Source organism: Sorex fumeus, unplaced genomic scaffold (assembly GCF_029834395.1).
Source record: "Sorex fumeus unplaced genomic scaffold, SorFum_2.1 ptg000061l, whole genome shotgun sequence".
Classification (NCBI taxonomy): Eukaryota; Metazoa; Chordata; class Mammalia; order Eulipotyphla; family Soricidae; genus Sorex; species Sorex fumeus.
This window is the reverse complement of record NW_026606118.1, coordinates 59032809-59102508: the sequence shown is the minus strand read 5'-3', so window position 1 is coordinate 59102508 and position 69700 is coordinate 59032809. Positions and strand designations below refer to the sequence as shown.

General features: G+C 57.6%; 1 protein-coding gene across 1 annotated transcript; it reads right to left on the bottom strand.

Annotated features, from left to right (window-relative positions):
* Positions 1 to 20813: 20813 nt before the first annotated feature.
* On the bottom strand, positions 20814 to 61289 carry CUNH6orf132 (chromosome unknown C6orf132 homolog). The gene is made up of 5 exons (XM_056126418.1): positions 61012 to 61289; positions 48143 to 48249; positions 26486 to 26561; positions 21416 to 23900; positions 20814 to 21014 (listed from the first exon to the last, which is right to left on the bottom strand). Exons 1-5 carry the CDS (start codon positions 61157 to 61159, stop codon positions 20897 to 20899), a joined length of 2934 nt encoding a protein of 977 aa, XP_055982393.1. The 5' UTR covers positions 61160 to 61289; the 3' UTR covers positions 20814 to 20896.
* Positions 61290 to 69700: the final 8411 nt, after the last annotated feature.

Below are 69700 nucleotides of genomic sequence, written 5' to 3'. Positions count from 1 at the left end.
CACCAGATCCACCATTATTATTTGGGATTTTACCCCAACACTCAGATCTGCTGAAAAGGCAACAGTAGACAATTTGTTTTCTATTGCAGGTTATGAATAACATGATTTCACGTGGCTGCAGTAGTGGCCGCGTGATTTTGAAATTCTGAAATTTTTACACTTAAGTCTGGAGGGATTTCTGCCAAAACCTGCCAGGTTCCGAGATTTGTTCCTGAGTCTCTGGGATCGTGGCTGTTTAGCAGCATGGTCAGGAGCCAGAGAGGCCGTTCATGGGCGGCGACTCAGGGTCTCATTGGGACAGGGAAGAAAGGGCTGGCTCCACCCCCATCCCATGAGGCCCCGCGTGTCTCATCACTGAGGGCCCAAACCTGACTGCCCAGTGGCCTCTGGAAGATGGCGGTCACCCAGCCACCAGGGGGAACAGGCCAAGGCACGAAACCTATTCCCACCTGGGGTGGCCCACTGCCAGTAACCTGCTGTGAGGTCCGGACGTATTTCTGCCATAAGCCACTGGGTTTTGAGATTTGTTTCGGAGTCTCTGGGATCATGGCCGTTAAGCAGCTTGATCAGGAGCCAGAGGCCATTTATGGGTGGCGACTCGGGGTCTCGTTGGGATGGGGAGGAAAGGGCTGGCTCCACCCCCATCCCGTGAGGCCCCATGTGTCTCGCCACTGTGGGCCCAAACCTGACTGTCCAGTGGCCTCTGGAGGATGGTGGTCACCCAGCCACCAGGGGGAACAGGCCAAGGCGCAAAACCTAGGTTCTGAGATTCATTTCTGAGTCTCTGGGATCATGGCCGTTAAGCAGTTCAATCAGGAACCAGAGAGGCCTTGCCTCCAATTATATAGCTGAGTCGGAGGTGGTTTGTGGGTGTATCTCCCACATACCTAATTTTTGGCCATTTACTTTCTTGCTAAACTTTGCCCCAAGTTTCTGGGGTCTGGCCAAAGGCACAGCAGCAATTTTAGAGTATCTGAAAGTCTGACTGTGCTGTCAGGCTGCTAATACACTCGCCTCACAGGTACAGATTTAGCTGCTGGCAGCACCATACCCCTCCCTTTTAAAAAAAATATTATTTTATTGAAATCACTGTGAGATACAGTTACAAGCTTTCATGTTTGAGTTACAATCACACAGTGATCAAACACCCATTCCTCCACCAGTGCGCATTCCCAACCACCAGTATCCCCAGTATACGCCCCCTTTCCCATCCTCCCCCTGCCTCCATGGCAGACGATATTCCCATATTCTCTCTCTACTTTTGGCCATTATGGTTTGCAACACAGAAACTGAGAGGCCATCATTTTTGGTCCTTTATCTACTTTCAGTACACATCTCTAATCCAGACCGATTCAACCATCCAACCATCCAACCATCATTTTCTTAGTGATCCCTTCTCTATTCCAGTTGCCTTCTCCCCCCGCTCACGAGGCAGGCTTCCAACTATGGAGCAATCTTCCTGGCCCTTGTGTCTACTGTCCTTTGGTGTCAGTTTCATATTATGGCATTTTATATTTCATAAATGAGTGCAGCCCTTGTATGTCTGTCTCCCTCTTTCTGACTCATTTCAATTAGCGTGATACTCTCCGTATCTATCCAATTAGAAGCAAATTTCATGACTTCATCTCGCCTAACAGCTGCATGCTATTCCATTGTGTAGATGTACCAAAGTTTCTTTAACGAGTCGTCTGTTCTCAGGCACTCGGGTTGTTTCCAGATGTTGGCTGTTGTGAACAGTGCTGCAATGAACATAAAGGTACAAATGTTATTTCTACCGTGCTTTTTTTTTTTTGCACCCTCGGGGTGTATTCCCAGAAGTGGTATTGCGGGGTCATATGGAAGCTCAATTTCTAGTTTTTGAAGGAATGTTCAAATTGTTTTTCAGAAAGGCTGGACCAGTGGGCATACCCACCAACAGTGAAAGAGCGTCCCTTATCCACCACATCCACGCCAGCACTGGTTGCTTTTGTTCTTTTGAATGTTGAGCACCCTTTTTAGAGTGGTTGAAGAGAATAAAAAACCTATAGGAGCCAGAGAGGTAGTGCAGTGGGCCAACCCACTTGCATGCAGCCAACCCAGGCTGAATGCACAGCACCCCGTATGGTCCCCCAAACCCCTCCAGGAGTGATCCCTGAGCACAGCCAGGTGTGGCCCCCAAACAAAACAAGTTACATAAATGAGATGTACTTTTGTTTCTTTAGGGGGACATGCCCAGAAGTGCTAGGGGCGGCTCTAAGTTTCTTTTTTTTTTTTTTAATTCTGTTATTCATTTATTTATTGCTTTTTGGGTCACACCCAGCGATGCTCAGGGATTACTCCTGGCTCTGCACTCAGCAATTACTCCTGGCGGTGCTTGGGGGACCATATGGGATGCTGGGGATCGAACCCAGGTCAGCCGCGTGCAAGGCAAACGCCCTACCTGCTGTGCTATCGCTTCGGCCCATGTTATTTATTTAAAAAGTTCATTTCATTTCATTTCATTTCATCATCCTGTTATTCGTCGATTGCCTCGAGCAGGCCCCAGTAACGTCTCTTTCATCCTTGCCCTGAGATTATATTCAAGGCTATTTAGGAGAATGAGACCCATCATTGTTACTGGTATTTGGCATATTTGGTACGCCACGGGGAGTTTGCCAGACTCTGCCCTGTGGGCAGGCTACATTCAATAGCCTGCAAGTTTGTCCAAAGTAGGAATAAGACAATAAGATGTCATAAAAAAAAGTTCTGTTAAGATGTCGCGCGGCCGCAAATGCGGCCGCGCGGTTCCGGGTTCTGGATTTTAAAGTCTCTGAGTCTTGGCCGCTGATGGGATTACACGGCGCCAGGGGGCCAGGTGGTGGGTGTTACCCCCGCCTACTGGAATTTGGAGGATCTGGGTGGAAGATGCTCGACTCCAATTCGAGTAGGCTTGGAGGTCTCGGCCCCGGAACCCGCGTGGCTTTGTCCCTCTGCCAGTACCTTCAGGTGTGCGGAGAGTGGTCTCAGCATGGTGGTGGCTGGTCCTGGAGGTCTCCGGCTGCCGTAGCCCTGGCCGGGGCGGGGAGGAAAGCTCAACCCGCTCCCCTCCAAGGGACTCCGGGAAGGAACACCCAGGCGCGGGGGCAGAGACTGCACTGTTCTCGTCCGGGTTCTGGATTTTAAAGTCTCTGAGTCTTGGCCGCTGATGGGATTACACGGCGCCAGGGGGCCAGGTGGTGGGTGTTACCCCCGCCTACTGGAATTTGGAGGATCTAAAAAGTTAAAAAGTTAAAAAGTTACATATCATTATTTAACAGTTACTTTCCTGGACATTTCTGTCCTGTAAGTATGTGCATAAATAAAATTAAAATCAGCAATATTTATTAATCTTAATATATCAAAATAATATATGTTCAGATATTAAAAATTTTAGGTTCGTATAAACTCAAATAATTTAATGTGAAGTTCAAAATCAAAAGGACTATGTAATGATGACCTAGAGAGAGGACTCAGTCTATTTGTGGCATGAAGACCCACATCTAGATTCACAGATGGTCTTCAAATAATATTCTGGAAGCCATCAATTACAACGTAATCCAACTTGCCTATGTTCATATGTAATTTCCTACAATCCTTTCCACCTACTAAAAACATCGTTCCTGGGGCTGGAGCAATAGCACAGCGGGTAGGGCGTTTGCCTTGCACGCGGCCGACCCGGGTTCGATTCCCAGCATCCCATGTGGTCCCCTGAGCACCGCCAGGGGTAATTCCTGAGCGCAGAGCCAGGAGGAACCCCTGTGCATTGCCGGGTGGGACGCAAAAGAAAAAAATTGTTCCTTGGGAAACAATATGAACAGATGAGATCTAAAACCCTTATAAAAATCTAAATGTTAAAAAAAAAAGGGAAGGGTGTCAAAAAATAGAATTCTTTATGATCATGCTCTTAAGGATGTTACATGCAATCTGGTAATTACGTTTTTTTTTGTTTGTTTTTGTTTTGGGCTGGAGCGATAGCACAGCGGTAGGGCGTTCGCCTTACAAGCGGCCAACATGGCCGACCCGAGTTCGATTCCTCCGCCCCTCTCGGAGAGCCCGGCAAGCTACCGAGAGTATTCGATATGCCAGACACAGTAACAACGAAGTCTCCAATGGAGACGTTACTGGGCCCGCTTACTTTTGTTTTGCTTTTTGGGTCACACCCAGCGATGCTCAGGGATTACTCCTGGCTCATGCACTCAGGAATCACTCCTGGCGGTGCTCGGGGGATCATATGGGATGCTGGGAATCGAACCTGGGTTGGCCATGTTGGCTGCGTGCAAGGCAAACGCCCTACCTGCTGTGCTATCGCTCCAGCGGGGGGACCATATGGGATGCTGGGGATCGAACCCAGGTCAGCTGCGTGCAAGGCAAACGCCCTACCCGCTGTAGTAATTACGTAATTTAAGCTGCTACTTAGCAGTTATATGCTACAGCATTGAAATCAAATGACAAAATGTACAATCCTGGGATATCAATGAAAGGTAACACACATCGAGAAAATGAGTATGGAAATTCTAAAAGGACCCAGGGATTAAGTAATTAGAAAACGGCTAATTCACAGCTCAAGAGGTCTAAGATGCACAGCTTCATAGAATGGAACAATTATTCTTACCATCTATGTATTAAATATCATATAATACTTTTGGATGAAAAACCGATGACATTTTTGTAAGAATCATCAGTGGCAATAGCAGAAACAGTGACCCTGAGTTCATTTACGTTTTTCTACGGTTGCCAAACATTATTCAGGTCTCTGCAGCATAATACATGGGAGCCAACTGGTTCTCGAGTTCTGGGTAATATTTGATAAACTGGTAAACATTTCATTTCATTTCATTTCATCATCCTGTTATTCGTCGATTGCCTCGAGCAGGCCCCAGTAACATCTCTTTCATCCTAGCCCTGAGATTATATTCAAGGCTCTTTAGGAGAATGAGACCCATCATTGTTACTGGTATTTGGCATATTCGGTACGCCACGGGGAGTTTGCCAGACTCTGCCCTGTGGGCAGGCTACATTCGATAGCCTGCAAGTTTGTCCAAAGTAGGAATGAGATAATAAGATGTCATAAAAAGATGTCCTGATAAGATGTCCGGGAGCTAGATTTTATAGTCTCTGAGTCTTGGCCGTTGATGGGATTACACGGCGCCAGGGGGCCAGGTGGTGGGTGTGATCCCCGCCTACTGGAATTTGGAGGATCTGGGTGGAGGATGCTCGACTCCAATCCGAGTAGGCTTGGAGATCTCGGCCCCGGATAATATTTGATAAACCAGTAAACATCAATCAGAAAAATAATGGTTGGCTAGACGTGAAAAGTGCAAGCATGCTACTGGTTAAGAACGCAGGATAGCATTACATCGTTTTAGTAGTACATTGTCCCTGGCACTTCGTTCTGGAGGGCCACTTCCTGGTGATTCTGGGGATCAAACCCAGGCCTCCACATGAAGCGCCAGCCCTCAGAACGATCTCCCCAGCCCTGGTTTTCAATATTTTTGAGAATGGCTTTGTTCTTTCCTTGTACATGAAAGCCAGCCAGGCCGTGAGATCAAAAATCCTGTTTTATAGCTGGGTAGGGGCCCGCCATGCTTTTATACACGGGAGCAGCTGACTTGCAGTCGGGGCTTTGTGAAAGCAGATGGTAACATGCGTGTGTGGGCTCTTCTGTAAATGTGAGCTTTGGTTTCTCTGCACTAAGTGCCCGAGATGGCAGTTGCTGGTCCCTGCCCATGCCTTTGTCCCGTGTTTCTATTTCTGTGTCTGGTGGGGCTATCGGGCTGTACCCCACAGTGCTCAGGACGCCCTTAGTGACTGAGGACGGACCCTGGGCCCTGAGCATGGCAGGCAAGCCCTGCGGCCCTCTGAGCCATCGCCTCATGGGTTTAATTTTAAAAGAAACTAGAATAAACCACAGAATATCAATTAAAAAATTAAAATGTAAAAAAAAAATTATATCTAAGATTTGGGCCAGAGAGTGCAGCAGATAGTGTACTTACCTTGCACGCAGCCAACCCAGCTCAATTTGTGGCCTCCCATGTGGTCCCCGAAGCACCGCCAGGAGTAATTCCTGAGTACAGAGCCGGGAGGAACCCCTGAGCATCGCTAGGGCTGGGGGTCGGGGGTGGGAAGGAAGGAAGGAAACAAGAAAAAAAAAGGGGGAATGAAAAAGTAGGGTCGGAGGGATAGTACAACAGGTAGGATGTTTGCCTTGTGCACGGTCAAACTGGGTTCAATCCCCGGCACCCCATATCGTCCCCCAAGCACCGCCAGGAGTAATTCCTGAGTGCAGAGCCTTGAGTAATCCCTGAGCATCGCTGGGTATGACCTCCCCCCCCCCAAAAAAAAAGAGAAAAATGACACTAAAATGATGATTTTTATTTTATTTTACTTTTTTTTCTTTTTGGAGTCACACCCACCAATGCACAGTGGCTACTCCTGGCTCTGCACTCAGGAATTACTCCTGGCAGTGCTCAGGGGACCATACAGGATGCTGGGAATCGAACCCAGGTTGGCCGCGTGCAAGGCAAGTGCCCTACCGGCTGTGCTATCATTCCAGCTCCCTAAAATAATGTTTTTTAAACAAAAAGGTCTTAGGGGCCAAAGAGAATAGCAGGCAGAGCATTTGCTGTTGCCAGCCTGGGGTCAATCCCCGACACCACACGTGGTCCCCTGAGCCCCGCCAGGAGTGAGCCCTGAGCATCTCCAGGTGTGGTGCCCCTGCCCCATTCCTCATTTTTTTTTAATTAAAAAAAAAAGGTGCCAGGGAGAGACCTCCAAGGGTTGAGCTTTCACCACTAAGTGTGGCTCCAACACCTCCCCCCGCCCCCAAATTAAAAAGGAACTGACTGCTTTATGGAGTGTCAGTGCCATTTCCTGTTCCAATCAACGTGTAAGTGATGTCGTTTTCCTGCGTCCTCATTCATGCGTCCTCATGTCTAAGTTTTCGCTCCCCTGGCTGGTGTGTGCTACTCCCTGAGTTTTCAGTTTCCAGTTCCATTATAAACGCCTTCCCGTCATTGTTTACTGTCAGTCCTCGTGGGTGAAATGTCCTTTGGAGTCTTCTGCGCAGTTTCTAATGAGATTGGTTCTTTGCTTCTTTATTCTCTCCATATAAGAACTTTGTTGGATGTGTGACTTGAAACTCTCTTGCGCATTCATCTTCCTCACAGGTCCTTTTGCAGAGCAAGAGGGCTCAATTTGGACGAATTCTTTAATGGATTGTGTTCTTTCCAGGTTGTGAGTTTAGTGTCAGATTTTAAAAGTCTTCAAGTCTTGGGGCTGGAGCAATAGCACAGCGGGTAGGGCATTTGTCTTGCACGCGACCGACCTGGGTTCAATTCCCAGCATCCCATATGGTCCCCCGAGCACCGCCAGGAGTAATTCCTGAGTGCAGAGCCAGGAGTAAACCTCTGTGCATCGCCGGGTGTGACCCAAAAAGCAAAAATAAAAATAAAAATAAATAAATAAAATTTTTTAAAAAAGTCTTCAAGTCTTACCTGTGAGGCGAGTGCATCAGTAGCCTGATGGTACCATCAGACTTCCAGATACCCCAAAATTGGTGCTGTGCCTTTGGCCAGACCCCCAAAACTTGGGGCAGTGTTTACCAAGAAAGTAAATGGCCAAAAGTTAGGTATGTGGGAAACACGCCCACAAACCACCTCTGGCTCAGCTATATAATTGGAGGCAAGGCCTCTCTGGTTCCTGATTGAACTGCTTAATGGCCATGATCCCAAAGACTCAGAGACAAATTTCAGCACCCACCGGCTTTTGACAGAGATGCGTCTGGTTCCCACAATGGGTTACTGGCGCCAGACCACCCCAGGGGGGGAAAGGGTGTTGTCCCTCTGCCTGCTCCCCCTTGGCGGCTCCGTGGCCACTGTCTTCCAGAGGCCACTGGACACTCAGGTTTGGGCCCACAGTGATGAGAGACGCCGGACCTCATGGGATGGGGGTAGAGCCAGCCCTTTCCTCCCCGTCCCAATGAGACCCCGAGTCGCCGCCCACAAACGGCCTCTCTGGCTCCTCATCAAGCTGCTTAACGACCATGATCCCAGAGACTCAGAAACAAATCCCAGAACCCAACCGCTTTTGGCAGAAATGCATCTGGTCCCTGCAGTAGGTTACTGGTTCTGGGCCACTCCAGGCGGGAAAGGGTGCTGTCCCTCCACCTGCTCCCCCTTGGCGCCTCGGTGGTCGCCATCCTCCAGAGGTCATTGGACAGTCAGGATTTGGCCCGCAGTGATGAGACACGAGGGCCCTCATGGGGTGGGGGTGGAGCCGGCCCTTTCCTCCCTGCCCCAACAGGACCCCCGAGTTGCCGCCCACGAACGGCCTCTCTGGCTCCTGATCAAGCTGCTTAACGGCCATGATCCAAGAGACTCAGGAACAAATCTCGGAACCCAGCAGGTTTGGGCAGAAATCCCTCCAGATTTAACTGTTAAAAATTTGAAATTCCAAAATCTCGCGGCCACTACTGTAGCCGTGTGACATCATATGTTATTCATAACCGACAATAGAAAACAAATTGTCTACTGTTGCCTTTTTGACAGATTTGAGTGTTGGGGTAAAATCCCAAATAGAAATGGTGGGTCTGGTGTCAAAATACTGAATGTAATCAAAGTAGAGAGAGAGTAATGTGGAAATCACCTGCCCCACAGGTAGGGGGAGAGTGGGGATGGGGGTATACTGGGGTTTTTGGGGGTGGAAAATGGGCACTGGTGAAGGGACAGATGTTTTATTGTATGATCGAGACTTAAACCCGAAAGCTTTGTAACTGTGCTCACAGTGATTCAATAAATAAAGTTATAAAAAAGGGGAAAAAAAGTAAGGTGAAGTTCATGCCCAATTCAATCAGCCTAACCAATGGCTGAATAAATAGCAGTACTCCTACGATCACGACCATCCTGTTGTTCGTCGATTGCCTCGAGCAGGCCCCAGTAAACGTCTCCTTCGTCCTAGCCCTGAGATTGTAAAGTGCCATATTCAAGGCTCTTTCAGGGTTAGGAGAATGAGACCCATCATTGTTACCGGTATTTGGCATATTGGGTATGCCATGGGGAGTTTAATACTCCTACATTAAAAAAAAAAAGGCTCCAAGTCTTAGAGGAGGAAGATTTTCTCTGTAATTTTGGCAAAGTTCTTAGATATTTAAAAAATATTTTAGACTTTGGGAGCTGGAGTGATAGTTCAGTGGGTAAGATGTTTCTCTTGCACATGACCAATCCTGGTTTTATATCTGGCACTGCCTGTGGTCCCATGAGCACTCCCAGGAGCAATCCCTGAGTTCAGAGCCAGAAGTAAGCTCTGAGCACAACTGGATGTGACCCAAAAACAAAATTTTAGACATTAATTTATATTTTGACTCTGTTTTAAGATTTTAGGTCTAGCTTTAGGTTGTTTGCCTGCAGATGTCCAGTTACTCCAGCACCATTCCTGCAGGTGGCTCCCTTCCTACACTGAATTATTTATGTACTTTTGTCAAAATTTAAAGGGTGTCTTTTTTGGGAAGGGCATATTTGTGTGATAGACTTTTATTTTTGGATTTTGGGTCACACCCGGCGATGCACAGGGGTTACTCCTGGCTCTGCACTTAGGAATTACTCCTGGTGGTGCTCGGGGGACCATATGGGATGCTGGGAATCGAACCCCGGGTTGGCCGCGTGCAAGGCAAACGCCCTCCCCGCTGTGCTATTGCTCCAGCAATATCTCCAGTGTGTGATAGACTTTTTACATGATCAACATCACATATATCTTTTATGTTAATAACAGCAAATATCTTTAAAGCAGTATTCTTAGCAGGTAAACAATAATTTCATAATATCCAGTGATACTCAGTTCATATTCAACTTTTCCCATTTGTCTCAAAAATGTGTTTCTAAAGGGCCGGAGAGATAGTACAGAGGATAAGGTGCTTGCTTGCACAACGGCTGATCCAGGTTTCAGTCCCGACACCCCAGATGGTCCCCCAATCCCTCCAGGAGTGATCCCTGAGCACAGAGCCAGGAGTCAGCCCTGAGCACTGCTGGGTGTGGCCCCAAAACCACCCTGCTCATTGCAAGCAGTTGGCTTGTTGGAGCAGGTCAAAACAAAACCCACGCTTGGCCTGGTTTCCCGTTTCCTACCAGTGGGAAGGTCCCTCTGGGTTTGGGGTCTTGAGAGTTTGCCATTCCCCAGCCTCCCTCTTCCTGGCAGGGGGGGTACAGGGGGGTGCAAGCAGACTCCTTTCCTCCCTTCCTGACAGTGCTACGGTGATGTGTAGTGGTCACTGCAGGAGCACTCACAGAGCCGCCTGATTCCCTGGGGAGTGGGGCTGGGTGAGCGGTCCAGCCCTAGACACTGACTCTCGGGACTTGTCCTTCTGGGTTTCTGAGGCGTCTCTGTGCATCAGTAAATCCCATCACGGTGACATCAGTGTTTCTGAACCACAGCATCCCAGCACTGAGCTTTCTGGGCCAAACACGGAACTTCCAAACCAGTGTTCAGGGGCCCCGGGAGGCAGCCCAGAGGGCCAGAGCACAGGCTTTGCATTGCGTGGGTTTGGTTTTGTGATTTTTTTTTTCCTTTGGGGGTTGGGGGCATATGTGGTGGTTCTCGGGGCTTACTCCTGATTTTGTGCTCAGGAATCACTCCCAGTGGTGCTTCAGAGACTGCACCCAGGTCGGGCGTGTGCAAAGCTAGTGCCTTAAGCCCTACACTGTCTCTCCAGCCCAGGAACTCGAGTTCTGAGGCCCCCAGAGTCTCTAGGTTAGCTCAGCGCCAACCCCAGCACCATTGGGTGTGGCCCCAAATGAAGGGAAAACCAGACCCCCGCTCCCTCCCAGTCTCTCCCTTTCTCTCTCTCTGGTTTTGGGGCCACACCTTGTGGTGCTAGATTCAGGGGTCACTCCCAGAGGTCCGGGGTGGGCGGCAGGGCTCCCCATACACAACCTGCACTCTCACCCTCGGACCCAGCTCCTGGGCCCCAGCCACGCCAGTTCCTACAGGATGGGATAATTAGGATCCCTCATCAGGAGGAGTGAGCGACTGTCCCTCCTTTGTAAAGAACAACGTTATCCCATCATCAGATCTTTCTGTGTCTTTAAAAATTATATGTCAGTATATTTTAATCTTCCAATTTTCTATTGTTTTAGCTATAATCTTCTCACATTTTCAAAAATTTAGTCTGATTTTTTCCCTTGTTCCACTTTATTTATCTCAGTGTTTGTTTCTCCCACGTACACTTTAAGATAAAAAATGATGGATGACATAAAATTCAGTGGAGCTGAATAATTAGAGATGACATAGAAATTAGCCCTGCACTGTAACACTGTCCTGTTGTTCATCAGTTTGCTCGAGTGGGCACCAGTAACGTCTCCATTGTGAGACTTGTTGTTACTGTTTTTGGCATATCAAATACGCCATGGGGAGCTTGCCAGGCTCTGCCGTGTGGGTGGGATACTCTTGGCAGCTTGCCGGGTGCTTCTAGAGGGACGGAGGAATCAAACCCGGGTCGGCTGTGGGCAAGGCAAACGCCCTCCCCGCTGTGCTATCACTCCAGCCCCATCGGCGCCCATTTTTTAACTTGTCTTCCCCCGGCCCTACCTGACTTTTCAGGTCCTTTGCCCAACCGTTCTTTGTTTCGTATAACTCACTTTTCACGACTCAATAACCACAGCCTTCAGGAGCCAGCAAAACAGTACAGCAAGGAAGGCGCCTGCCCTGGGTGCAGACGACCTGGGTTCAGTCCCCAGCACCTCACATGGTCCGCTGACCACCTCCAGGAGTGATCCCTGAGCACCGTTGGGTATGGCCCCCAACCAGTCACTGTGTCCCTTGCCACGGCCTGGCCTTGCTGCAGGCACCAAGACCTGGAAAACCAAACCAAACCGTCCCAGATTTTAGGCCAGTACCACGAAGGGCCTGGCTGGGTTCTTTTTTTTGTTGTTGTTGTTTTTGCTCTTTGGGTCACACCCAGAATTGCACAGGGGTTCCTCCTGGCTCTGCCCTCAGGAATTACTCCTGGCCATGCTCAGGGGACCATATGGGATGCTGGGAATCGAACTCGGGTCGGCCGCATGCAAGGCAAACGCCCTACCCGCTGTGCTATCACTCCAGGCCCCCAGCTGGGCTCTTCACGCCTGGTCTGAGAAGGTTCCTGGCCTGCACTGGGCACCCTCTCCAGCCTTCTCCCTCCTTACTGAGTGACCGTGTCCAGGCGCGGGACCGGATGTGGGGAGGCCTCGGGACAGGAGGAAGCTCCCCAGAGACCAGTGACATCAGGGCTGAGCTGGAGTACTCGAGGGAGAGCAACAGTGCACTCAAGTTGGACCGCTTATTTCCTCTGGGCTTGGGGCCACACCTGGCAGTGCTCGGGGAGCACTCCTCGTGGCGCTCAAGGGGCCATACGGGCTGCCAGGGATCAGACCCAGTTGCCCGCGCCCAGGGCAAGTCCCTTACCCCTGTCCCATCTCTCTCGCCACTTTATTTGTTTTGTTTTTGTTTGGGGTCACACCCGGCAGTGTTCAAGGCTCACTCCTGACCCTGCACTCAGGAATTACCCCTGGCAGTGCTCAGGGACCATATGGGATGCCGGGGATCGAACCCGAGTCAGCCCGCTGTCCTACCACCCCGGCCCCACTCTCGGGGCTCCTGAGAAGGGCGTTGGCTGACGGCTTGTCTCCCAAAGTGCCATCCCGGGTGGGGTCCAGGGGCATGTCAGCCGGTCGGCAGCTGTGTGGGAAGCGGGGAGGCTGGAAGAGGCGCTTGCTGGAACCGAAGGAAAATTCTGTGGGGAGCTTTGGCCAGGAGCAGGGGCCTGCGGTCGCTGAGGGGAGGGTCCGGAGGGAGGGTGGACGCCCAACCCCTGTGTCCCTGGAAGCCCAGGCAGTGAGGGCCCGCCTCCCAACGCCCAGTACGGCCAGAGAGGTGACGGTGTGGCCAAGTGGGTGGGAGCAGCTGGACCAGCGGCCGGTGTTCTTGTTGGAAGGAGCTCCCGGATGCTTCTCCACATCCCCCCAGCCCAGGGGGAGTCAGCCCCTGGCCATGCGGGCTGCCCAGAAGGCGGAGGGGGACTGCATGCCCCCAGAGGAGCACCCAGAGAGGGAGGGAGCAAATGCGGGGCTGACTCTCCCCCCCCACCCAACCTTGCAGATTGTCGTCGGAGAGACCAATAAACACAGGGACCTCACGAGTGGGGCTAGCAGGGGAAGCTTCCAGAAAGGGTGAGGAGTCAGAGGGGAGCCAATGGCCTGAGGAAAGGCAGACGGGCCGGTAGCCAGGAAAAGCCCTGAGCCAGCCTGGACATCCACCCTGCCCGCCTCGACGTTCTCAGCAGCCGGGGGAGGGAGGGTGCAGTGGCCGTGAGGCTGGGCTTTGGGGCGCTTCCACATCACAGCTGCCCCAGGAACGGGTGTGCAGAGCCGCGGGCCTCCCTCTGCCTGGAGCTCTTGGTCATTTTATATTTTATTTCTTTCTTTGTTTGTTTTGGTGTTTGGGTCACACCCGGGGATGCTCAGGGCTTCCTCCTGGCTCTGCATGCAGGAATCACTCCTGGCGGTGCTTGGGGATGCTGGGAATCGAACCCGGGTCGGCCACATGCTAGGCAAACGCCCGACCGCTGTGCTATCGCTCCAGCCGGTTTTTTTGTTGTTTTTGCGGCCACAGGGGTTGTGCTCAGGAGTTACTCCTGGCTCTGCACTCAGGAATCCACTCCTGGAGGTGCTGGGGGACCCTATGGGGTGCCGGGGAATGAACGCGGGTCAGAATGAGTGCAGGGCAAGCGCCCTCCCTGCCCTGGCCCTGGTCCCTGATCACCAAGGGGCCAGGAGGGGCGTTTCTCGGGTGCAGAAGGAACCAAGGACCCACGAGCCCGCTGACGACATCCGCCTGGAGGCCAGCCCTGACGGTCTCCTTCGCACTCTGCTCTGTACCTGAGTCACCCGCTTTCTTCAAGCGCTGATCTGGCTTTTTCCTTCTCTCTCACTCAGGCTCCAAAGGAAACAAGTGTTTAATCCTCCCCACGGCGTCCCATCCGCCCCCAGCCCAGGCTGAGTGGGGGGTGCGGCCAGCCTGCAGCCAGAGCTCTGCCTCCCTGCTGCAGACAACCTCAGGTATTTTTCTTCTCTTCTTGGAACTGGCGGCCGTAAACGAATGGACAAGTTCCTGGCTTGCGAATAACCGACAGACATTTTCAGTATAAAATTCTCAAGAGCATGGGGGGGGGGGGCTGGAGGGGGGGCTGGAGGGAAGGAGCCGAGTGAGTGTGAACACAGCCCACCCCCACCCCCGCCCCCTCCATGTCTCTGTTCTCATCCCTGGCGACCCCCAGGTGGCAGTGTCCCTCTCCCCAGATGTCCTCTTCCGGAAGCAGTGTCCAGGCCTCACGCGTGTTTGGCTGCGGACACCTTCTTCCCCTTTTGGGGAGATAATTTGTGAACTCACCGCCCCACCCCCCGCCCCCCACCCCCCGTTGCTGGGACTCTTAGGTCGGGGCTCCAGACCCAGAATAAAGAACGTGTCTGTTACTTGGTAGCTCGGTGTCCACGGCCTGGCCCCCGCCTCGCCTGCTCGGTGGGCCCCGGCATGCCCCAGGAGGCGGTGCCCTCCCGCTCTGAGCTGACCCAGACCCAGCCTGGCCCGTCCACCTTGCCTTCCTGTGCTCCTGGGGCAGACTGTGGCATCTGGTCATGGTTTGGCTTGCATGGGCTTGAGAAACCGCGGGGCCCTTGGCTGGCCTGGGGCCTTCATCCGGGCCCCCCCCCCCCCACACACACACACAGGGCCTGTGGCCTCACCAAACAGAGCACAGACTGCCTCCAGGTTGGGGCTTCCCGAAGGCCCACCGCGGGGACACTCAAGAGGGGCCGGAGGGTGGCCCTGGGCGTAGAGGGAGCCAGGGACGCCCCTGTGAGTGAGGAGCTGGGGGGCCAAGGGTGGGACCAGGCTGCTGCTGGAGCTGAAAGGTCGCTGGCCTCTCTGGGGGAGGCTGCCCTTTCCGGGGGGAGGGTCGGGAGGGCACCGGGCTCAGTGGTGCTCGGGACTTATCCCCGGTTCTGTGCTCGGCTGGGGCACTGCTTTTCCTCCCTGGCATCGAGGTGCATTTGGGAAGGGGTCCCTGCAGTGCCCCATGCCGGTGGTCCCGTGCACTCTGGGCTCTGCATCTCCGTCCACTGTGCCCCTCCTCCCTGCCCCAGCTCCAGCCTCCTTCCTGGAACCCCTCAGTTCCCCGAGAAACAGCCCAGCAGGAGAAGCAGCGGACACTGGGACACTCGGCTCCCACGCGGCCTTGCCGGCCTTGCCTCTGCCCCCCTCGAGGCCTGTGCCTGTCCCCTGCCCGGGGGTCACCGGGTTCAGGAGACAGAGCCCACTGCAGGCCGTAGAGGCTGCTCAGGACTCCAGCACCCCCTACTCCGCCCCGTCTGCACCCTGCAAGCAGGCACACATCCAAGCCCTCTGAGTTCTTTTTCTGGGTCTGTGGTGGTTTTGTTCTCTTCCACGTCTGGTGGTCCTCGGGGCTTACTCTTGGCGCTGTGCTCGGGGGACCCTATGGGATGCTGGGAATCGAACCCGGGTCGGCCGCGTGCTAGGCAAACGCCCTCCCCGCTGTGCTATCGCTCCAGCCCCTGGACACTTCTTTTTTTATTTTTATTTTTCGAAAGAAACACAAATGGCAACATTCCTTGTACATACTTCTGTGTTTACTACTCTCTCCCGCTTCCACATCATATCAACTGGTGTTTGTTTTTTTGTTTTATATCGTCCTTAAGGAGCCCCTTTATTGTATTTTTTGGGACTTATTTATTTATGTATCGGCCTTTTGGGTCACACCCAGCACGCTCAGGGGTTCCTCCTGGCTCATGCACTCAGGAATCACTCTTGGCGGTGCTCGGGGGACCATATGGGATGCTGGGAATCGAACCCGGGTTGACCGCGTGCAAGGCAGATGCCCTCCCAGCTGTCCTACCACTCGGGTCCACACTCCCGTTAACTCTGCGGTGTGTGGGGCCCTTCCTTTGGTCTCAGGGAGCAAACTCTGGGCCTCAGGCGCGGTAAGCCTGTCCTTAACTCCCTGCACACTCTCTCCAACCCCGAGCTCAAGTTTTAGTTCGTCTTTTTTTGTGTGGTTTGGGGACCCCCACCTAGAGGGGCTGGGCGGGCTACTCCCAGCTCTGTGCTCGGGAGTCAGTCCAGTGGGGTCCGGAGGACACGGCGACCCGACCACCTCCTACGTGCTCAGCCCTCCGAGCCCCAGGCTCGTACGCTGCCATCCCTCGGGGCAGGGCACCTTCCCCCAGGTGTGGCAGAAGGAGACACATCCAGGCCCAGCCCTGTCCTCCTTGTCCGGTGACAGCTGTAGCCCTTGAAAGGCGAAGCCGGGGACCTGGCCCTGGGATGCCCCAGCTCGTCCCCAAGTGCTCCTCCTTGAGTGCACCTGCCTGGAGTCTTTCCCAAAACCTTCCTCCTTGGTTCCCAGAAAGTTCGAGATTCTCTGAGGTCTGGTCAGAACCGTGGGCCCTGGCGCCCGCATCCTCCTGGGCAGGGACGCCCGGGAGCTCTCTCCCTTGCCGCCCGCCTCTGGGGACAGGCCTGGCTCTCTGGTCATGCTCCTGCCGCAGCTCTGCCCCTTGCCCCCCCCCAGTTCCCACAGGGAGCCTGTGGATGAAGAAGGGGTGTCTCCAGGCCAGTGGTTGGTTCCTCGGGGGCTCTGATGCCCTCTGCTGCTCCGACGGCCTTGCAGATCCCGTGGAGACGCTGTGGTTGCCCTCCAGACCACTCTTCCTCTCCCCACGTGCAGGTGGCTCAGAACAGCTTCCCAAGGAACAGCTTCCCAAGGGGCTGAAGCTTTGGGGTCTGAAGCTTTGGCTCCCGCAGAGGTGAGGAGGAGGGGATCCTCCGGTCTCTCGAATCCCCGCTCCCTCTCAGAAGGCCGCCACACCCACGGCCACACCTGCTGCCCTGGGCTCTGTCCTGCTCAGCACAGTCTGTGCCAGCCTGCAGGGGCACCCGAGCCCAGGGCTACCCTGCTCAGCATGCCCGAGCCCCCGGTCCCTTCCCGGCTCCGCATGGTCCCCCACACTCCTGAATTTGCTCCTTCGGGCTGGGCATACCACATGTGGCTGGCTCGACAGATTTTTTTTAGATCACACCCGGCGATGCTCAGGCTTAGGTAAAGGCTTAGAACTGTGCCAGGGTTGATCCCCGGCATCCCGGATGGTCCCTGACTCCTCTAGGTGTGATTCCTGAGCGCAGAGCCAGGAGTAAGCCCTGAGCATCGCTGGATGTGGCCCCAAACCCAAAAACTTAAAAAAAAACTTTTTTTAAAAAAATTGTTGATGCTTAACGGGGCTGGAGAAGGTACAGCAGGTAAGCCTGTACACGTCCGACCTGGGTTCAGTTCCAAGCACGTCAGTCAGTCCTGAGTGTGGCCCCAGAACAAATAATTGTGGACTCTCGGGGCCTGGAGAGTCAGTCCAGGTGTTCAGACCCCTGCCTTGCTCCCGGCTGGGCCCGGTTTCATCTCTAGCACCTCTTCTTCAGAGCCCCTCCAGGAGTGACCCCCTGGAGCACAGAGCCAGAAGTAAGCCCTGAACACTGCCAGGTGTGGCCCAAACCCCAGCCCTCCCCCCACCCAAGAAAACCTGTGTATGCCCAGGCATGGCTCACAGCAGCCCGAGCCCTCCCTCACCAGCTGCTCTCCTTCCTCCAGGCCCCTGGGACCGGGCAGGGCCAGCGCTTCAGCTCCTGCTGGCTCTGAGAGCTGGGCAAGGCCACTGGGCTGGGGGACTCTGGTTTCTCACCGGTCAGCTGGGCCAATTCCGTGGGACCCTGTGCCCTTTTTTTTTTTTTAGATCACACCCGGCGATGCTCAGGGGTTACTCCTGGCTCTGCACTCAGGAGTTACTCCTGGTGGTGCTCAGGGGACCATATGGGATGCTGGGAATTGAACCCGGGTTGACCATGTGCAAGGCAAATGCCCTCCTTGCTGTGCTATCGCTCCAGCCCCCTGTGCCGAAGCACTTCTCAGGCTGGGTTCCTGGGCCAGCAGAACCGGCAGCCCCGCCTGGGTACCGTTTAGAAATGTGAGTTCTCAGGCCCCACCCCAGTGTGAATCAGGAGCTCTGCGGACAAGTCCCAGCAACTGTGTGTTTCGACAAGTCTTCAGTGCTTCTGGGGCATGCTGTTTTGGGGTGGGGAGGGCCGTTCCCAGCTCCAGTGCTGGGGGTCACTTCTGGCTGCGCTAGGGTCAACTCCATCCCAGGAAAATGTCTTTTGGTTTCACTTTGGAGCTCGATGTGGTGGTGCTCAGGGCTGACTCCTGTTCTCAGTGCTCAAGGGACCATATGGGGTGCCGGGGATCAAACGTGAGTCAGCCACGTGCAAAGTGAACTCCCTACCTGCTGTACTATCTCTCCAGCCCTGAAAACGATCATGAGTGGAAAACGTTCTTGTATTGGGGGCCACACCCGGCTGTGCCCAGGGCCTACTCTTGGCTGTACACTCAGGGATCACTCCTGCCGGGGCTCTGTGGTGCTGGGGACCAAACCTGTGTTGGTTACATGCAAGGCACGTGCCCTGCCCATGTACCATCTCTCTGGTCCCTGGACTGTTTTCTTTTATTTTTTTTTGGGGGGGGGGGGTCACACCTGGCGATGCACAGGAGTTACTCCTGGCTCATGCACTCAGGAATCACTCCTGGCAGTGCTCGGGGAACCATATGGGATGCTGGGAATCGAACCCGGGTTGGCCGCGTGCAAGGCAAACGCCCTACCCGCTGTGCTATTGCTCCAGTCCCTCTTTTTCTTTTTCTTTTTTTTTTTTTTTTGCCTTTTGGGTCACACCCAGCAATGCACAGGGGTTACTCCTGGCTCATGCACTCAGGAATCACTCCTGGCGGTGCTCAGGGGACCATATGGGATGCTGGGAATTGAACCCGGGTCGGCCGCGTGCAAGGCAAACGCCCTCCCCGCTGTGCTATCGCTCCAGCCCCTGGACTGCTTTCTTGTAGCAGGCAGGAGCGGTTTGACAGCACCCTCTATGTTCAGTGGCATGTCACGTCGAGTGGTCATCACCCAGAGACTGGTCGAGTGCGTGACTGGGATCGTCACAGTGGCCTGTGGTTCTCACACCTGCAGTGCCGAGGAATCGGAGAACCGTGGAAGGATACGGCACATTGCTCCTTCTGTCCCAAGAATTTGGAGTGGGGAGGAAACCTCTGGGGCCCCAAGAGAAAGCTTGAGGCTCCCTAGCTCAGCCCCCACCCTGGGCTAAGCCTCCCTCCCTCCCCTCACCCCCTCACCCCTGCCCCACCCCCAGCCCTCCCTGCCCACACCCCTGGTCGCTCCCAGGCGTTCCCAGGCATCAGTCCACAGCCGCACTGCTGAAAGCCAGTCCAAACCAGCCCGTTTATTTCCCAGCCACACAGGTGAGGGCCACCCTTTGGTGCCGCCCCAGAGCCAGATACAGCCAGAAGCCTGAGCTCCCCTCCCCCGCCCTCACAGCAGCTAAACTCTGGGAAACGCTTTGGGGGGTGCCAGACTGGAGAAGCCAGACTCCAGGAGGGCTTTGCTTCCAAAGCACCCTCGGTGTTCCCCCTAAATTCTCTCCCTGAGATGCGCTTCCGGTGGTCCTCACAGCCATAAGGATCCGGCATCGTGCATGCCCCACGGGGAACCGCGGGCCAGAGAGATGTCGCAGGCCACAGGCCCAGGCTCCATCCGGGAACGACCCCCAAACAGTGAGCCAGGAGAATCCCCATAGCAGCACAGCATATGCTCCTCCCCCCCTCCAAAAAAAAAAAAAAAGAATTCCCAAAGGAAGTGGCACCAAGCTGCTGGCTACCAGCCACGTCCCTGTGGGGTGCCCTCCCTACCCCTCCTCCTCCTCCTCCTCCTCCTCCTCCTCCTCCTCCTCCTCTGGGCCCCAGGAGCGCAGCCCACCACCTAAAGACGGCCGGAGCAGGAGTCCTGCTTCCCGCCATGTCTGGTGACGTGCTCCAGTGCACACCATCACCTTCAGTATAGGGGCTAGCTACATCTAGTGGCTCTAGGCTGGATTCAGGGGTCCCCAATATTTGGTGCTTGGGCCCTTTAGTATGAGGGGGTCTCCAGGGCTGAGATTGCTGGGGGACTGGCCTCGGGGCCTCACACACGAGTCGCCACCCTCCTGACATCTGCTGTGCTGAGCGGCCATGCCACACTCCCAGCCTTCTAGCACATTCCCCACCGACAGCCAACTCCTCTCAGACCGCCGCCTCCTCTCCGTGCTCCCAAGACCCCCCGTACCTTGGCCACATTGTTAGGGCTCCTTAATACCGAGGGCTGGGAGTGGGGGTCCCTTCCGCACCCCACAGGGGACAAGCCTCAGAGTCCCTGGGTCCCAGGCCCAGTTTCCAAACTCCGAATCAAGAGGTGAACCTTCCTCTGCTGCCTCCCACCCTATACTTGCTATGTCTCCGTGTTCTAGAACTTTCTAGCCCGCCCTGGGCAGCAAAGCGCCCTGGGGGGGGCAGCAGGTCTCCACCTCTAGTCCAGGCATCACCTTCGGGTGGCATATGGCGGACCGGGAGACCCACCAAGAGTGCCCCCCGCACCCCCGTCCCAATCAGTCAGGGCCGAACCTCGCACCCCCTTTCCCAGACCCTGCCCGCCCCCTCCTCACCTTTAGAACCCACCGGATAGCCCCACCTCTCGGTAGCCCCTCTACAAGCTAAGAGTACCCCGTGGAGGACTCCCCCATCTGCCCACCCCTCCCCCACGCGGCCGCCACCCTCCCCTCACTCATCTTCCCGAGGGGGCCCTGCTCCTTGCTCCTTGCCACTCTGTATTCAGGGAACACAGCCCCCCATGTCTGTGCCACCCCACTCCCCACCCCAAAAAAAGCAGATGCCCAGATTGGCCCCTCGGGGCCGGAGCTGAGAGTGCTGGGCTCAGGACATGGATTTCCGATGGGTCCCCGAGTAGCCGTAGGAGATGGGGTGACGGGTTCCAGGTCTCACGGTGAACGTGTTGATGGGGCCTCCGTAGTGGGGGGCGCCGTGGACAGTCCTGCGGGCGTGGACGGGGGGGGGGGGGGGGGGGGGAAGGAGAGAAGGGAGGTGAGTCTCTGCAGCTGGTTGGTCGCCCCCCACCCCCCACCTCTGCCAGGGCACGCGAGGGGAGAGAGGTGAGTGCTGTGGTGTCGGCCCCCTCAAGTCCCAAACTGTCAACCCCCTGTATGTGGGGAGGGGGCGTGAGGGAGGCAGGGACCCCTCCCCGCGGACTGGGGAGGACGCGTCTGGTTCCCTCTGCCGGGAGCTGCACACTCCGGGCCAGGGTCCGAGTCGCTTTCCACGGGTGTTGGGAAACACGCCCCCCGCCCACCCCGGGCAGCCCACCCTCAGCCCGCAGCCGCGGGGCGGGGTGGATGAGCCAGGTCGAGGGGGGCGCGCATCCCCGCCGCCGCTCACCTGGCGGGCCCCCCGTAGCCGAGGTCGCCGGCGCCCACCGCCTGGGCCCGGGGCTCCCCGCGGGCCGCGCCCTCCAGCGACATCCTGCGCGCGTGCAGCCCCCCGGGGGGCGCCGCGCGTCCGGCCGAGTGGACGCGCCGCATCTCGGGGCCGGCGGGCGGCGGGCCGAAGCAGTTGGGGGTGCTGAGGCTGCGCGCCGAGGGACCCCGGGACGGCGGCGCGGGCCGCGGGGGCTCCCCGACGTACAGGCGCTTCTTGATGAGCGAGCGGCCGGTGCCGGAGCCGCGCTCCCGGGCCCCGGCGCGGCCGGACAGCGGGGCCAGGCCGCCGGGCCGCGGCGGGGACCCCCGCCCGAGCCGGGACTGCGGCGCGGGGGGCCCGGGGGGCTCGGGCTCGCTGCAGAACTCGGGCGGCGGCGGGATGAGCCCGAAGCCGAACGCGGCGGCCTCGTCGTCGCCGTCGCCGTCGCTGTCCCCGCCCGTGCGGGACGGCGAAGGGGGCGACGAGAAGGACCTGGGCGGCGGGGGGCCCCGGGCGGGCGCGGGCCGCTCCTGCGTCCAGCCGCCGTCCGCGTCCCGGCGCGCGGGCGGCTGGCACGGGGCGCTGGGCCTGGGCACCACCGTGAAGGAGTTGGGCCGGCCCTGGGAGTAGAAGATGCTGTCGGGGGCGTCGGGCTGGCCGCCGCCGGGGCCCCGCAGGCTGCCGGGCAGCGAGGACCGGCCCGGGGCGGACCCTCCGGGCCGGCCCTTCTGCGCCCGCTGCCGCGCGGCCAGCAGCAGGGCCATCGGGGAGCCGCGCTCCACCGCCTCGCCGGTCACCGGGTGCCTGAGCGCGTCGTCCTGCGGGGCGGGGGGCTCCGCGGCCAGCGGCGGCCGGCGGGGGCTGTCCGGGGGGCCGGCCGACTTCTTGGGCGGGAGGGCCGCGGGGGGCCGGCGCCCTTGGGCCTCCGCGGGGGCGTCCAGCAGGGCCGGCTTCTTCCAGCGTCCAGCGGCCGAGCCCGGGGTCTTCTCGGCGGCCCGCCAGGGCGGCGTGGAGGGCGGGGGGCGCGGCTCTGGGCGGAGAAGCCGCGCGGGGGGGCCGCGGGGGTCGCGGCGGGGGCCGGCCGGGCCGGCCTGCGTTCGGGGCTCCGGCCCGCGTCCGGCCGCGGCTTGGGGGGCAGCGCGCCCGGGCCGGGCTTGGCGTCCCGCTCGGCCGGGGCCGAGGACAGCCGCGCCTCCAGCTCGCTCCTGATCTGCCGCACGCTGGGCGTCGCGCTGGGCGTCGGGGGGTCCGGGGGCGCGTAGTCCACGGGGGGCAGGGCCGGGCCGGGGCTGGCCTCCTTCTCCGGCGGCGGCGGCGGCTGCGGCGGGCCCGGGGGAGGCCCCGTCTTTGGAGGAGGGGGGTCCCTGGGGGGCCCCGGCCGCGGGTCGCGCCCGCACAGGTAGGCGGACAGCTCGCTGCGCAGCTTCTCCATCTGCCCGGGGTCCCACGAGCCCGCGTCCTGGGCCTCCGGCTCGTTCTCCGGGCTGGGGGGCCGGGGCTGGGGCTGCGGCTTGGGCTGCGGCTTGGGGGCGGGGGAGCTGGATTTGGGGGTCTTCGGGAGGCGTTCGGGGGCCGCCGCGGGGAGCGGGGGCGCGGGGGGCGGGAGCGGGGGGCGCGGGAGGGGGCGGGGGCGGCGGCGGGGCCGGGGGCTCGCCCTTCCTGGGGCTCGCGGGGTCGGGGTCCGCAGCGCGGGGCTCCGAGGACTCCCGGGACCCCCGGGACTCGGGGGCGCTGTCCGAGGAGGCGTGCGCGGCGGGGCGCACGTGGAAGCTGGGGGGCAGCGGGAGCCGGCTGGGGGCCTGCTTGGTGACCGCCGCCTCCCCCTCCTCCTCCTCCGGAGGGGACTCCTGGGTCTCGGGAACCGGGATGGACGAGGTCCGCACCGGGGTCGGGGGAGGCACTTTGAGCGAGCGGGGGAATGTGAGGTGGGGGTCCGGCTTGGGGCTCCCCCTGGGCTCGGCGGGGCTCCTGGGGGGGCTGGCCCCGGGGCCCTCGGGCTGCCGCCCGTTCAGGGCCACCTCCGACTTCCACTTGGTGACACCCCCGGGCGGGAAGGGGCGAGTGCCCGCGGCCGCGTGCGGGGACACCGCCGGGCTGGGGGGTGCCGGGGCGGGCAAGGGCGGCGGGGCTGGGATGGCCAGGGGCGGGGCGGGGGGGATGAAGTCGGGAGGGGTGGGCGTGGAGGGGGAGGGCGACAGCGCCCCCAGTGCTGGGGGGGTCGGCGGGGCCGCGCCGGGCGGGGAGGGGGGTTCCAGGAACAGGGGCGGAGGGGGCGGAGCGGTGGAAGGGGGAGGCGGTGGGGGCGGAGACTCCCCCCCAGGCGGTGGGCTCCCCTCCAGGTCCACGGGCGGCCGCGGGGCCGGGCCCGGGGGCGGCGGGGGGATGAGGGGGTCCAGGCCATAGTGCCCGGGCCGCAAGTCCCCCACGGAGCTGTACAGGCGGAGGTTCCCGTTGACCAGCGAGCCTGCAGGAAGGGAGAGGGGAGGTGAGGAGGGCCAGGCCCCTCCTGCAGCAGCAGCAGGCGGGGTGGGGGGGATTCCCAGTGAAGGAAGGTGTCCAGAGGTGTCCTGAAAGGCTCCCCTGTGCCCCCCACCCCACCCCAGAAGCCTCTGGAATGTTCCACGAGTGCCTGAGCCACTCCCACTCTCCCCAGCTGGGAGCCAGCATCCACTGGACACTCTCCGGCCAGCTCAGCGTGGGAGATGGGGGGAGATGGGGGCTGGGGGGAGGCCGGGGCTGAGACCCCTCACCCTCTCCACACCCCCTCGAAGTGACCCCTTCCTCCTTGGAGTTTCCCCCCTTTCGAGTTGGCCTTTGGTTTCTCACAGGGGCGGTGGGCAGTGGAGCTTTCCAGAAAGACCAGGGTTCAAAGCCCAGCTCTGCCACTTAGCAGCCGGCATGCCTCAGAGGCACTAATTAAACCGGGCTGAGCCTCGGTTTCATCATCCAGGAAATGGGCAGATTGTCCGTGCGGCCTCCTAAAACTGCTGGAGGGTTACAAGGGAGCCTTCCCTTGAGTGCAGGGAAAGGGCTGGGTGCAGAGCTCGGCAGGCAGTGAAGTGTCTGCAGATAGGAGCAGGCAGACCTGCGGGCTTCCCGGAGCGCAGGGGCGGGGCCAGCTGTCCACCTCCCAGAACATATATTCGGGACTGTGGATCCATGTGGAGTGTGACCTGGCCGGTGTGCACAGGTGCTGATGCAGCCCTGGGCTCTCGGGCTCAGCCCCCCCCCCCCCCCACCTCCGGCCTCCTGCCCAGGGTCTGCAGACCTCCCAGTCCCTGGGGACAGTATCTCTGAGGGATCCTCTCTGGGTAGCTAACAAAGAAGTCTGCCCAGCTCTCTGACTTCAAGGATCACACCAGCGGGGCCTGAACGATAGGACCAGCGCGTGGGGTGTTTGTTTGCCTGGCGTGTGGCCGACCTGGCAGCCTGTATGGTCCCCCAAGCACCACCGAGGGTGGTTCCTGAGTGCAGCGCCCGTGAGCAACCCCGGAGCACTGCTGTGACCCCAAAAGCAAACAAAAAGAAAGATCAGACGGACGGACAGCGGGACAGTAGGGGTGGGGGGTGGGTTGCAACTGACCCACCAGCCCCCAAAACCTGGAGCCAGAAGGCAGAGCAGCAGAACCCTGGCTCTGGCTTGGCACACGGAGGTCCCAAGGTCAGTCCCTGGCGATGCTTGCCTCCCCCCTACCCCCAGTGCCGTGGCCTCCCCAGTTCTACAGTAACCGTCAGACCTGCACAGCCAGACCAATTATCTCTGGAACTCGGCCCAGAGTCCTCGAGCACTACTGCACAGAGCACCCCAAAACACTCAAGGCTGCCTAAAGCTTTTTTTTTTGCTTTTGGGGTCACACCTGGTGATGCTCAGGGGTTACTCCTGGCTCTGCACTCAGGAATTACTCTTGGTGGTGCTCGGGGGACCCTATGGGATGCTGGGGATCGAACCCATGCAAGGCAAACAGACACCCTACCCGCTGTGCTATCGCTCCAGCCCCTAAGGCTATTTTGTTGTTGTTCCTTTTGCTGGAAGGCGGCTCCTGGCTTGTGGAGTTCACGTGGTCCAGGGGATGAAGCCAGGCCCCCTGCCCGCAAAGCCTTCCCCACCCCACTTTGAGTCCTCTCTGTGTTGTTAATTCTCTGTGGGCCACACTCCAAGGTGCTCAGGTCCCTGAGTGCCGGGAACCCCAGGATCACAGTGCTCTGGGGTGAGCAGGTGGCAGGTGGTGCCCAGACCCACACACACATCACGGGAGCCGCTTCCCTGCTTCCTAGCCCCTAGACCTGTGTTTCCTCCTCGGCAGGGAGAGAAGGAACCAGCATGTTAATGAGGGAACACAGCATTCGGCGAGGCGTGATCTGGGGAGAGGAAATCAGAGGGGTGCTGGGGCGCTGTCCCAGTCAAGCCCAGGGAAGACGGCAGAGGAGGAGGGTCGGAGCAAAAGAGGAGGGCGGGAAGGGCACTGGCCGAGGGTGGGGTCTAGGAGAGCCAAGAAGACGGGGCCAAACTCCCAGTCCGGCGGGAGATTTTTTTCTCTGTGTGACGTACACATTAGGGGCAGGTTTGGTTGATTTTCAGGGGGAGCGAGAGTGTCCTCGCACTGGGCAGTGCTCAGAGGTGGCTCCCAGCAGTGCTCGCGGGACCTTGGCAGTGGCAGGGACTGAACTTGGGGCTCCGGCATGCCAAGCCGATGCTGTACTGTCTGTGCTCCATCACGGCAGGTTCGGAGCTGAGAAGGGACCTGCCTGTGCCCCTGACTCCTCGTGAGCTGTCCCTGGAATTGCTGTGGGTCACTGGCAGCCGGGGGGTGGGGGACAGTGGTTCAGGGCCCACCTCTCCTCCTTCTCCCATTTGTCCTGGGCCCCTCGCCTTCATCCCCCCCCCCCCCCCCGGAAGTTCGCCAGCCCTGCCACTGCCGCCCATCCACTCCCACCCCTGCCCAGGGGACCCGTGGACTCGGCTCTGGTCCGGGAGGAAGCAGCACAGATGTGGGAACAAGGCGGAAGAAAAGAGCCCCAAGACCCCGGCCCGAGCGCTGTTCCTCCTACCTGTCACTTCTTTGTCCGCAAAGTCTTCTGGGACGGAGGGGGTGGGGACAGCCAGTCCATGGTTCTCCTGGGCATTCTGCAAGGGAGCAGCGAGATTAGCAGGGAGGCAGAGAGGCACGGTCCCTTCTTGGGTGGCTACCACGCGGCAGAGCAAACCCGACGGCGATGCTGATGGCTGCCTAACCCACGACTCCTAAAAGTGGAAAGCGGGAGGCTTCTAGGGCGTGGAGAGTCGCTACGGAGGCATCAGTGCCCTGCAGGAAATCTGCTCTTAGCTGCTGGCAAGCCTTGGTTTGCGGCGGTGTTTTGAGTGTTTCTGCTTATTATTATTCTTCATTTTGGTTCTTATGCCAGGGATTGAAACCAGAGTTGGCCGTGTACAAGATGAAGTACCTTAGCCCTATACTATCTCTCTGGCACCTATGTTGGCTTTTTTTAAAAATTTTTGGGTCACACCCAGCGATGCACAGGGGTTCCTCCTGGCTCATGCACTCAGGAATGACTCCTGGCGGTGCTTGGGGAACCATATGGGATGCTGGGAATCGAACCCGGGTCGGCCACGTGCAAGGCAAATGCCCTACCCGTTGTGCTATTGCTCCAGCCCACCTATGTTGGCATTTTAAACCAAGACTGCATGGCACTAAGTGGAAAAGTTATCTGCTATTTGCAGTATGACACTGAAACAAGAAGGAAAAGTGTCATCTTGAGTGTGTATCTGGTAACTCTGATTTTTCTTTATTTTTTGCTTTTTTTTGCGGGGGGGTCACACCCGGCAATGCACAGGGGTTACTCCTAGCTCATGCACTCAGGAATCACTCCTGGCGGTATTCAGGGGACCATATGGGATGCTGGGAATCAAACCCGGGTCGGCTATCGCTCCAGCCCGCGACTCCGATTTTCCACCCCTCTGGGTATGTCCAAAGTGCCTTGGGTGGTCGCAAACCTCAGTCAGGAGGCAAAGCTGCACATACATACTGGAAAACAGTAACCACTGGCTGCATCTGGATGCAATTTCAATGAAAACAGCATCAGGGGCTGGAGCTCCCTGACCCCCCACAGTGTCCCCTGAGCCTGCCCGGGGCGATTCCTGAGCGCAGACCCCAGAGTAAGCCCTGAGTACTGCTGGGTGTGAAACCAAACCAAACCAAAATCAACCAACAGAACCCGGAGAGCTTGAAAGGGTGGAGGAAATGCCTTATACACGTGACGCCTCGGCGTTGAGTCTGTGAACTGCGTGGCCCCCCGGGGGGAACCCGGAGCCTCTGGACCTGAGCAGCCCACTGCACAGCCGGGCAGATCCTAATATATAAAACACAATAGGCAAACCCCACTGCACCTCCCCACACTGACCGCAAGTTAAAGGCCAGACCCTTTGGCCAGCCTTCCCGCCTGCCTCTTTTCCACTGGGCACTTGCAGAAACAGCCGTGCCCTGGAACACTGAGGGCGCCGCTGACGCCCTTCTGATCAGCCGACCACAATGGGTTTACACAGCTGCCGGCTTATACATATTAATTTTCATTTTTCCCCAGAGCTGCACCCGCCCCGCCCCCAACCTCATACGCTAGCAAATGCCCCGCAGAAGCGTGTTTTATGGGCATTTCCCTGGGTTCCCAGTGACCTGGCTTCAAGGCCCATCTCCTTTTGGATTCCCACTCACCAGTGACGGTAGCCCACATTCTAGCTTTCGCCCCACAGAGCTCCATCTCTTTTTTTTTTTTTTTTTTTTGGCTTTTTGAGTCACACCCTGGGCTGGAGGGATAGCACAGTGGTAGGGCGTTTGCCTTGCGTGCGGCTGGCCTGGCCGAGCCAGGTTCGATTCCTCCGTCCCTCTCGGAGAGCCCGGCAAGCTACTGAGAGTATCACGGCAAAGCCTGGCAAGCTCCCCGTGACGTATTCGATATGCCAAACACAGTAACAACAAATCTCACAATGGAGACGTTACTGGGCCCGCTCGAGCAAATCGATGAACAACGGGAGGACAGTGATAGTGACAGAGTCAAACCCGGTGATGCTCAGGGGTTACTCCTGGCTCTGCACTCAGGAATTACCTCTAGCGGTGCTCAGGGGACCCCACGGGATACTGGGAATTGAACCCAGGTCGGCCTGCGCAAGGTAAATGCCCTCCCCATTGTGCTATCGCTCCAGCCCCGACAGAGTTCCATTTTTAGCCCCAAAGCTCCTCGTGGTCGGGCTATGTCCCTCCCACCCTCCATTGCTAACTACTACCCCTTCCTCTGGGTTCTGACCACACCATCTCAGATACCCCCCTCTGCCCTGTGGACAAGAGGCTAGACCCCCCCCATCAGATGAGATGACCAGGACTTAGAGACATTTGGTGGTGGCTTGTCTGAATTCTGCCTGCCCCCGGCTCCGACCCCAGCTCTGTGGTGCTCACACCCTGGATTCTTTGCCGCTCTGAACTCGCATCCTGGAGCCAAGGAGATCGTATAGGAGTAAGGTGATTGCCCCTTGCAGACGGCTGACCCTGATTCTTTCTCTGGCATTCCATAATGGACTCCTGAGCACTGGCCGGAGTGATCCCGAGCACAGAGCCAGGCATAAGCCCCAGACATTACTAGATATGCCATCCCCCACCCCACCCTCCTAAAAAGGGGAAAAACTCGCATCCTTTAGAGTTGGGAAGGTAGTTCAGCAGCGGATCACTGGCCTTCATAGGGGAGGTGCTGGGTTCCATCCCCAGCATCACAGAATAAGGGGCAGGGTGGAAAGGCGGGCGAGAGAGAGTACCGGGGGTAACAAGCTTGTCTGGCACCCGGCAGACCCCCATTCAATCTGGGCGTCTCGTATAGTCTCTAAGCACCACCAAGAGTGGTTCCTGAGCACAGAGCCAGGAGTCACCTCTGAGGTGGTGGGATGTAGTCCTCCCCCACCAAAAAAAAAAAGGAAAGGCAGAGAGATAATACAGTGGGTAGGGCACTTGCTTTGCACCTGGTCAACCTGGGTTTGATCCTGGGTACCAGGAGAGACCCCTGAGTGCAGGGCTATTGGAGTGGGGTGGGGTGCTGGGCAGAGAAAGAGTCCAGGGGTGAAGGCTCTTGTCTCACATCCCCTGCCCCTAGTTAGAATCCCCAGCACCACCAGGGGTCACTCCGATCACAGAACCAGGAATACCCCCTGAGAAGCATGGAGGTACCCAAACACAATAGTGATGATGATGATTAAAAAATTAAAAATCGTGAGTCAGATGTCTGTGCTTTTTATCTGGGGGGACGGGGTGCGGCTCCATCCAGTGATGCTCAGGGTTACTTGGCGCTGCACCCAGGAATGACTCTTGGCGGTGCCCAAGGGACCGTGTGGGACGCCAGGGATCAAACCCAAGTTGTCTGCTTGGAAGGCAAGATCCCTCCCCGCTGTTCTCCTGCTCTGGTGCCAAAGGGCCCTCAGCAGCACCAGATAAGGTCTCGGGAACAAAAACCAAACCAACCGCTCTTTCTTCAGGGATTAGCGGAGGTGGAGAGAGGAGAGGAGGCCCCCCTGGAGGAGCGATGACAGATTTGGGGAAGGCGCTGAGAACACTGGCTTCGGTTTCCACGGGCCGGACTTGAATTCCAGGCAGTGACTGCGAGTCCCTTGAACCCAATGAAACGATGATAAAAACCCAATCTCCCTTGAACCCGTCATCAAAGCAGCAAAGGGAAGCGGGGAGAAACCAGAATCCACTCCTTCGAGAGAGGCTGGGAAGATCAAACGATGCCACACACACAACGCACTCCGCTGCCGGCACGGAGTAATGGGCCAGTAAACGCCAGCTGTGCTCATTACGGAGGAGTCCTGTCTTGTCCTTGCGAGTCCTCACCTGGCCTGCCCCCAGCTCACAGCTCTGGCTCCCTGGTCAGTCTGGGTCTGCCCCGTGCCCTCCCGTTGCACGGGTGCTGCTTGGAGCCAGGAACCAGGTCTCTGTTACTGTTTTATTTTTTTTCTGGGCCACACCCTGGGGTGTTCAGGGCTGACTCCTGGTTCTGTGCTCGGGGATCTCTCCCGGAGGTGCTTGGGGGACCAGATGGGGATGCTGGGGATCGAACCCAGGTCAGCCACGTGCAAAGCAAGCACCCCTCCCGCTGTGCTCCCGTTCCAACTCCAGGATCCAGGCTTTACTGTTCTCTCACCAGTTGGATAATGGTGTTGGCCCTCCTGGCTTCCTGACTTAAAACACATTATATTTTTTTAAAAATTTACGTATTTATTTACTTATTTATTGCTTTTTGGGGCCACACCCAGTGATGCTCAGGACTTAATCCTGGCTGTGCACTTAGAGATCACTACTGGTAGGCTCAGGACCATACGTGGGCTGGGGACCGCACCGGGGTTGACCATGCAAAAGGCAAGAGCCCTACCCACTGTACTATCTCTCTGGCCCCTAAACACTTTTTAATTTTTTAACTTTTTTCTTTTTTTTGCTTTTTGGGTCCCACCCGGCGATGCTCAGGGGTTCCTCCTGGCTCTGCACTCAGGAATGACTCCTGGCGGTGCTCGGGGGACCATATGGGATGCAGGGTATCGAACCCGGGTCGGCCGCATGCAAGGCAAACGCCCTCCCTGCTGTGCTATTTCCAGCCCCCTCCCCAAACACATTTTCATTGTTTCCTTTTCTTTGCCCCGCTTTCCTCCGCTCTGCCTTTGTGAGGACAGAGGTGGCACACACGCTGGGCTGTGGTGTGATTCGGTGCACACGCTTCGCTGTCGGAAGTGGCCCCTGGGAACCGGATGTGGTGCCGGGGATCAGACCCAGGTCAGCTACAGCCAAGGTCTTACCCACTGTGCTATTTCCAGCCCCTATTGTCTTGTTCTGTTAATGGGCCACCTAAGCAGTGCTCAGGGGTCCACTCCCCAGCACGCACGAGCTGGGTCTGTAGGCTGGTCAGTTCAGTACTGGCCCAGAGGTGCAGGGCGTCACCGGGGTGCTGAGGTCAGGCAGGGCTGGGGATTGAGCACTGCCAGGACTCCCCAACCCCCACTCCCCACTCCCAGAAAAAAAAAAAGGCACATGGAAAACAGTCAAAGCCCAGCCTGTGTTCCAGCCCTGAAGCTGGTTCTCGAGGCCTCTTATTCTCTTTTTTTTTTTAAATTTTTTTTCTCTTATTCTCTTTGTTATTTAGAATTCTCCCCGTTTTTATTTTTCAAATGTTATTCTCTCTCCCCCTCCTTTTTAAAATTCGAGTCACCCGTGAGATACACAGCCACGAAGTTGTTCATGATTGGGTTTCAGTCATACAATTTTCCAACATCCAGGCCTTCACCAGTGTACATTTCCCACCACCAATGTCCTCAGTTTCCCTCCCACCATTCCCCAGGGTCTACCTCTAGGGCAGACACTAGGCATTGCTCTCTCTCTCTCCTTTTCTCTCTCTCCTTCTCTCTCGCTCTCTCTCTCTCTCCTTCTCTCTCTCCTTTCTTCCCCCCCGCTTTTATTTTTTATTTTATTTATTTATTTTTGGCTTTTTGGGTCACACCCGGCAATGCACAGGGGTTACTCCTGGCTCATGCACTCAGGAACTACTCCTGACGGTGCTCAGGGGACCATATGGGATGCTGGGAATCGAACCCGGGTCGGCTGCGTGCAAGGCAAACGCTCTACCCACTGTGCTATGGCTCCAGCCCCCCTCCCCTGCTTTTAGACACTAATGTTTACAATATTCATATTGAAGGGGTATCCTGCATCTCTCTTGACATCCTTTCAGCACCCAGTTCCTGTCCGTCCAGAGTGATCATTTCAACTCTCATTGATAATACCACTCATTTTTAACACCTCTCAAAACCTGTGATTCTGAACCAGGAGCAGGCCAGGCCAGCATATCAGACAGCTGTCCCAAGATCTTCTGTCGTTACACACACACTCACGCACACATCGCTGATCACTAACAACTTCCATCAGGTAGTTACACTCTGCTCTTGTCGGCTAGAGGTTCCAGCCTTCCTCAGTTTGGAAAGTAGAGGGGCGGGCCCTTAGCCTCTGGCGTCCTTAGCCCCTGTGCTGGGCGAGCAGAGGGCAGGGTCCGGGCCGCTCAGGGAGGGCTGACCTACCCGGAACCCCAACTCACCTGCCCACCTCTGCTTAAGCCTGGAGATAACATGCCCTCCTCTGCAGGGCCGTGATGAGGTTCAAACAACACTCCCACCCAGGGCGCCGTGTTGGACCAGGCGCTGGGTCTGCCAGTCTCTCCCCACAAAGGGACCAGGTGGTCGGCCACAAGGCCGGGTCTCCTCCCTGGTACCACATGTGGTCCCCTGAGCCCTGCCAGGGTGATCCCTAGCACCACCAGGACTCCTCCACCCCCATTACCCACTCCCGGGAAAAAGAAAAAAAAAAGGCACATGGAAAACAGTCAAAGCCCAGCTCTTTGTTTTTTTGTTTGTTTGTTTTGTTTTGTTTTGTTTTGGGGTCACACCTGGTGATGCACAGGGGTTACTCCTGGCTCTGCACTCACGAATTACTCCTGGCGGTGCTTGGGGGACCATATGGGATGCTGGGAATCGAACCCGGGTCGGCTGCATGCAAGGCAAACGCCCTACCCGCTGTGCTATCACCCCAGCCCCAAAGCCCAGCTCTTTGGAACCCTGGAAGCACCTCCTGGGCACCCCGAGTGCTTCCACGCTATTGGGTGAGGGAAGGAAGAGGGGTGCCCTCACTTGGGGCCTGGGCAGGGGGCTTGGCCACCCTCGGTGGAAACATCTGTTTCCTGCCACACACATATGGGGCTGTCCCGGGATACCACCACCGCCTCCCGGCCTGGGGGCAGCGCTGTGGCCCTCTACCACCCCCGCCCTGGGGCAGGTCCCAAAGTCTCAGCCTCCCAGGACTGAGCCCTCTCCCTTCTTCTTCCCGCTCCTGCTCTGGGCGGGGAATCCCGGGTTAAGCTTCTGGCAGGGACCCAGGCAGTTGGCCCAGAGCGGTCACTCATGGTTCCGCATCTGAGACAAGGTCCCGAGAGGGGCTGCACCAGATCCTTGCGTACCGCATATCCCGATCTGCCTTCCTGCGCCCCAGAAAACTCAGAGGCAGCCCAGGGGTGACACCTGCATGCAGGAGTGTTGAGCCAGATCCTGGGCATGGGACGGCTGTGCCACCCAGGACCTCGAGGGCACAGCGCAACTGTGGAACGTGAGCGGTGCTGAGACAGGAATTTCCTATCTAGGAAAGCCCTGATGTTGTGCAACAGGGACTGTCCCTGTTCCGAGGTGCCACGCTCAGAGCTGTTAAGAGTAACGGGACACCAGGACTTCCCCGAGGATGGTCGGGAAGGAGCTGCCTGCATCAGGGGAAAGGAACGAATCCAGCCACGGTGCCAGGCTCGGGGAAGGTTCTGGGAAACTGTGCTATTTTGCGATTTTCTCACATTAGGGCTTTTTTTTTCTGTTTTGTTTAAAATTTTTATTAGTGAAACACCATGAGGTACAGTTATAGACTTACAAATTTTTGTGCTTGGGTTTCAGTTATACAGTGATCAAGTACCCATGCCTCCACCAGTGCCCATTTCCCACCAACACGGATCCCAGCATCCCTCCCACCTCCCATCCCCCTCATCCCACCCTGCCTCTGTGGCAGGGCATTCCCTTTTGTTCTCTCTCTCCTTTTGGGTGCTGTGGTTTTCAAAAGAGGCATTGAGTGGCAATCATGTTCGGTTCATAGACTACTTTCAACATGCATCTCCCCTCCTGGGAGGATCCTCCAAACACCCTTTATTTGGTGCTCCCTTCTCTATCTGAGCTGCCTTTTCCCCAGTATGTGTGGCTGGCCTCCTAGCCATGGAGTGAACCTCCTGGTACTTATCTCGGCTATTCTTGGGTGTTAGTCTAGGGCTGGTTTTAAAGAGAAGGCTCTAGATGCTGGTAGCAAGGCTGAGAGCATGATGGAGGTCCAGTTCTCTCCCTAGCACTCAGCAGCCCCCAAGCACAGTGCGGGGAGTGGATGCCCAGCACAGCCAGTGCCCCCTCAGAACAAAACAGAGAGAAGGTGAAAGGTCAGCATGGCTCAGTGTTAAGGCAGGTGCCTTGTGTGGGGCCCTCACTCTGATCTCCAAGATGGGCTAGTTAATGCCCTGAATTGCACACTTGAAAAGGATGAAAGTGATAAGGTGTTTTTTTTTTGCTTTTTGGGTCACACCCGGCGATGCACAGGGGTTATTCCTGGCTCTGCACTCAGGAATCACTCCTGGCGGTGCTTGGGGGACCATATGGGATGCTGGGAATTGAACCCGAGTTGGCCATGTGCAAAGCAAACACCCTACCTGCTGTGCTATTGCTCTAGCCCTTGAAAATGATAAGTCTCCCCCCCACCCCCCACCCCCAGCAGCAAGGTGGCCGCCTCCTCAGAGCTTATAGGAAAGCCATGTATGAGCCGGTGGTGACAGGGCAACTGCAGTCTCATGGGAAGGGGGTCGGTACTGGCTTGTCCTTCACGCCCTACTGAGGTCCTGAGTTACCCCCCAAGAGAGGCTCTCTGGCACGACCATAACACCAGACACACAGAAACCAATCTCTAAATTATCTGGCTCTTTGCAGAAATCCAAAATTACATGGCCACAATAGCGGCCGCGCAACATTATATGATTCTCATAACCAGCTATAGAAAACAAAGTATTTCACAATGCCTTTTCAGCAATTCTGATTGTTGGGGGGGGGGATGAAATTCTAAACAATAATGGTGCATCTTTTGTCAAAATGATGAAGGTAAATCAATGTAGAGAAGAGTTAAGTAGAAATCATCTGCCTCACAGGCATTGGGTGGGGTGGGAGGGGGGTATATTGGGGTTCTTGGTGGTGAAAAGTGAGTACTGGTGAAGGGAGAGGTGTTTGATCATGGTATGACCGAGACTTAAACCTGAAAGCTTAGTAACTTTTCCCACAGTGATTCAACAAATAAATATAAGACGAAAAATAAATAAAACTGTGGAAAAAAAAGTAAGGTGGAGTTCATGCCCAATTCAATCAGCTAATCAGTGACTGAATAAATGGCAGTACTCCTACATTAAAAAAAAGAAAATGATAAGTTTTTAAAAGATTATTGTTGGGCTGGAAACCATGTTTTGAGCCTCAGCATTACAAAAAAATAATAATAAAAGTTAAGGGGTCAGAGAGATAGCACCCCTGTGATTGGCCCCCATTAGATTCCCGGCACCACATGGAACCCCAACTATCACCAGGAGTGATCCCTGAGCATCCCCCAATGCTAAATTACGGCCCCTCAAAAGACAGATAATAATAACGGGCAGGAGCTGTGCTATGGCAGGTGCTTGCCTGGCATGTGCTAAGCCAGATTTGATCCCCGGCATCACATCTGGTCCCCTGCACGCCTCCAAGTGATCCCTGAGTGTAGAGCCGGGAGTGAGCCTGAGACTGCTACGTGCAGCCCCTGGCTGAACAGAAAGGAAGGAAGAAGGAAGGGAGGGAGGAAGGAAGGAAGGAAGGAAGGAAGGAAGGAAGGAAGGAAGGAAGGAAGAAGGAAGGAAGGATGAAAGGAGGGAGAGAAGGAGGGAGGCAGGAAGGAAGGGAGGGAGGCAGGGAGGAAGGGAGGGAGGGAGGGAAGGAGGAGGAAAGGAGGGAGGGAGGGAGGGAGGGAGGGAGGAAGGAAGGAAGGAAGGAAGGAAGGAAGGAAGGAAGGAAGGAAGGAAGGACTCCGGATGTGGGCCAAACCCCCTGCACCACCGGAAAAGGACTGCCGGCCGCTGCTTACTGTCGCCAGTATTTGTAAATGTAAAATTTACAGTTTAAAAATTTTAACGAAACTTAAATTTAAAATTTAATTAAATTTTGGGCTGGAGAGATAGCACAGTGGGTAGGGCGTTTGCCTTGCACGCGGCCGACCCGGGTTCGATTCCCAGCATCCCATATGCCCCCCTGAGCACCACCAGGGATAATTCCTGAGTGCAGAGCCAGGAGTGACCCCTGTGCATCGCCGGGTGCGACCCAAAAAGCAAAAAAAAAAAAAACAATTTTAATCTAATTAAATTTTGATTCGTTTAAATTTTAATTAAATTTAAATTTAAAAAATTAAAATTTTAAATTTAAGATTTCTAAAATGCCAGCAAATGTCCTGCATTTCCAATCTCTTGCCCCATTCACTCAAAAACAAATTTTTTTTAATGGAATCACCATGAGCTACATAGTTACAAAGTTGGGTTTGTTACAATGATTGGGTTTCAGCCACACTGTTCCATCACCCCTCCACACCCAACAGCAGCGCACCCCATTTCCCACCACCAGTGTCCCCATGGTCCCTCCCCCACACACCACCCCAGTCTGCCTCTCTGGCAGGCAACCGCCACCCCGTTCTCTCCTCTCACTCTCTCCTTTTGGGGGTCACCCCATTCATTTCTGACCACTGCCCGATGGGTGCTCTTGTTACTATTTCCATTGCAACGGGGGAGTTGAGGTTTGCCCTTCCCAGCAGCTCGGTGGTGGGATGATGGCGGGGGATGAGTCTGAGGCGAGGATGTGGCTGATGCCCCGCACAGGACTGCCCCAGAGGGGAAGTTCAGTGAATTTTTTTAAAAAAATGAATGAAGGGGGCTGGAGAGATAGCACAGCGGGTAGGGCGTTTGCCTTGCACGCGGCCGACCTGGGTTCGATTCCCAGCATCCCATAGGGTCCCCTGAACACTGCCAGGGGTAATTCCTGAGTGCAGAGCCAGGAGGAACCTCTGTGCATCGCTGGGTGTGACCCAAAAAGCAAAAAGAAAAAAAAAAAGAAAAAAAAGAATTAAGAAAATTGGGGCCACACTTAGCAGTGCTCAGGGCTGACTCCTGGCCCTGCACCCAGGGGTCACTCCTGGTGGGGGGTGGGGGCCACATGAGGTGCTGGGGATTGAACCCTGGTTGGCCATGGACAAGGCAAGTGTCCTTCCCACTGAACTCTCTCTCTCTCCAGCCCCATGTTTGTTTGTTTGGGCCACACCCAGCGATGTTCAGGAGCTACTCCTGACTCTGCACTCCTGTCAGTGCTCAGGGGGCCAGATGGGATGCCGAGGATGGAACCCGGGTCAGCCCCGTGCCAGGCAAGTGCTTTACCCGCTGTGCTCTGAGACTGTTTGATGAGAGCGCGTGTTATGCAGCGAGTAAGCTATTCACGCAGTGAATAAACTCCTGCAGGACGGACTGAATGACTGGTACAAAGCGACAGACAGGCAGAAAGCAGGAGTTCTGGCGCCAAGCCACGTTGCTCGAGAAGTCCTGGTCCCTTCCAGAAATGCTCCGAGGCATTGCTTCACCCCACCCAGGCCTGTGTATTGTGTGTCCAGGTCCCCCACCGGCATCCATCTGGGTCTGGCTCGCCTCAGCCCTGTGGACAACCCTCCAGATGGTGGCATGCTGGGCCCCGACACTGCCCTGTCTTGGGGCAAGTCTCTGCCTGGGGGGGCAGGTGGGGCTTGGGAAGAGGAGGACGGGGGCTGGGAAGGGCTAACCCCTTTCCTGGAGCCAGGGGATGATGCCAAAGAAGGCAGGGCTGGACGTGAGGTCACCGCTTGCTTTGGACATGGGCACCGATGCAGTCATTTGGGGAGCTGGTTGGGCCCTGCCCCGTATGCAGCGTGCTTGGCGTGGGAACACGACAGGGCCCAGCCCCGGGGGGCGCCGGCAGGGCTTGGCCCAGGCCTCAGCACTCTCAGGGGCTGGGGGTGTGTCTCTCCACTTCAAGAGCGGGGTGGGCCGGGCTGCCGCAGTGACACGGACACAGGACAAGCAGGTGAGCTTGGGAGCGCCGCAAACCGCCTCCCTCTGCCCCGCCACTGCCCCAGCTGGCCACAGCCACTCCCTGCCGAGGCCTGGGGCAGAGTCCAGCCCCAGCCCAGCCAGGTGGGGCCCTTCCTTGTCCCCACTCTCGGACAACACCCAGAAGCCAAGATCACTGATCACCTCAAAGAGAGGCTGCAGGCTGGCCCCCAGCTCCCCAGCTTGGCCAAGCTGCCCGTTCAAGCCACCAGCGCCTGGGACATGCAGTTACCCGGCGAGGTCCAGGGGCGAGGGGTGTGTGGGAACGTCATTCGGAGATTTACGTTCTTCCTGGTACTTATCGCTGCTTCTTGGTTCTCAACAACATCTGTTTTTGCCATTTGTTTTTTTAACTCTTGATACAATCGTTTAAAAAACTGAGACGGGGGCTGGAGTGATAGCACAGCGGGTAGGGCGTTTGCCTTGCACGCGGCCGACCCAGGCCGACCCAGGTTTGATTCCCAGCATCCCATATGGTCCCCTGGGCACCACCAGAAGTCATTCCTGAGTGCAGAGCCAGGAGTAACCCCTGACTGAGCATTGCCAGGTGTGACCCAAAAAGCAAAAAAAATAAAAAATAAAAAATTGAGACGGAGTGAACTGGAGCTGATAGCACAGTGGGGAGGGCGTTTGCATGGAATACAGGTGACCCGGGTTCGATCCCTGGCATCCCACACAATCCCCAGTGCTCACCAGGAGTGCTCCCTGGCTCAGAGCCAGGAGTGAGCCCTGAGCCCAGCTGGGTATGGCCCCAAAGGACAAACAAACCAAAACCTGGCAGCAGGATCGCTCAGTGGGCTGAGCTCAGGCTGTGCCTGGGTTCGAGTCCCCCAGAGCACCGCCAGGAGCACCTCCCATGCTCTGTGCGTGGCTGGGTATGGCTCAAAAATCAAAAGACACCATCAGGAAAAAAAAAAAGAGGAAAAGATAAAGAATCAGTGCTACTGGGCTAGTGGTTCCATGTGAACTTTGGAGTCAGACTAGATCTGAAATCAATCCTGTTAACCCGTGGCCAAAAGCACAGAGTGCACCCCTCTGATGCCTTCTGAGATTCAGTGTCCTCATCTGGAAAATGGGGGTGCCTCCGCCTCCCTTGGCCTCTCAGGGGCTGCGGCCCACCTGGGGAGGACCCGGGAAGCCACCACCCGGGCTCACCCCACCTCCACACCCCAAGCCCAAGTCTTCGGGTTTGGGCCCCATCCTGGAAAAGTGTCTGCTAGGTGAATCCCAAGGGGCTGGTTACTCTCTGTGGTGACTCCTGTCACCCAGAACCCTCTGTTCCCTTCCTGTCTTGTTTCTGTATTGTTATTTCTGGGCCACATCCGGCTGTGCTCAGGGCTTAGTCCTGGTTCTGCTCAATTATTACTCCTGGCGACTTAACACCCAAGAATAGTAGAGAATTACTCCATGGCTTGGAAGCCGGCCTCACATGCTGGGGAAACAGGCAACTCAGATAGCGAAGGGACCATCAAGTAAAGGGTGATCGGAGGGTCCACTTGGGACGGGATGGAAGTAGACTATAGCCTGAACATGATGGCCGCTTGATACCTCGATTGCAAACCAAAACACCCAAAAGGAGAGTGAGCAAAAGGGAATGCCCTGCCACAGAGGCGGGGTGGGGTCGGGGGGGGGGGTGGAGGATGGGGAGCGGGGAGATGGGAGGGCTACTGGGATCAGTGGTGGTGGAGAATGGCCACTGGTGGAGGGATGGGTACTCGATCATTGTATGACTGAAACCCAAGCACGAAAGTTTGTTAAGTCTGTAACTGCATCTCACGGTGATTCACTTAAAAAAAAAAAGTATAACTCCTGGTGGGCTTGGAGGCCTGTAGGGGTTGCCAGGGACCAACCTCTGGTCAGCTGCGTGCAAGGCTAGTGCCCTACCCACTGACCTGGGCTCTGACCAGGCCCTTTTCTGCTCTTCGCTGCTTTCTGCTCAGGGCTGAACCCAGCTTCAACCCGTGGGAGCCTGCACGCTGTCCCTGAGTCACAGTCCTCCCACGCCACCTCCGCCCTCTCGACTGCAAATATTTGGAGGGGAGGAGAAGGAGGGAAAGGCAGGAAGGAGGAAGGCCGCACGGTTTCAGTCTGGTCAGGCCTCCCCCTGGAAATTCTGGGCGGTCAGGGGCAGCTGTGGAGGCCTGCCTCAGCGGAACCCCCCCACTGCCGGCCCTGCCCCCCGGGGCCTCCCCATGTCTGGACACACACACACACATCCTCTGGGATTCCTCAGCCCAGCCATCCCCCAAGAAGCGTCTGCAGGGGCGGGGCCAGTGGGCAGCCCCCAGCTGACCCAGGGCACACACAGGTCAGCTAAGTTGGCTGCCAACGCTCCCAGACGGGATCCTGCTGCACCTCTCGGGGGTGACCCATGGTGGGATGGGGGCTGCAGGGATGAGGGAGAGGCCAGGGTGCGAGAGGGGGGGGCAGGAAACCCTCCAAGCGCCCCCTGTTCCCCACTGGGCGAAGGCGGGCCAGTTGTTTGAGGGGGGATTGTAAAATGGGGGGGGCAGGAGGCTCCCTCGGTGCAGGTTCTCGGAGCCTTCTAGCATTTGATCCAGAGGCTGCCCTGGGCCTCTTGGCCTGCCTGGACCCTCTGTCCTGGTGGCAAACCCTCCTGCAGGCCATCTGTGACCCCGTCTTCCTATGTCCATCCCAGAACCACTTTGACACCCTGGACTCTGTGCTCGCGGGGAGCATGGGACAGGTGCCGACGGGCCCAGGGGACATGCCCTCAGAGCACATCTGGATCCAGGAGTCTCCCCACTTCGGTGCCTCTGAGCCTCGGGACTCTGAAGGCAACAGAGCTGGGGCCTGGGGGCTACCCACCTGGACCCCTGGGGTGCCCAGGAGAGGGGCGTGGAGGGGTTGGAGGAACAGCACAGGGCAAAAAGGCTTGCCTTGCATGCGGCCAACCCAGATTCAATCCCCGGCACCTGAGTGATCCCTGAGCACAGAGCCAGAAGTAAGCCCTGAAGACCACTGGGTGTGCCCCCACCAAAGGATGAGGGTGGCGTTTGGGGGGTTCACGCTAAGGCCTTCACTGTGAGAGGAGCTGTGGGTAACAGCAAGGGTGGGCCGCTGTGGGGGCCGGAAGGCCACCTCTGCTCTGACCCCGTGCCCTCACACACGCGTCCCATGACGGCCCCTTCACCCTTGGAGCGCCAGCCCCAGCCCCTGGGGAACCCTGGTGTTGTCCAAGGAGGCCCTCCTGCAGCTGGGCTGGGGAGGGGAGGGGAGGGAGGGGAGGGGAGGGAAGGGCGGGGGGGTGGGGTCTGTACAGGTGGTGCTCCTGCCCTGCCCTGCTCACCCCCTCCACAGACCCAGCCCGGCCCTCCTGACTCATGGAGGGTGGGGTGATCCGGGGAGCTCTCATCGCCAGGGGCACCCCCAGGGGCCTGTCCAGCCAGTTTCGTCATATTTGCCACCTCGGCATTTTTTTTTAATCCCTCATATGCATCACCCTGGGGAGAGCTGGATTAGAACCCTGGGACAAGAGGGAAGAGGGAAGCCCCCAACGAAGGATCAGCCCTCCCTAAGACTGCCCACTACTTCAGGGACACAGCAAAAGTCTGGCCCGGCTATGGCTGGAGGTCCCGACCCAGGCCCCCCGGGAGGTGGAAGAAAATGGGCAGAAAGGACCGATCACCCTCAAGGACCCGGCTCAGGTGGTGTGGACTGGACTGGGTTGGAAGGAAACCCGGGTGGGGGCCGCCCAGGCCTGATGGAGCACATTGGCCTGGCATTACCCTGCCTTCCCGGGCTCTGGCTTTCATGCTCACAGACCAACGAACGAACGAATGTGAGTTCTTGGAACAGGAAGTTCTCAGGGAGACGGAAGGGGCTGGAGGATGGATGAGAGGTGTGGGTGCTAAGAAGCGCTGCACAGCCCTGCTCTCAGGAAGCCCCAGGGGACGAGGCCCAGACAGTGGTTCTGTGTCGCAGGAAGCGCCCAGAGCAAGCAAAAGGCCTCGAGTTTCATCCCTGCTCCCACTCACATGCCAAGGGCATCCGGAGCACCCCAGAGCACCACCCAGTTTGCGAGGGCCTGGCTTCTCTGGCGGACCCTCCAGAGAGCCCACCCCTCTAGGACGGAGTTCTTTCATCATCGTTATTCACTTGGTTTTCTGAGGCCACACCAGTGCTGTGCAGGGGTTACTCCTGGCTCTGTGCTCAGGGAACATACGTGGGGATTCGAACCCGGGTCAGGCCAAAGTGGTCGCAGGCAAGGCACGTGCTTTACCTCCTGTACTGTTGTCTCTCCAGCTCTGCTTTTGTGATTTTTTTTTTCTTTTTAACCCGGGTGGTGGGGATGGCGAGGGCCAGAGACACAAGTGTCACACTCAGCAGTTCTAGGAGGCTGCTCCTGGCACAGTGCTCTGGGGAACTATGCAGTGCTGGGGATCAAACCCGGGGCTCTCACATGTGAGACTTGCACACAAACACCAGAAGCAATCTCTCCATGAGAGATCTCTCAGGCCCAATAAGAGAATTTAAAAAAAAAAAAAGGTTTTGGACCACACCCAGCTTATGTTTAGGACTGAGCTCCGGGGACCCTCTGTGGTTCCAGAGACTGACCCCAGGCCGGCTGCATGCAAGGCGGGTGCCTCACCCACTGGACCAGCCCTCAGCATTTCCAAAACCCGTTGGCAGAGCCAGAACTGCCAGCTCCCTGGGGACCCATGTGGGTCCCATCCCAGCGCTGAGGGCACCCCATGACCTTGCGTAATTGGCCTTTGGAAACCTGCAGGAGTATTTCTCAGTCCTCCTCAGAGGACTTACCTGTCCTGGGGGAAAAAAAAAATCACTCACCCTGCCCAACCCCCAACCCACCTTTTTTGCATGAACAAGCTGAAAGCACCCAACTATGCCTGGGGTCATTACTACCCCCGACCCCCTGGGAGGCCCCCGTGCCACCTCCCTCCCCCAGTCAGTTCTGCCCTCTTTTATTTATTTTTTTTGCTTTTTGGATCACACACAGCGATGCACAGGGGTTACTCCTGGCTCTGCACTCAGGAATTACTCCTGGCAATGCTTGGGGGGGCCATATGGGATGCTGGGAATCGAACGCGGATCAACCGCGTGCCAAGCAAATGCCCTACCTGCTGTGCCATTACTCCAGCCCCTTTGTTCTGCCCTCTTGGGAACACTGCACACTGGGTGAGTGGGTGTTTGGCAGAAGCACCGTCCACCCCCGGCCTTGGCTGCTTCCTGCCTCCACCCTTACAGTGAGACCCAGGAAGCTTCTGGAAAGGCAGCCTGGGAGCAGGTAGAGATGGGGGCTTTGCCAGGGTCCTTTATTGAAGGGAGCCCTTCCCAGCAGTGCCCAGGGGGCTGGGGGCTACTCTTGGCAGTGTGATTTGGGGGCTAGCGGGATGGCACCCCGTGGGGCCTGGGAGGCCACATGACCGGGGGCCCGGCACAGACGCGCTCCATCCTTTGAAGCCATCTCCCCAGGCCGTCCTGGTTCCTGGGGGCTGCCACCGTGCGCTCCTCTTTCCCGGAGTGGCCTCGCGGAGGAAGTGCCCTGTGCATGTGGGAAGGGAGGGGAGGGCCGGGCCACCAGCCCAGATCCTTGCCCGGCCTGACCGTGGCACCGAGGGCGGGGGCAACCGTGTCTCTGTGTGACCCGCACCCACGCACGGCGCTGGTGCTTCCTCCTGCCGTCCTGCCCCGGCGGGAACGAGGCAAAGGGCTTGGCCCCGAGCCCAAGGAAGAGATGACAGATTCCTCTCAGCCCAGGAGCAGGCGGTGAGGGATGTCGGGTTGCTCTAGTTCCTGTGGCCTGAGTCACAAATGGCCTCAGGATCTGGGCCACTGGGCCCAGGGGGTCCTAATCTACAGTAGCATCTGCGAGAGGCCGTTCAGGCAGGCTCCGGGGAGGCCTGCAAAAGTTGGCAGCGAAAGTGAGTGCGTGTGACTTGGTGTGCGTCTGTGTGCGTGTGTGTGTGTGTGTGTGTGTGTGAGAGAGAGAGAGAGAGAGAGAGACAGACAGAGAGACAGACAGACAGATAAGACAGACAGCTGTCCCATGGTCTCTCAGGGAAAGGGAAGGAGTCTCCCACCCAAGCCAGCACATCAAACCCTTGACTGGACAGGGGTCACCTGCAAAGGAGCTCTGCCGGCTGGACCCCACGGGAAAAATGACCCCTTCTAGGCTTCCTTGTCTTCGGGTGCGGGGGCAGCTTTGGCCGCCCGGCTAGAACACGGACCTGCAGCCTGGCTACCCGGTTTCCAGTCCCAGGTCTATGGCAGGCGGGCCCCGGGACTGGCAAGCGAGCCCCTTGCCCGTTCTGTGTTTATGTTTCTCTCTGCAAAACGGGGGCTCAGACAGCAGCGCCCAGATAGGAGGTACTCGAGACCAAGAGTTCCCAAAGTGGGTCGGGCAGCCCAGCACCCCCCCAGCCCCCCGTGCTGAAGTGATCCAGGGAGGCCAATAAGCAGCTGTGGGTGCCGTGCAGGGCGGAGGGTGCTGAGCGAATTTCTTTCTGTACAGAGGGCAAGGGCAGTAGGCCAAAGAAGTCTGGGACCTCTGCCAGGGGCTCTGTGAGCACGTCCCGGGCCCCTGGGGTGAATGGACAACTCCAGCCACGGCCGTACCCTCCCCACCCCGAGGGGCCAAGCTCGCAACAACGCCCCTTGCCAGGGCAGGGAGCAAACTTCTTTCTTTCTCTTTCTCTTGTTTCCTTTGGGGGCCACAGCCTGCAGTTCTCGGGGCTAACTCTGGGCTCTGCACTCAGGAATCACTCCTGGCTGACTCAGGGGACCATCTGGGATGCCAGGGATGGGACCTGGGTGTGCAGTGTGCAAAGCAAGGACCCTCCCTGTTGTGCTATGGCTCTGGCTGGCCTCTCTCTCTCTCTGTCTCTCTCTGTCTCTGTCTCTGTCTCTCTCTGTCTGTTTCTGTCTCTCTGTCTCTCTCTGTCTCTGTCTCTCTCTGTCTGTCTCTCTCTGTCTCTCTGTCTCTCTCTCTCTCTCTCTCTCTCTCTCTCCCTACCTGCTGTCCCACAGCTCTGCCCGCCCCCTCCCGCCCTCCACCCCACCCTCTTTCTTGCATCTCTCTCCCTCTTTCTCCCTTTTGGTTTGGGGCCACACCCAGTGATGCCATGCTCAGGGGGTGACTCCTGGCTCTGTGCTCAGAGGTCATTCCTCCTGGTGCTTGGGACAGGGCCCCCGGGGTAGAAGTGGGGTTCGGGCTCTTCCACACTGTCCTCTCTCTCTCCAGCCCCTTTCGGTGGGCAAGCTCGTTCTCTGGCTCCCCCCAGCCGGGGGCGAGTCTGTCCAGTGGCACTGGCCCTGCAGATAGCCAGAGCAGCACCCATCAGACGCCCCAAGCCAGGAGAGCTGCCTGAGCCCAGCGGCGCGGCAGGAACCGGAAGAGATGGAACCCCCACGCTCGGGAACAGGGCACACCTGCCTATAGTTCTGAGTAAGGGTGTGTTGTGGCGGAGAGAACAGACTAATTTATCTTTAACAATCAGAGGTGAAGTTTCAAGTCTTATTAAAAACCAACGGAAATGGGGACCGGAGCGATAGCACAGCGGGTAGGGCGTTTGCCTTGCACGTGGACCGACCCGGGTTCGATCCCCGGCATCCCCTAGGGTCCCCTGAGCACCGCCAGGAGTAATTCCGGAGCGCAAAGCCAGGAGTAACCCCTGAGCATTGCTGGGTGTGACCCCAAAAAGGAAAATTAAATAAATAATTAAACGGGAATGATCTCATTCGCATTTGTCTGTGCACTCCGGGAATGGTTTGATGTGTGTGGAGAGGGGCGGGAGAGGGCTGGCTTTTCTGTCTTCTTGGTGGTGGTGTACCTCCTCTGTTTCTCTATAGTGTCTCTGCATGGTTGTTATTTATCTGCCCTGGTTTGGTTTGCGGCGCCATAGGACCGTGTGGTGTGGGGGATTGAATCTGAGCCCCCCCGCCCAGCTCTCAGCGCTATCTGCCCCTCACTCATCGCCTTCCCGACTTGAGATTGTTCTCCCAGAGATGGGTGTGTTCGGCTGTCCACCTCAGGGGGGCCTGGGGGTCCATTAAGGAGAACTAAGACGTGGGAGCAGGCAGAAACGGGCTCCTGGCCAGAGGAATCTGGTGCTGGAACAGGGAGGTGACTTGGACACCGCACCTGGGCTGGCAGGCACCTGGGACAGTGGTTGCCGCGAGTCCTGAGAACTCAGCCCAGGTCTGGGCGGGACACACCCTAATGACAAGGCTGTGACTCCAGGGACAGTATTGTCCCCACCAGGACCCAGGCTGACAGGAGAGAACCTAGGGTTTACATTGGGGCAGACCCTTGAGGCTCAAGATCTTTCAGGCTGTGGCCACCAGCCCCAGTGGTCAACTGACCCCTTGAAATGTTGCTGTTAGAAGTGGGAGAGGCTGTTCCCAAAGTCCCACCAGTTTGAAGATTAGGGAAGGCAAAGTTCCCTGTGGGACCCCTTTTGGGGAGTAAATGCTGAAGTCATCATCTATTGAATAGGTTTGGTTTGATTATAAGTAAAGTAAAGTAAAGGCCCTCCCGTTGATCATCGATTTGCTCGAGCGGGCCCAGTAACGTCTCCATTGGAGACTTTGTTGTTACTGTGTCTGGCATATCGAATACTCTCGGTAGCTTGCCGGGCTCTCCGAGAGGGGCGGAGGAATCGAACTCGGGTCGGCCATGTTGGCTGCGTGCAAGGCAGACGCCCTACCCGCTGTGCTATCGCTCCAGCCCCTGGTTTGATTATATATATATATATTTTTTTTCGCTTTTTGGGTCACACCGGCGATGCTCAGGGGTTACTCCTGGCTCATGTATTCAGGAATTACTCCTGGCGCTGCTCGGGGGACCATAGGGGATGCTGGGAATCGAACCCGGGTTGGCCATGTTGGCTGCGTGCAAGGCAAACGCCCTACCCGCTGTGCTATCACTCCAGCCCCAGTAAAATATATTTTTAAAGTTCACTTTACCTTTTTTTCTTGTTATTTGGGTGCAGAGGTAAGGGAACAATGTCTCCTGAGCGCCGTCTGGAGGGCCCCAGGCCACTCCTAGTGGTGCTCAGGGAAACTTGCAGGGCTGGAAATCCAACCAGGGGGTCTCTGCGGGCCAGGCCTGTGCTCCAGGCCTTTGGATGGTCTCTGGCCCGGTTCCATTTTGCTTTCAACGTAGCTGCTCAAAAGTTTGTTACTGTTTGTTTGGGGGTCACACCTGGCAGTGCTCAGGGCTTAGGAACCATATAGGGTACTGCGGGTTTGAACCAGGGTTGGCAGCATGCAAGGTCAGAGCCTTTACCCCTGTGCTGCTGGACATTTTCAAGTGACACATGAGCTCACGCTGATGTTTCTATTGGGCTGTGCTGTGTTCCAGAAAAACCCGGAACCCTCCCCCAGGAGGCTGACCCTGTGACATTGCTGTCATTCTCCATCTCCGTCTCATCAACGAAGAAAGGCCCAGCTATGGGCTCCGGACGGGAGGTTTCGATGTTTGCAGTGGCAGACACTCAGACATACCTGTCCCAGTTCCCTTCTCCCAAGGGTGCCTGTTTCTTATCCTCATGACAGGTCAGGACTCACCTCCTCCTGGAAGCCTGCCTTGACTCCTGGCCTATCGCTCTGTCCCCTGACTCCTCCCTCCCTGCTCCGTGCTCCTGCGGGAGAGTGGCATGGCTGGCCCAGAGTTGGCACACCCCGCATGCAGTGTGAGCTGGCACGAAACAGGCAGCCAAGAGTGACCCCGGAACCGGAACCCTCTTAGCTGGAGGGACTGAATACTGTGCCGCCTGTGTCCAGGGCCCCACAGGCTGTCCTTGGCTCTCACCCCGGCAGGGCCGACACCCCGAATCCCAGCCCCAATGCCCTGAGCCTCGCGGTTGGCACCAGGAAGGGAGGGAAGGGAGGGGCGAGGCCCATGGTGGACAGCCCATGTCCCCACCCCGCGCGGAAGGTACTCACCAGTGGCAGGAAGGTGAGTAGGGGGCGCACTCTCGGCCGCGCCTTCAGAGTGGCCGTGCCACACTCACTCACGGTGTTGAAGCGCCCGTCTCCGTAGTAGATGCCATCTGGGGGAGACACAGAGGGACGAGGTGAGCCGGAGGCCAGAGGCACAGGGAAATGAGCTTGACCTTGGCCGCGGTGCGCAGGACGGAGCCCCGGCCCCACGATCTGCCTGTCTGACTCAGCTCTCTGGCATAACAGTGAGATCCGGGGGGCCGGGGAGGGCGTTTGCCTTTCATACGGCCGACCTGGGTTCGATCCCCAGCATCCCGTATGGTCCCCCGAGCACCGCCAGGAGTGATTCCTCAGCGCAGAGCCAGGAGCAACCCCTGAGCATCGCTGGGTGTGACACAAAACAAAAATAAATAGTGAGATGGGGCAGATACCCACGGGATTCACGTAAGGCCCCGGCCCCAAGCAGGACTGGCAGGGGCTGGGGTGGGGGGCAGTTGTGTTCCTGGGCTTTGGGCCCCAGCAGCCACATCTCCCTGACCACCCATCCCAGCCGTCGTCGGGGCGGGGGGAGGGGGCCTCTGAGACCTGGCCTGGGCCCCAGCTCAACTTATCTCTGAGAGCGGGAGAAAAACAAGTCAGCTTCGCTCTCAAGTGTTTGGATTTCTAATCTGGAACAAGGAGAGCGGAGGAGCGGCCCAGCCCTCCCCCTCCAGACCCTTGAGCGCACACACACCTCCCCCCTCCCCCTCCAACGGATGCGTGTAGGGCTGCACGCAGGGGAGGTGGCCTCCAGGGTGGGGCCGGCAGAGAGGGTCAGCAGGGGCCATGTGATAACGCGGCAGAAGGCCCAGCCCTGGCTCAGACTGGCCCTGTTGCTTGGCCCGCCGAGGCCTCAGTTTCCCCATCGGTGCAATGGGAACATCAGAGGGCCACTGTGGGGTACGCACGAGGGCCAGGTGGGGGCTGACAAATGTGACTGGCCCCTTCCCGAGAAAAGATGATACCATGGAATTTCTCCCTCCTGGAGTCCCTGGGCCCATGTTCAGGTTTGCTACGGAAGCGGGGGGGGGGGGGGGGGGGGAGCCAGGGAGCAACCGTCTGCCCTTCCTCACCCAGTCTCCCTCAGGAGCGGCACCTGCATGCAGGAGAATTTCACAGGCCGGAGTGATAGCACAGCAGGAGGGGTGCTTGCTACTAGGTAGGTTCAGTCCCTGGCACCCTGCATAGTCCCGCAGAATCAGGAATGATTCTTTTTTGTTGTTGTTGTTGCTTTTTTTGTTCACACCCAGCGATACACAGGGGTCACTCCTAGCTCTGCACTCAGGAGTTACTCCTGGCGGTGCTCAGGGGACCACATGGGATGCCGGGAATCGAACCCAGGTCGGCAGCATGCAAGGCAAACGCTCTACCTGCTGTGCTATCTCTCCAGTCCCCCAGGAATGATTCGATTCCCGGCATCCCATGTGGTGGGCCCCCCTCTGTGCTCTCTTGAGCACAGAGCCAGAAGTAAGCTCTGAGCACCCCTGGGTGGGCCCCCCACCAAAAAAAAATTCCATAGGCCAGAGAGAGAGAGAGAGAGAGAGAGAGAGAAAACAGGGGCTAAGGCAAACAGCCAAACCTGACACCACATACGTTCCCCCGAGCCCCACCAGAGTGATCCCTGAGCACTGCTGGGTGTGGCCTAAAAACCAAAACCAAAGCAAAATCAACCACTGCATAGGTCAGGGCATGGCCCAGCGCTAGGGCACATGCTTTGTTTGCATGAGACCTGGGTTCCATCCCCGGCTTCACTAAAACAACATGTCCTGCTGGACACACACCGGGCATGCAGGGGTCCCAGGGGCCCCCAGTTCTGCTAACCCCATGCAGCCTCAGCCAAGTACACGGGAGCGAGCCCCTGGACATGCTTTGGTGGACTCCCCACCCAAAAGAGATGTACGCACGGCCCAGGTTTAACTGTCCCCTCTCTGAGGCAGGGGCCTGTCGGAGCAGGTAGAACCTCTGTTTGTTTTTGGCTCACAGGGATTACTCCTGGGTCTGCAGTCAGGGGGACCACATGGGGGAGCTGGGCATCAAACCTGGGTCAGCGAAGGATGGTCAACACCGCAGTTCACCAGAATCTACTACGAGAAGCACTGAATTCATTGGGGATCCCTTTGTCCCCTGAATTTAGGAAAACTCACTGCAAGGAAGTTAAATGACTTGTTCCAAAGAGGTGGGGCTTGTCAGGGTGTCCTGGAATCAGGGGACCACCACACACACACACACACACACACACACACACATACACACACACGTTGGGTGGCCGCGGGGGCTTGCTTGAGTCCTGGGAGCCCCCAGTTACTGGATGCAATCAATTCTGAGCCAGTGAAGGTTTTTCACTAAGTGTGTTTGTGTGTGTATGTGTGTGTGTGTGTGTGTGTGTGTGTGTGTGTTGCCAGGAATGGAACCGAGGTGTCCCACATGCACGGCAAGTGCTTGACCCAAATATCCTTATCTCTTGCCTGATCTCCAAAAGGCAAGTTCTGCAAGTGCTTCCTCCTCACACCCCCTGACACTTAGAGGGCTGGGGTGCACGCGGAGTGCCCTGAACACTGAAGAATGTCGCCAGAAAAAAAGAAAACAATAACACACACACACACACACACACACACACACACACACACACACAAACCGATTTGGCTTAATCAGAAAGGACAAAGCTAGAGATAACTGGACACACCTATTCCTTGCCCCTGGCTTCAAGAATCTGCTTGTGGGGCTGGAGAGATAGTACAGCAGGTAGGCGCTTGCCTTGTACATGGTCAGCCAGGGTTCGATCCCCGGCATTCCATATGGTCCCCTGAGCCGCCTGCCAGGAGTGATTCCTGAGTGCAGAGCCAGGAGTAAGCCCTGAGCACCACCAGGCATGGCCCCAAAACAAGCAAAAAAAAAAAAAAAAGAACCTGCAGATGGCACCAGTGTCTCCCAGCTGTTTCTCAGTGGTGCCAGGTCCCAAGGTCCCAGACATGCAACAGCAGCTGTGAGAGGCAGACACTCACAACAGTGCCGGGGTCTGATACAGGGTCCCCGGGGCAGTTATAACGATATTAAGAGTGGCTGGATCTATAGCACAGCAGGTAGGGCGTTTGCCTTGTACGCGGCCGACCCAGGTTCGATTCTTCCGTCCCTCTCGGAGAGTTCAGAAAGCTACTGAGAGTATCCCGCCCGCATGGCAGAGCCTGGCAAGCTCCCCATGGCATATTCGATATGTTAAAAACAGTAACAAGTCTCACAATGGAGACGTTACTGGTGCCCGCTCGAGCAAATCGACCAACAACGAACGGGAGGACAGTGCTATTAGAGCTGGACCCCAGTGAGCACTACAGGGTAAAGGAAGCTCCCAGGGGGTCTGTTTCAGCAGTCTGAAAGGGTCTCTAAGCATCTCTCTGTCATTCACTGAGTGCAGTGGGGACACGCACCCTCCCGAGAGGTGCAGGTGTGAGCTCCAGGGCTCAGAGGGAGCTTGGCACTGGGTGACACACGGCTGCGTGGGACAGGGGTGCTGCTTGTGAGAACTCCACGGAACAGCAGCACCAGGAAGGGTGGGAGGGGCCCAGGGCTTGGCCCAGGCCCAGGGCAGAGGCCAGGGTGATGCGGCCCTCTGACCCCCCCTGGTCGAATGACTCTCCACCCACCTCAGAATCTGTGACTCAAGCCTGGCTCGGAGGCTCTGTGGTTTGGTCTACGGTGATTCTGAGCAGGAAAACCCTTTCTAAGAATTCAGCTATTCTCCGGGAAACTTATCGGCGGGGAGAGGCGGAGGCAGGAGGAAGGCCGTGGGCACCTCTGAGAAATGCCGTTTCGTTGCCCAGTGCCGAGAGGGGTGGCTGAGTCGGAGGGGGGAAGGGAAAGGGGAGGAGGAGAAAGGGCAGTGGTGGGACCCCCGCCAGCACTCGGGGGGCTCTGAGCTCTGAGAGGGACCATGAGTGGCGGAGGTCAGCGGGCAGAGGGCGAGAAAACAGATTCCCCCTGGCCGCCCAGAAAGGGCTGGGTCTTGCCAACAGACAAAACCAGAACCCAACAGGGGCTGGAGCAATAGCACAGGGGGCAGGGCGTTTGCCTTGCACGCGGCCGACCCGGGTTTGATTCCCAGCATCCCATATGGTCCCTCGAGCACCGCCAGGATTCCTGAGCGCAGAGGCAGGAGTACCATATGGGGGACCATATGGGGGAGCTGGGCATCACCCCTGAGTATCGCCGGGTGTGACCCAAAAAGCAAAAAAAAAAAAAAACAGAACCCAATAAATGGAGACGTTACTGGGCCCGCTCGAGCAAATCGATGAACAACAGGAGGGCAGTGACAGTGATATTATTGCAACAGATAGGTCGCCTGCCTTGCACACAGCTGGTCTAGAGCACCGTCAGGAGTGACCCCTGAGCACAGAGCAAGGCACAAGGCCTGAGCACTGCCGGATGTGCTCCCCCCTCCCCAAAAACAGTTTTAAGAGGAAAAAATTGTGGGAGCTTGAGAGCAAGTGCAATGGGTAGGGCGCTTGCCTTGCATATGGCTGACCCTAGTTCAATCCCCAACACTCCATATGGTCCCCTGAGCCCTGCCCAAAGTGCTCCCTGAGCACAGAGCCAGGAGTAAGCCCTGGGCACCACTGGGTGAGGTCCCCATAAAAAATGTGGGGGAATAGCTAGGAGCGGACAAGCTTCCCCTAGACCCCTCACACCTGCACTCTGTTCCCAGCTGGCCGAGGCCACAGCAAGTGAGACCGCTGTGGCCACACCAAAGCTGGGTCCTCCGAGGGTTTGAGGGCAGGGCAGGCACTTCCGAGACTTGGAGACAAGATCCAACTAAAGAGAAGACGATGGCGTCCACTTGGGGCATTTCCTGGCCAAGCCCAGGAGCGTGGATCAGATCAGAGGATCTGGGAGGATGGGAGCGGGGGGCAGTGCTCCTGGGAAGCAGCCCCTCCTCAGCTGAGGGCATAGAGGGGGACTCCGGGCTGCCTCGGCTCCTAGTGGGACTCAGGGGACCCTCAGCAGTGCCAGGGATCGAGTCTGGAGCAGCCCCTGCAAGACAAGCGCCCTAACGTCCCTGTATTATCTCTCCACCCGACCTCCCATTTATTTATTTATTTATTTATTTATTTATGTGCTTTTTGGGTCACACCTGGCAATGCACAAAGGTTACTCCTGGTTCTGCACTCAGGAATGACTCCTGGCGGTGCTCAGGGGACCATATGGGATGCTGGGAATCCAACTCGGGTCGGCCCCATGCAAGGCAAATGCCCTCCCCGCTGTGCTATTGCTCCAGACCCCCCCCTCCTCCTCCCTTTTAAAGCAGCATTTATTTTGTCTTTCCCTTCACTGTGTTGGGTTAGGGGAGGAGTGCACTCTTTCGTCTGTTTCTTTTTGGGCCACACCCAGTGATGCTCAAGGGTTACTCCTGGATCCGCACTCGGGAATTACTCCTGGCGGAGTCTGGGAGACCACATCTGGGGTCCTGGATATCGAACCAGGCTGGCCGTGTGCAAAGCAAGAGTCCAACTCGGCTGGGACAGGGAGCGGGCGGGAGTACCCGGCACTTCTGAGCGCCTATTTGCAAAGCACGCGCTCCCGCCCCTGGAGTCATTTCCCCAGGCCCTCTAACCAAGGGGCATTATCCTTGGGCACGTCCTTGTCGTGGTGACCAGGAGACCACACCGCCAGTGCTGGGATTGCTCTGGACACTGTGGGGTGATGCCAGGGATCAAACGAGGGTCCCCACCACTGAACTGCACCCCTGGGCTTTCGGAGGTTTCGAGCCACGCAGATCAGAGAGGGATCTGCCAAGGTCCGTCAGGGTCATGAGAAGGCAGGGAAGTATGTCCATCACAGGCTCAGGAGCCCACAGAGCTGGGTATGTGGCTCTCGGGGGAGCACTGGCCTTGCACATGTAGGGCCCCCGGTTCCATCCCTGGCATTGGACGATCCCCAGAGCAGCAGGCTGGAACAAGACTCCAAGTATGGGGTGTAGCCGCCTTGAACCAACCAAGCAAAACAATTCAGATGCCTCCAAAGAAAGGAGGTGTCTTGGGAAGCACCTCCAGCATCCGGGCAGCCACGGAGACCCAAAGCATACTGGACCCGTGGGTGTTCCACGCCGAGAAGGGCTGGTCCTCACTGTCATCGGAGCCTTACCATACAGAGAGGCAAACTCAAGTTTCCCGGGGAATTTATCTCAAAGAACTGCATGAGCTAAGACAGCGGCGGACAGCTGGTGGGCCTCCAGGTGCCAAGTCTGACCCGAACGGCAGAGCGGCCCGTCCTGCTCGCCTGTGCCCTGCCCCCCCCCACCTCTGTGTACCAAGCAGGGCACACTTCCACAGCCTGAAGTGGGTCTACTTGGGACTCAGCGCCAGGCCAGAGCCACCCGGAGGGGCTGAAGTTCCCGTCTGAGGGGGGAGGCAGACTGGAGGAGAGAGGGAGGGGTACGAGCACGGCCTCACCTTTGAGCCTCACTGGATTGGATTCCGGTGCCTTTAAATTTGGGGGCGGGGGCAGAGAGCAAGGCAGGGAGGATGCTTTCCTTGCCTGCAGCTGGCCCAGGCTGGCACCCCGTATTGTCCCCCTGAGCCCTGCCAGAGTGATTCCTGAGCACAGAGTCAGGAGCAAGCCCTGAGCCTGCTGGGTGAACCCCTTGTTTGGGGCTGCGTTAGGGGAGCGTGGGGATCCACGCAGTGCTGGGACTGATCTCAGGGCTCCTGCGGGCAAAACGCGCCTTCTGCACTGTGCGACATAACAGTTGTGATGCCCCGGTTGTGCTCGGGGCTTACTCCTGGCTCTGCACTCAGGGCGGGGCCTTATGTGGTGCAGGGGACCGAGCCCAGGTCAGCAGCGTGCAAGGCAAGCTGTCCACGGGCCCTCTTTCATTTCTGTTTGTGGGTATGTGTTTCTAGACCTCCGTGAGGCTGTGTGAAGTGTGACCCAGTGGGTGGGCGGGTGTGCAGTGAAGGAGATGGGTGTGCGAGAGGTGACCTAACAGAAAAGCTGCCTGCACAGCTGGGAGGACTCTCAGGTCATCCCTGTACTCTCCCTCGCCCTCTGTGTGTGTGTGTGTGAGTGTGTATCTGTGCGTGCATGCATGTATACATGTATGTGGGTGTGCAGGAGTGTGTGTCTGTGCGTGTGTGTGTCTGTGCATGTCTGTGCATGCGTGTACGTGTGTATGTGTCTGTGCATGTGTGTTCGTGTCTGCATGCGTGTGTGTGTCTATGCATGCATGGGTGTATGTGTGTGTCTGGTGTGTGCGTATGTGTCTGTGTGCCTGGGTGTATCTGTGCGTGTGTGTCTATGTGTGTGTCTGTGTGTGCATGATGTCTGCATATGTGTGTGTGTCTAAGCATGCATGGGTGTATGTGTGTCTCTGTGTGTGTGTCTCTGTGTGCATGTGCGTGTGTCTGTGTGTGCGTGTGTGCCTGTGAGTACATTTCTGTGTGTCTGTGTGTGTGTGTGTCTGGTGTGTGCATGTGTGTCTGTGTGCCTGGGTGTATCTGTGCGTGTGTGTCTGTGTGTGCGTGTCTGTGTGTGTGTCTGTGCGTGCGTGTGTCTATGTGTATGTCTATGCATGTGCATGTGTGCATGTGTGTGTTTGTGTGTGTATGTGTGCGTGTGTGTGTCTATGTGTATGTCTATGCATGTGCATGTGTGCGTGTGCGTGTGTGTGTGTGTGTGTGTGTGTGTGGTGTGTGTGCCTCACCTCACATGGCTTTAGGATCGGGCCTTGCATGTGTTAATGTGCCTGGCAGCAGCAGTGAGGCGGGCTCTGCTTGGGAGAAAGCGGAGAGCTGCCTTCTCTGCAGACCGGAAGACGGAGGCCCAGGGTGGCTCGAGTGGCCGCAGGCCCCAAGCACAGGTGAGGGAGCCCGCTCAGGCCTCTCCAGGGTGCGGCAGCGACAGGGGCCGAGTGGGCACCAGTATCCCCACCCGAGCCGCAGCCTCTGCCAGCCCGGAGTTGGCCTTCCCTCTCAAGAGCTGAAGTGGTAGCAGTGGCTCTCCCCTCCCCCAGCCAAGGTGCTCCTCAGGGGGTTGAGGTCCGGAAGGTTCTGACAGTCTGTACAGCCTGTCCCTATCCAGTAGAGGAGGGCCCAGGGGCACAGAGAGGTTAGGTGTCCCGCCTGAGGTCACACAGCTGGAGGGGAGGGTTGGTGCAGGAATCTGATGCGGATTCCAGTTCCCTTGGGTCACTGTCTGCACAGGAGGGAAAGAAGGGCGATACACACACACACACACACACACACACACACACACACACACACCCCACATGGACACGGGGGGGGGGGGGGGGGAGAAGCCTCCCTCCCTTCTGTCCGTCTCCTGCTTTCCCAGAACGAGACTAGAAAGTTGGTGAGGCCCAGAGGAAAGCAGATACACCAGGAATCTGGCCCTCTCCACACAGTGTCTGAGGACTCGGGACACTCTCTGGGGCTCAGTCTCCCCACCTGTTAAATAGGCACAATCACTCTTATCTTGCAGGAAGCCTACCGAAATCAGAAAAGACAGAAGCTGGGGAATGGGGAGAGTGGGGGAGGGGCAGGGAGGGATGAGAAGGGGACAGTGTGGGGCTGCAAGTGGCCGGGAACACCGCCCATCCCCCAGTGCCTTGGGAAGGGCGAGACGTTAGACATTATAGCCATTAGCCGGAGAGTTGGTTGCCTTGATTAAACTCTTGACTGGAGAAACCCAGAACTGTGAACGACTCCCACCCCACCCGGCTCCACCCTCTTCAGGGCACCCAGTCTTTGGCCTCCAGCATGATGGGAGGAGGAGGTGCTAGTTCGTGGAACCCACAGATGGCGTTAATGAGGCCCTTCCTCCTTAATTAATGGGTCCACATGACAGAAACCTGAAAAGGCCAGTCGGTCCCAGCAAGCCCCAGCAGGCCGGCCTGGGCACACAGAGAGAGGCCTTTGTCCAAGGGCAGAGGGGACGCTGGGCTGGGCTGGAGTGGGACAGGGGGGAGGGGTGGGGAGGGAGGGAGGGGCTGGGCTGGGACCTGAAGGGGCGGAACTCAGCTCACAGAGCTTTCCAGCGGGTGCCGGGTGCCGGGTGCCGGGTGCAGGTGACAACCCCCAGCGGGGTCTGCAGACCAGGGCTAGGACTGCCCCCTGGTCACACCATGTCCCATTCTGTGCTCCCCAAGGTCCCAGGAAGGGCGGTTCCTGGAGGCCAGCCCTGCACAAATTCCTTGGGTCGCCGGAACCCACTGGGGCCTTCCCCTGCCTCCATGGAGAATACGCAATACGCATACATTGTTCGGTCTGCTGCTGGTTGGAGAAATGATTGATCACGACGACGACGAAGGGGATGAGATTGTGACTCTGATTAGTTGCCGGGAGAGAGGGCGTTCCAGAGCCAGGCTGCGGGGGGGTCAAGGGCTTCTCCGGAAGTTGACAGCTACAAGAGGTGCTTATATAATAAGGCAAATAGGGCAGCAAGGAGGGGTGTGTGTGCGTGCGTGCGTGCGTGCGTGCGTGTGTGTGTGTGTGTGTGTGTGTGTGGAGAGTGCCAAGCCACAGCACACCTCCAGGGTGTGGAGGAGGTACGGCTCCTTCACAGCCCCAGCCGGAACTGGGCTTGCCCATTCACACCCTTTAACAGAACCCGAGGCCCAAGGTCGGGGAGCCGGGACCAGCTGTCACGCTGGAGAACACTGGGGTTCCCCCAGACTGCTGAGCCAGGGCACTGGGGATGGCAGCGGAGGACCACCCGGTCCACCTGGGGGAGGAAACCAGCATTCTCCAAGCTGCTGGAACCGGAAGGAAAGGTCTGGGAGCAGGAGAACAAAGTGTCCGCCCCAGGTTGAGTAATGCAGGTGATCTCCATGTGTGTGTACCTATGTATACCGGCCGGGAGAACCAAGGCAAGAAAGAGCCTCCCCCAACACACACACACACACACACACACACACACACACACACTCACGAGAGCAAAAGCAAACAAGAATTTGCAAGGCCAGGGCGGGGAAGGCAGCTCAGTGAATCCTAGAGGCAACCAACGAGGAGTCCGCGCCATCTGGCTCTGTCTCAGCAGCCCGGTTCCCTTATCATCTCGGCCAAGATCCCCATCTGCTTTCTCATGCATTAGAAAAACAACCGAGTGGCTTTTTAAGACCCTAGCGTGGGCTGGAGGAGGACAGAGGGCGTAATTAAGACAGCAATTGCATGGCATGAAGCCCTCTTAAGAAGGGCGGCAATAAATGTTCAGGAAGGGAAAAAAAAAATCAACTCACTGCCCCCTTCACCATTTGACTATTGGCCTGGTACCTGCTGCCCTCGGACTATCTTGAGCAAACAGAGTTTTATAGGAACACAGTCACGGTGGGGAGACGGGGAGGAGCGGGGGGAGGCGGGGAGGGTGTCTGAAACGCCCTTACTCATCCCTGCACTGAGGTTTCCCTCTTCGGTGGCCGCATGGCCTCTTCCAGAGCCAGCCAACAGCTCCGAGAAGGCTCAAGGCTCCACGGGCCCACGGGGCTGAAACTCCCACCCTCCGAACCTGGAGGTCTGTCTCCACTGTTCTACGTGGGAGATGGCTCGTCAGGAAGTGGAGCTAGGCAGGCCGGGCCAGAGAGCTCAGAGCCGGGGCTGTCCCGCGCACACGAAATCTCGCGGGAGCCAACGTTTGCTTTCTGTTAAGTGCCAGCACTTTCCAGTTTGGGCTGCAGAGTGAGTGGGCCACCGTCAGTGGAGCAGGGAAACAGCCCAAGACGAGAACTGATGGGTGTGATATCTAAATAAAACTTTATTATTATTATTATTATTATTATTTTGCTTTTTGGGTCACACCCGGCTAAGCTCATGGGTTCCTCCTGGCTCTGCACTCAGGAATCACTCCTGGCGGTGCTCGGGGGGGACCATATGGGATGCTGGGAATCGAACCCAGGTTGGCCGCGTGCAAGGCAAACGCCCTACCCGCTGTCCTATCGCTCCGGCCCCCGAGAGCCTTTACTTCTCAGCTGCCACATACAGACCCCCAGCTGTCATCACAGGCAGCCTTGGATGGACGTCACCCCCAGGTCACCGGCGCCCCAGCCACTGACTAACCCCCACAAGAGACACAGCGGGCCTGGCATTCCCATCACGTCCCGAATCCTTCACGCCGGCCCCTCCTTGTCCCCAACTCCCAATGCAGGGAGGGACACCTCCGCCCCACCCCCGGCACCCCGGGGAACAGCCCGGAAACACGGGGAGCCGCCGCCCCGCCAGGCACAGGTTGTTTTCAAGCCCTCTGTGTGCAGGGTGCCACCAGGCTGAGTCAGCGGGGACCCAGCCCTGCCCTGGGGAAGGGAAGAGCTGACAGCCCCCCTTCCGCCCTCCCTGGCAGCCCTGCCCAGGCTAGGGGACAGGACACCACGCTCCCCACCTCTCCGGGGACCAGCCCCCACCAGCAGTCCAGACAACAAAATAGGGAACTGTCTAAGCTATGCCATGGTCTCCTCTTGGGAAAGAAATGCATGTGAGGAGGGGGCATGCGTCTGCGGGAGGCAGGTGATGCTGAGGCTACCCCCCTCTCCGCTACCTGCCACAGAGTCCCCGGCCAGCTGGCCAGGGCTATGCCCTCTGGAGCGCCAGGGCCCAGATTCTAATCCCTGACCCAGGAGGAAAATGAGGGCGTCACGGAAAAGTTCTCAAAGCAGGGGGTTGCACAACTCCGTTAAGCCAAGAAATCACTGAATTGTGCACTTCAGAGAGTTCTGGTGTGGCCAGGTCAAGCTGTGTGATCTTGGCCATGTGACTTCACCTCTCTGGGCCTCATCTGTCAAACAGGAACAATGGTGCTAAGGAGGCCAGGTGTGCTGTCACCCAGCCAGGGCGACGAGAGTAGCACCCGGGGAGGGATGGACGCTGGCAGGGAGGGTGTGCAGGCCAAGCAGAGGGAAACCCCTGTGCTGGAAGGTTCCAAAGCCCAGCAGTGCTAGTCTGGGGTGCTGTGGGCTGCGGAAGTTAGTTCTCCTCTCTGCCCTCTCCTGGCTAACTAAGACCCCCAGAGGGCCCCCCAGAGAGGCATCCAGTTAGCTACTTGCTCCTCTGGCCCGCGCAAGGTGAGTGACACCCTGTGTCCAGCCCTGAGAAGCTGGGCACTGACCTACATCCAGGTACAGGGGCTAAGGACTGTACACACACACCCCCACTATACACCCACACCCCGGCCACAGGGGCCCCTGAAAGTCAGTGAACACACATGACAATGAGGTGCGACAGCCTCTGAGGGCCGACTCCCTGGGTCCAGAACCTTGGACACAGAGGAGAATTCCTCCCCCGGATTCTTAGGGCCCCCCCAGAGCTAGACCCGAGTGAGGTTGTAAGGGGAGCCCAGGACCAGGCTGCCACGCTTCCTGGTGCCTGAAGACGGGGTCAGGCCGCAGCTGGGGGTGGAGGGGGTGGCGGGGGGGGGGGGGGGCCCTTATCTTGGGCCCCTTATCTTGGGCCAAGCACAAGAACTCGTGTGTCGCCCCAGGAAGGGACAGTCCGGCACAGCCGGGGGCCCTGCTAGCCAGCCGCAGCTCCTGTGGACTTCTCTGAGAGCCTCCCCTGTGCACAGTCCAGTGTGGGGAGACCCGGGTGGCACCCCCCACCCCCCACACACCCCAGGTTCCCGGTCAGGAGGAGCCGCGGCTTGGGACCCGGCAGGGCGGAGGCAGCGCGCGCGCGCGCGCAGGAGGAGGGTCGGGGGGTCCAGGGACACCTGGGGGTCGACGGGACCGCAGGACCCCCACCCCGCGCTCCCACCCCCTCCGAGGGCCGGGCCGGGGCAGGCTCCCCCGCCACCCCGCGGCCCGGCCCGGCCCTGCCGCCCCGCTCCGCCTCCCGCGCAGGTCCTGGCGCGTCTCGGGCGCTCACCGAAACCGCGGGGGCCCTCGTCGGGGGCCTCCTGGGCGAAGATCCAGGGCGGGTTGGTGGCGTAGAGCGAGGTGCCCCCCGCGGGGCTGGCGTGCTTCCTGCCGAAGAGCTTGCTGAAGGTGCCCTGCACCGTCGGGCTCTTTCTCATGCTGCCGCGGGGGGGCGCGTCCCGGAGGACCCGCGCCCCTGCCCTGCTGCCGCGCCGCTCCGCTCCGCGCGGCTCCCCGGGGCCCGCGGCCGCGCGCGCGCCGGGAAATGCGAGCTACCTGGCCAGGTAGGGGCGGCCGTCGGGCCGGCCCCGCCCCCGGCCGCCGCCAACTCCCCCGGCCGCATTCCTGCCCGCCCGCCGCCGCCCGCCACAACGGCCCATTGTTGGCACGGCCCGGGGGGCTGGGGACCCCGCCCTGCCCGGGACGAGCCCCCGGTGCGCTCCGCCCCGCGCGGGGGTTCAGGGCCGGGTCAGCGGGGCACCGGGCAGCGCCCGGGAGTGGGGGGGGGGGTGCGGGCACCTTCCCGGGCCAGAGGGAAGTGGCCAGGCCGGCAGGGCCCAGGCGGGAGGGAGGGCCGGAGCAGAGGGTCGTAGACCCGCGCGGATTGACGGAGAGCCCGCGGGGACCACGTCGGGGGGTCTTTCTGCACATCAAGTTCTTTTGATCCTTCCTGGCTTTCAGTGCGGATCACCTGGGGCCAGAGATAGCCCCGTGGGTAGGGAGGGCGCTTGCCTTGCAGGTGCCCGCCCCAGCTGGGTTCCATCTCTGGCACTGCATGGGGTACCCCAAGGGATCCCGCTGGGAGGGGATCCTTGAGCACAGAGCAAGGATTCGGAAGCCCCGAGCACTGCCGGGAGCGCACCCTTCTCGCTTAAAAAAACGAGGGTAGGGCAGCTTCCAGATCCTCCACAGACCTGGGTGCCACCTGCAGCAACCCCCCAGGGTGTGGCCGGGTACCTGTCCCCAACCCAACCGGGTGGGGCACTTGGGGAGCTGAGCTGAGGCCCCTTCAGGGTCCCACCCCCAGCTCCGGTGGGAACAGCTGACCCCCGGGGCAGCTGAACCTGTGAAAGGAACTGAGATGCAAAGGGGGCCAGAGGGCAAGGTGAGAGGTTTCTGGGGGCGCCCCGGCAGAGAGTGCTTCCCTGGAGAGCCCCGCGGGACGCCCCCTCCACCCGGCACTCCTCCTCTACCAAGCACTCTCAGTACCCAAGCCCTTTTTTTTCCCCATTTTGAAATACTCTTAGTGGTGTCATGTAAATGACCTCACTGGACAGTCCCTCACTCTCCCCCTCACTCCTCTCCACCGGCCCCTCCCATGGAGAGCAGAGACATTCTCCTGCAGACCCTCCCCCATCCTCTCTGCCCTCCCCCTTCTCCCTCTCCCCCTCCCCCCTGCCATCTCCCCTTTCTCTGTCTCTCTCCCTGTCTCTCTGCACACTTCCGTTCCTCTCTTTGGGCTGAAGGTGGAAGGTTCTGGCTCTCTGGCCGCCCTCCCCCCGCCCCCAGCACGAACAGTGGCCACTTTCCCCGCACATCCAGGGCTTCTCTGCTGCAGCACAGCGGGTGGCCACTGCCACCGCAGGACACACTGCACAGGACCCACGCCCCCACGGAGCCCCCGAGGACATCTCCCCTCCCACGCCGTCCAGCCCCGGCCGACGCATGTTCCCCGTGGTGGCCTCTCGGCGCTGATTGGGGCTATTTCCCCAACAGACACTGACATGTTGTTCAGCGCTCAGGGACCCTTGGACTTTGAAGTGACCCTTGGGCGGGTTGTGGCTGTGAGGTCACAGCTTTCCCACTGGGAGGGGAGGGGAGGGACCGGCCGAGGTATAGGCGGGGAGGGAGAGCAGGAACATCTTTTATTTATTTATTATTCTTTTCATTTCTTTCTCTTGGTTCGGAGGCCACACCTGGCCGCGCTCGGGGAGGCTGCTTGTCCTTTGCCAGGGTGCTGGTGCCGGGTGCCGATCCGACCCAGTGAGCATTTCTCCCACCCAAGAGGTATCTTTTATTCTATTTTATTTATTGGGGGGAGGGGGCACATCCAGCTGTGCTCAGGGATCACTTCTGGCAGTGCTCTGGGGGACGTATGTGATGCTTGGATCAAAGTGGTGCCCACCACCCAATCTCTCTGCCCCCCCAGTACTTTTTGTTTGTTTGTTTGCTTTTTTGGGTCACACCGGGCGATGCACAGGAGTTACTCCTGGTTCATGCACTCAGGAATGACTCCTGGCGGTGCTCGGGGGACCATATGGGGTGCTGGGAATCGAACTCAGGTCAGCTGCGTGCAAGGCAAACGCCCTCCCCGCTGTGCTATCACTCCAGCCCCGCAGAAGTACCTTTTGAGTTCTGCGTTCCCCCAGTGTTGGGTCGGAGCCACACCCAGGTCACCTGGAGGTTCTCCTGATTGCTTAGCGCTGGACTGACAACTGGAGAATATAAAAGGGTTATTTCTATCACAACGGAAGTTGGGGTTTCCTCTGGGAGATAAGCTCCATACCAATCAGGGTGGCAAGAAACGGATGACTAAGGAGAGAACAGCGGTTGCTATCACAACACACACACACACACACACACACAGAAGGAATTCACGGGAGGGGAGGGCAGTGTGGGCTGGAGAAGTCCAGGAAGGCTTCCTGGAAGAACTGACACTTGAGCTGGTCCATGAGAGATGGCAAGGATGCCATGAGGAAGGCAAGTCTCCCAGCCTCAGCAGACACCCAGAGCCGTGCGCCTTCTCTCTTCATCCCTCCCGCTGTGAACCCAGTGAAGGCACAGGAGAGCGCCCACACCCTGGATGGCATTGCAACCCAGCCGAGTGCACTGGGCTTAAAGCACGGCATAGGAGCTTTTTGGTTTTGGAGAGCAGCCCCCCACCCCCCAGAGTGGGGCCCCTCCTACCTCGGCACTGCTGAGGTCCTGTACCTGCCCAACCCCAGCAGAGTCCCCGTCAAAGGGCCTTTCCTGGGGGCTGGAGCAATAGCACAGCGGGTAGGGCGTTTGTCTTGCACGCGGCCAACCCGGGTTCGATTCCCAGCATCCCATATAGTCCCCTGAGCACCGCCAGGGGTGATTCCTGAGTGCAGAACCAGGAGTAAGCCCTGTGCATCGCCAGGTGTGACCCAAAAATCAAAAAATAAAACAAAAAAGAACTAAAAGAGCCTTTCCTGAGATTTCCCCCCAGAGAAGGAACTTTCCTGAGAACCCGGAGCCTCTCCTGAGTTAGTTCAAGCATCTGGGAGACGGAGAGAAGGAGCTTGGGGAAGAATCTCTCTCTCTCTCTCTCTCTCTCTCTCTCTCTCTCTCTCTCTCTCTCTCTCGTCACACCCAGTGATGCTCAGGGGTTACTCCTGCCTCTGCACTCAGGAATTACTCTTGGCGGGCTCAGGGGACCATATGGGATGCCTGGGATCGAACCCTGGCTGGCTGCATGCAAGGCAAATTCCCAGGCCCGCTGTACTGTTTGCTCGGGCCCCTTGGTGATGAGTCTGGGGGGAGCCTGCAGGAGGGGTGAGGGGCCTCAGGAGACACTCAGGGTGGCAGAGCTGGGAACTGGGGGGATGGGGGTGCCAGGGAGGGAGGTTTCAGCCAGGTCGGCCAGGGTGGGGGCAATTGCTTAGCAGATGGGCGGCAATCCAGATGGTTGAGCTGGAGGCCAGTGTTCAGTCCACTGGGGCACAGTCGCACAATGGGGATAACAAAGCAGGCCCAGAAACCCGCGAGTCAGCTCACGGTGTCTCCAGTTATCTCCAAGAGCAGCTGATAAACTGCTGACCCAGTGTTGTGACGTGGTGTGGGGGTGTGACGTGTGGGGGTGTGACGTGTGGAGTGCGGCCGTTTGTGAAGGGGAGGAGCCGAGGCCGATCTTCGCTTGTATTGACACAGCAGAAACGCTTTGCTAAGGTATCACGGACACTAGTGAAAGTGGTTATTGGAGGCAGAGGGGGACAAGAGACTTTCCATGGCAGGCCTCCTTCAACTTTGGGGGGTTTGGTTGGGGGTTTGGTCTGTGTGTTGGGGGGCCACGGCCGGCCGTGACTGGGGCTTCTCTTGACTCAGTGCTCACTTCGGGCAGAGCTCAGGGAATCAGGGGGTGCTGGGGATGGAATTTAGGACTTCTGCAGGCAAGGCATGTCCTCCAGTCCATCGTCTCGGTGTCCCCTGCTCTCGTTCATGCTTGGCTGTGCTCAGGACTCACTCCTTTGTCCCGACTCTCTCCCACCCTCTCTGGTCCGTTCAATACCTATTTTCCTTTTTATATTTTATTTATTTATTTTTCACGGTGGTGCCACACCTGGCAGTGCTCAGGGGTTACCCCCGGCTCTATGCTCTGGGCAGTGCTCAGGGGACCATATGAGGTGCTGGGGCTCGAACCCAGGTCAGCCACAAGGCAAGGGCCGAACCCGCTGTACTATCCCTCTGACCTTCCTTTTTGTACTTTGTAACATTTTCGTTTCGGGGCCACGCCTGGTGGTGTTCAGGGGCTACTCCCAGCACAGTGCTCCGGGATCAGGTGATGCCCGGGATTGAATTAGTCACGTGCGGGCTCCAGCCCTTTGCAGTATCTCCCTAGATGTATTTTTCCCATTTTAAATCAGATCCATGTATTTCCCCTTTGAAAATTGAAGAAGGCAAGAGACTCGGAGTCTAGAAATCTGGGCGCCCTTCCGGCCTGTACCGTCTTGCAGTAAATGCTCCAACACCAAACACCGTGCTGTCTGGCCCTTGTAGGAAACGTGTCGTTCCCCTGGCCACAGGCGTGGGGATCTACAAGGTAGGTGCTGGAGACATAGAGGAAGGCCCCGCAGATGTGACCAGGTCAAAACGGCGAGGCTCTCCTGAGTCCTCCAGAAAGTAGTCCGAAATGTTGTAAATTAACAGGTGAAAGGCAAGACTCTTTTTTTTTCCTTTTCCTTTTTTTTTTGAGGGTCACACCTGGCGATGCACAGGGGTTCCTCCTGGCTCTTCACTCAGGAAGTATCCCGGGCAGTGCTCAGGGGACCACGTGGGATGCTGGGAATCGAACCCAGGTTGGCCGCGTGCAAGGCAAACGCCCTACCCGCTGTGCTATCGCTCCAGCCCCCGAGGTCACACCTTCTGATGCTCAGGGTTTACTCCAGGCTCTGCACCCAGGGATCACTCCAGGCGGGATCAGGGAACCAGATGTGGTGCCAGGGATTGAACCCAAGTCAGCCATGTGCGAGGCAAATACCCTTCCCATTGTACTATTTCTTCAGCCCACCATCCAGCGTTTTAGACAAAATTCTTGCTATTATACTTAACCTTTCTTTCTTTCTTTCTTTCTTTCTTTCTTTCTTTCTTTTTTTTTTTCAGGGAAGCTGCTGGTTTATTTGGTATCACCGAGGGACTAAATACATTTTTTTTTTTTTTGCTTTTTGGGTCACATCCGGTGAGGCACAGTGGTTACTCCTGGCTCTGCACTCAGGAATCACCCCTGGCGGTGCTCAGGGGACCATATGGGATGCCGGGAATTGAACCTGGGTCGGCTGCGTGCAAGGCAAAAGCCCTACCCGCTGTGCTATTGCTCCAGCCCTGAAAGGCAAGACTCTTACCAAGAGAATTCACATAGGAATGCACAACTCCAGCTTCCTGGAATGTGTGAAGGAAAATGAACGGCAAGGAAGGGAGCCAGAGAGCTCCTATTGCCGGAAGGAAGCTCCCCTGCTGTGGCAGACCCCCGCTGCAGTTCCCAGCACAGTATACAGATTCCCCGGCACCAGCTGGAGTCACTCCGAGTGCAGAACCAGGAATCGCTCCCAAGCACGGCCCCTCTGGCCTCCCACTCCAACGAAAAGGAAACCAAAGAGAAAGGCCCTGAGGTTCAAGTGCAGTACCCGCCTGCTCCATGCAGTGAGGCTTGGGGAGCATGGCCAGGAGCCCCAGCTGCTGGAATTCCCCGGGAATTCAGGACACGAAGGCGTGGAAAGGACCTGAGCAGTACTGCAGCAGGTATGGCGCCTGCCTTGCTCCTGGGTGACCCGGCTGGCCCGGGTTGGATCCCCGGCACCCCACATGGTCTCTCGAGCCCCACCAGGAATGATCCCTGAGTGCCGAGCCAAGAGTAAGCCCTGAGCACCACCGGGTGTGGCCCAAAAACAGGAGGAAAAAGAGTGGCATCTTCAGCCTTGGTCCAGATGTTGGGCTTTGGTCTGTCAATCTCTGCGTTAAGGTTCTGAGCAGAAACTGCACGTTTGAGCAGGGTCCCTCAGGGGATTCTGCGTGATGGTGTGAGCCCGGGGCCCAGGAGCTGCCTCGGGGATAGTCTTAATGGTGACTTGTGCAGGCAGAAGCTTGTTTTGAGGTGCTCATCTAGCAGTGGAGAGGAGGGGTGGGCTTGGGGAGCCAAGAGAGGGATCAGTTCGTTGGTTAATCCATTGTAAATGGAGAGAGGCAGGAGACGATGGAAAGCAGGACTTGTGTGTTGCAGGTAGAATCATCTTGCAGATGGATCCAAGTGGCTGATGTAATGGGACACAGGAAGGAAGGAAGGGAGGGAGGAATAGAGGGAGGGAGGGAGGGAGGAAGGAAGGAAGGAAGGAAGGAAGGAAGGAAGGGAGGGAGGGAGGGAGGGAGGGAGGGAGGAAGGAAGGAAGGGAGGAATGGAGGAAGAAAGGAAGGGAGGGAGGGAGGAAGGAAGGAAGGAAGGAAGGGGAAGGGGAAGGGGAAGGAAGGAAGGAAGGGGAAGGAAGGAAGGAAGGAAGGAAGGAAGGAAGGAAGGAAGGAAGGAAGGGAGGGAGGAAGGGAGGAAGGAAGGAAGGGAGGGAGGGAGGAAGGAAGGAAGGGAGGGAGGGAGGAATGGAGGAAGGAAGGAAGGAAGGAAGAAAGGAAGGAAGGGAGGGAGGAATGGAGGGAGAAAGGAAGGAAGGAAGGGAGGGAGGGAGGCAAGATGAGGGAATGGGAAGGGAGGGGAGGGAGAGTAAACACCTTGCATTTATTTATTTTATTTTTGTTATTATTATTATTTTTTTGCTTTTTGGGTCACACCCGGCGATGCTCAGGGCTTACTCCTGGCTCATGCACTCAGGAATCACTCCTGGTGGTGCTCAGGGGACCCTATGGGATGCTGGGAATCGAACCCGGGTTGGCCGTGTGCAAGGCAAACGCCCTACGCGCTGTGCTATCGCTCCAGCCCCAACACCTTGCATTTAGAGGAAGTCACAGACATACTGGCACCAATTTCCTCTCTATGGCATGTTTCATTTTGGTTTATTGGGCCACACGCAGTGCCCAGGGCTTCGCTGGCTCTGTGCCCAGGAGCCATTCCTGGTGGTGCTCAGGGGACCACGGTGGGGATCAGACCAGAGCTGGCCACGAGCAAGGCAGGTGCCCTAACCCTGTTCGCTCTGCCCCGCCCCTGCTGGGGACAGATTCAGGGGCACCCCTCGGTGTCTCTGCATCTCTCCTCTGTCCCCTCTTCAGTTTTCAGTTTTGATTAGGCATGGAGAAAAGGGGGATATCGGGATGACCCATGGGCCCCAGGAGGACAGGATTCTGGGAGGCAGGATGCTGGGATCAACCACGTCACCCCAGTTCCACTCACCTGTGGAGGCCGGACTGGAGGGAAAACAGCCCCTCCCCCGCTCCCTCCCCCATCCGGTCTCACCCTGGCTGCCGGAGGCAGGGTCAGCGGCCTCGCCCTTTGCTGTCCACTCAGCACCTCCTCAGTGGCTGCCCAGCCCCCGCTGGGATCTAATCACAACACCTCACACCTGTTCCCCCCCACCAAAAGAAACAATTAAATAACAGGCTGCCTCCAGCCCTGGGAGCAGTACCTGTCATTAACCCCAGCTCTGCAATTACTTAGTAACCTCCCAGCGACTGCACTGGCCAGTTCCGGAATGCAGTGGAATGGGGGCCCAGAAATTGCCGTTTCCTGGGAGACCCGGCCATAAATGTCATCACGTTTAGGGCCTTTCCTCCTGGGCGGCTGGGAGGGGCCGTCCAGTTGCATATCTCTCTTTCTTTTTTTTATTCCTTTTTTTTTTTTATTCCTTTTTTTTTTTTTTTTTTTTTTGCTTTTTGGGTCACACCCGGCAATGCACAGGGGTTACTCCTGGCTCTGCACTCAGGAATTACTCCTGGCGGGGCTCAGGGGACCATATGGGATGCTGGGAATCGAACTCAGGTCGGTCGCGTGCAAGGCAAACGCCCCACCCGCTGTGCTATTGCTCCAGCCCCTCTTTTTTTTTTTTAATTTTTATTAGAGCTCCGCCCCTCTCGGAGAGCCCGGCAAGCTACCGAGAGTATCTCGATATGCCAGACACAGTAACAACAAAGTCTCCAATGGAGACGTTACTGGGCCCGCTCGAGCAAATCGACGATCAACGGGAGGGCCTTTACCTTTACCTATTAGAGAGACATCATGAGGTACACTTGTAGATTTACAAATTTTTGTGCTTGGGTTTCAGTTATACAATGATCAAGTATCCATCCCTCCACCAGTGCCCGTTTCCCACCACCACGGATCCCAGTATCCCTCCCACCCCCCATCCCTCCCATCCCACCCTGCCTCTGTGGCAGGGCATTTCCTTTTGTTCTCTCTCTCCTTTTGGGTGTTGTGGTTCAGGACCCTGTGGGATCCTGAAAGATGAGGGCTGAAGGGGGGCTTCTCGGCGCTACCGGCAGGGGGGGCCACGAACTCTGGCCCCGTGTGCACGCTGCCCATGCGGGGA

What these genes read in the sequence shown, in the direction of transcription:
- CUNH6orf132 (XM_056126418.1), bottom strand. Translation starts at nt 61,159, where the DNA reads ATGAGAAAGAGCCCGACGGTGCAGGGCACCTTCAGCAAGCTCTTCGGC. An exon ending in CGAGGGCCCCCGCGGTTTCG is followed by an intron (nt 48,250 to 61,011) that starts GTGAGCGCCCGA and finishes TGTCTCCCCCAG; the next exon opens with ATGGCATCTACTACGGAGAC. An exon ending in TACTCACCTTCCTGCCACTG is followed by an intron (nt 26,562 to 48,142) that starts GTGAGTACCTTC and finishes GCTCCCTTGCAG; the next exon opens with AATGCCCAGGAGAACCATGG.